The following is a 72,089-nucleotide window of genomic DNA, read 5'->3' as shown; positions in this document are numbered from 1 at the left end:
CACTCTCCAGTAGGCATTTTGATACCCAGTTGCAGCTGCCTTCACTAAGTTTATTCAGGCCTGCTTGGCCAGGTACAATTTCCTGACCATTAATTTATTTTTGTAGTTTGCCCAGCAATTAGCAATTTCTGCTTGAGATCTGTCTTGTTTCCTTAGGGCAATTAAGAGGGTTTGCTTGGCCATCTTGCATTTTGCATCAAACTACGTTGTTCTTCTTGCAATATTTATTGGTGTGCATTCTATTTTTCTAAATGCCTGGCTTGTTGTAGACATTATATTCCCCCAGGCCAGCAGTCTGGTATCTTCAGTGTTATCAACATCAACATCCAGGCATATTTCCATGTCATTCAGGATATGATGTATGAACCTAGCTACTTGTAGGTCCTTTTCAGTGTGTTCCCAACATATCGTTTTATACCAACCATTATCATTCTTATTCACCTCATTCTGATTATCGCATCTGTGAATTGGTGTTAGGCGGAATTGCATGCAGTACCCTCTGGGACCACCACATACAATTAGGACTACAGGTGTAAGCAAACCCAACCTTTGGTATAGATCTGTACTACACAGTTTTGTGGTAGCGAGCTGAGCGACCAGGCTTATCTCAAGAGGGAATGTGCGCAGTACAAGAGGTTACACAGAGGTCTTACAATCACAGTGGTTCAAGTAGACACTTACCTTGGAGCTTTGTTTTGCAGTTTGAACTCTACCCTGCTATTCACAGCATTGCGAGCTGCAGATAGCTCTTGCTGTGGCCCCTTCTGCTTCCTGGAGGAGGCGGAGCCACGCTGCATCACGTGACGGATCACGTGACTTATCCGGACCTTTTATTCAGCCGTGAGTCAGCTGAGCGGTGTGTTTGCATTACCTTGGAGCTTCGTTTTGCAGTTTGAACTCTACCCTGCTATTCACAGCATTGCGAGCTGCAGATAGCTCTTGCTGTGGCCCCTTCTGCTTCCTGGAGGAGGCGGAGCCACGCTGCATCACGTGACGGATCACGTGACTTATCCGGACCTTTTATTCAGCCGTGAGTCAGCTGAGCGGTGTGTTTGCATTACCTTGGAGCTTCGTTTTGCAGTTTGAACTCTACCCTGCTACTCACAGCATTGCGAGCTGCAGATAGCTCTTGCTGTGGACCCTTCTGCTTCCTGGAGGAGGCGGAGCCACGCTGCATCACGTGACGGATCACGTGACTTATCCGGACCTTTTATTCAGCCGTGAGTCAGCTGAGCGGTGTGTTTGCATTACCTTGGAGCTTCGTTTTGCAGTTTGAACTCTACCCTGCTATTCACAGCATTGCGAGCTGCAGATAGCTCTTGCTGTGGCCCCTTCTGCTTCCTGGAGGAGGCGGAGCCACGCTGCATCACGTGACGGATCACGTGACTTATCCGGACCTTTTATTCAGCCGTGAGTCAGCTGAGCGGTGTGTTTGCATTACCTTGGAGCTTCGTTTTGCAGTTTGAACTCTACCCTGCTATTCACAGCATTGCGAGCTGCAGATAGCTCTTGCTGTGGACCCTTCTGCTTCCTGGAGGAGGCGGAGTCACGCTGCATCACGTGATGGATCACGTGATTTATCCGGACCTTTTATTCAGCCGTGAGTCACCCTCGCGGCGTTAAGCCCGGCGGGGAAAAGCCCATCAGCTGTTGTGCGGCTGTTAGGCGCTGGTGGTGCCAGATTCACTCGGAAAGTGCGCCTATGTGCAGACTGTGGCAGGGAGACAAGAAGGCAGCAAGGTAGCTGCAAGATCTATTTATTCTGAAAAGACCTGTATATCAACCTGGTACTTCTGAAATCTTAGTAATTCGGCCTGGTCTTACTGACTAACTGTTCACAATGGCGGACTCACGGGTCTCAAAGCTCTCGCCATATAGGACAGGGGTGGGCTGCTACCCCGAGGTAGCCATTACATGCAGCACTGCCTCATTCGAAAATATTTTACAAACAAATGTGGAAACGGCTGAGGAGGTGGTGAACGGATCAAGTATAGGAGAAGGGGAAGGCTCCCACACACAGCTTCACCTACAGCCCCAACAGTCTTCCAAGACCCCGGATACATCAGTGCCCCACATAGAAATTGAAAATCGGGGACTTTTTAATAGCACGGTGGTCACTGACGATAGGGGCCAGAACGCGAAACCACAAATAGGACTGTCCCCCAAGGCCACAGTGTGGGAGGTTTCGCCCAATTCTATTCCCTTAAATTCTACTCTCTCCTCCCCAAAGGACTTGGGCGCAACTTATGATGATGAGACGGGTTCTCTAAGGCCAACCGCACCTCCTGTAGTGAACCCCTTTGTCTTCGGTTCCTTAAATGGGAATAAAAGAGATCAGCCTCCAGCAAAAAAATCGGACAACGGTTGGAAACCCTTCAGGATTTCCTTACTGAACACCGATTTCCACACACACTATTCAAGTACGAACCAGCAAAACAGGGTGACTATTCGAGAGTGTCTTCTGGACCCCTCTACGCCACGGTCTAGATCCCAACAAATGACCACCCCAGGGTCGTACACATTTATCCCTGAGCGTAAGGGGTCATCACCAAATAAATGGGGGGGTCTCTTGCCTCAGTCAACAAAACTTTACTTCAGGGACCCCCACAAAGATTCCATAAAGGAGTATTCCCCCAGCAAGCGCTGTTTCCAAGTAAACGGCAAAGAAGACAACCCTCTCCCACAGACGAGGATCTCTTGTCCGTCTTGGAATCAACTCAAGGAGATGCTCCTTCTAAAAAGGATCCCCAAATCGATCCTGGAATGATCACAGCTTTTGCTCTTGTAATGGCCCCCTTTATGAAACTTATTGAGTCGCAAAATGATCAGCTTCGGGACCATACGACAACAAACATTTTGAAAAGTATCATCGAGCCAATCATAATCATAAAAGAAAAAGAAATAAGAAGATCGGAAAGGACAAGTCTCAGGTTAGGGACTGCAAGTGGCCCAGAGAGTGGTCCGACTTCCCTGGAACAGACTTATAACCAGCAGGTGGTTCTGTCTACAAAGAGTATTTTTGAGGAACTTTCCACTACCAAATACAAGGACAGTTCTACCAACACGGACCCTGCTGTGCGGGCAATTAGCCCAGTAATGAAGGAGGGTAGGCTAGCACCGAAGGAAGGATGTTCAGCATCTTCCATTGCAACTAATACTCTGCCCCTGGTTACACGGGATCAGCTCGAGGCTCCAGTGCCAACTAGCAACATCAAATTATTTGACTTATTTAAGAAACCAAAATCAGGTTTATCCCCAATGAAGGAAGGTCTACTTAAAGTAAACAAGAAAGGCGACAAAAACTATGGGAAAATAGTCATACCAACGGACAAACCTATAGGACAGAGACCTTTGCCTACAAGAAAACCCACATTGAGATCTAAAATTGCAACTGGTCTATCCCTTCCAAGGAACTTGGCACTTCCCTGCAAACTGCCAACTCATGAGAGACCAGTAATAAAAAAAACAGAAATTGCTCCTGCTGCCCGCCTAAAAGTAACTCCTGATGAGTCCCCTCGCCCACTGGACATCACGTCGACAAATGACAACATGGACATCTCTCTCATGGACTTATCTGCTTATTCAGACATAAACACCACATGGGAGGGGGAGTCAGGATCGAATACCTCCGGAACAGAAAGTGGTATCGAGGAAGAAGATCCAGAAATATACAGCAAGATAAAAGAAGTCGACCTTAAAGGGGAGACGAAGGCTCAGACGATTAAAGACAGGGCGGTGCGGCTGGTGTCCTTCAAAAAGCCCTCAATGCCCACGTTATCGATTCCGAACTCGGTCTTCGATAAAAAACTCAAGTGGAAAACTAGAGTGCACTTCGGTAGAGAAATATCGGCCAGCCCCACAGAAAAAGAGAGGGCAGACATACACCCATCTAACGCCTTGGTTTACAAAACACTGGAAGACAGACGGAACTTTCTTGTCCAGAGATCCCTGGAAACTACCAGTAATAAAGGAGTCAGCCCTGACGCGTCAAAGGAAACAAAAAGAACAGTGTCATGGGCAGAAACGATTGAGAGAAAACTGACATGTGGGCCCGACAATCACAATGCCCACAATGGACCGGGGGCAAAAAATGCCAAGGAACACTACAGAATACTATTGGAAAGAACTCTAGGCTACGAAGACAACTTAATTATGAATCGGGCTAACGTTATGAGGCTCTTAAAATCCCTTGATCTTCTGGAGAAATTAGAATCGAAGGATTTAGACTGGATCGAATTTCATAATGAACAGCGACACGACAGTGTGATTCTTCACACAACTGATCAAAACACTAAAAATGTACTCTTAGAGTTGGGCCCAAAACTTAACTTATGTGGATTCGTGCTTAGGGAGTTGGAGGAGGAAAACAGATCCGACCGTGTAGCTACTCGGAAACATCTAATACACAACCACCGAAGTACCACTACCAAATCCTATAAGGATCATCCGATGAAAGCAGGAAATAGTGGTAGAGGGACCCGAGAGGTTGATAGTGGAAGAGACCAAGTGCATATTCAATCAGAAAAAGCAGGACTAAACTTGGTGAATAGTCAAGATGACTGGAGTTGGCTGGCTGGGGTCCTATCTGCTAAGTCATAACGCCAACACCCATCTACGAGCGCCCACTCCAACTCCAAACCAAAAGGGATAAAGATCATGAGTTGGAACACAAGGGGTTATGTGCATTTACTTGGCAATTCAGCAACACACCTGTCCTCTTACGACCTATTTTGCTTGCAAGAAACCTGGTTGTGTGATCTACCTCTTCTGGACAGGTTTGAGCTATATCTAAACCCCGCAACAAAGGGCTCAAAAGGCAGACCGAGCTCGGGTTTACTGTTGGGGGTAAAGCGCACCAGTGGCATAAAAGTCCTCTCTTCTCTAAACAGAAACCCTTGGATCCAACTTACTAGGATTTCATCCACATCAGAACCAGCTTCACTTACTTCAGACTGGCAGTTGCTTAAATGCAACGTATACTGGGGCCCGACAGCCCGAGATGAGGACAAACTTATGGAAGTCCTACTGGAAGCCATAGACGACGCCAGGATTGAATGCCCACTACTTGAAATTCTGCTATGTGGCGACTTGAACATGGAATGTTACGACAAGAAGCAGAGGAAAATAGAGTTCCTGCCTTTGAACGCCTCAAAAAAAATAACAAGAGGTGTGGTCATGGAGAAGGAACTACTAGCCAGAAATATATACTTGGTAAACGGTAACTTGGCGGGCGACAAACCAGCCGCCCGCACATGGAAACGGGGTGCCCAAACAAGTACACTGGACTATATGTTTGCATCAGAAAATCTCTTTGGCAAATTAATATCGTTGGAAGTGATCCCCACGATCCAGAGTGGTCACAACATCCTGGAACTCAAATCTGAGGCCTGGAACAAGCTCTCGTCTGTACCAGGCAAACATCTACCAAACCAGTTTCTTGAGTCAACTCCTGGTGGCAATAGACTACGCATGGGAAGAAAAGAGATGGCCCTGGTGCTGGATTCTTTAATCAAAGACCAAGGTCCAAACCTGATAGAATATGCTGAAACACTGAAGATCTTTCGCCCAAAAGTAGTCGCCAAGGAAATTCACCAATGCAAGCGGCACCACTATGATCACCAAGTAGTGACAAAAAAAAAACTGGTTAAAAAAGCCAGGAGATGATATGTTAAAACTAGAGCACCAGCTGACTTAGTCCTGTATACTAAAGCTAGAAACACCTATAGGAACTGGCTTAAGCAAAACAAACATCAAATAATGCAACAAGACAGTGAGAAGATGCTTCACCTACTATCTACTAAAAACATCACTGGTATTTGGAAATTGATCAATGAAATAAACATCCCTTCCGACTCAAAAATGGTAAATCCAATAGCCTCAGAAGTTTGGGAAACTCACTTTCGGAACCTTTACTCTATGGGGAAAATCTGTGGTCCTGCCCCATTCTTACCATCGAATGAGCCCTGGGACTTTAAATTTGGAAAACAAGATATTCTAGACCTTATTAAACAGTCCAATTCTTCAAGGGCTGCAGGACGTGATGGTCTCACCAACGACATCCTAAAAAGGGACCCGGAAAAATGGGCTTCGTTCATGCTGGATTTGTATAACAACATAACAAGACTAAAAAAGTTACCTAAATCTTGGACGACGTCCATAATTGTGCCGATCTTTAAGAAGGGAGATAGGTCCGTGCCCACTAACTACAGACCGATTGCCCTTTTGGATGTCGTGGCAAAATATTTGCAGCAATAATCTTGAAACATCTAAATGATTGGAGTCGGCTGGCAGACCATCTGGACCCTTGGCAATCAGGCTTTCGAAAGGGCATTGGAACATCCTTAAATGTGCTACTCATCAACATAATCAAATGCATGGTTAAGGCCAAGAAATATAAGAACATCTATATCACGTCAATAGACTTGGAACAGGCATTCGATTCTGTTGATCGCGGAATGCTATGGCACAAATTAAGGAAATGGGGATGTCCGACCAACCTGAGAGAACCTCTCGAAGCACTACACACGGGGACAACCCTCAGAGTAAGGTTGGACAGACAGGGCAACCTCTCAAACAATGTGGTGGCCATGCACGGTCTGAAACAGGGCTGTCGGTTGGCTCCCGCTGTTTTTTGCCTTTTTATATCCGACATGCAGGAAGCTTTCGAAGCAGTGAGGTGTTTCCCCCCAAAAATCGTGGAGACCGTCGTGGGAAGGCTGTTATTTGCGGACGATCTTCTGTTGCTAGACCAAACAGCCATCGGACTTCAGCGGCAACTAAAGGCACTCGAGTCATACACACAAGGAAACGGCCTCCGTATAAATCCAAAAAAATCAAAGATCTTGAGGCTAGGACCTATCATCGGCATGAAAAATCTAAGGTGGTACCTTTCCGGGGAAGACGTACCAGTGGTTTCGTCCATGATATACCTTGGAGTAACTTTAAACAACAGCATCCAAGATGGTCCAGGTATCTGCAGGCTTAGAAGTAAAGTTACGAACTTAGCTTCGCAAGCCTTGTTAATCAAGCGATGATACTGTTCTTTTTCTCTTCGTCCTCTGATAGATTTCTACAAACTGAAAGTTGCGCCAATTCTCACTTACGCAGCAGAGGCGAATTTCTTCATCAATTCAGATGTTTGGAAACTGTTGGAGGGCCTATTCTGGAAAAGAGTATTGGGCTTACCGACATCAACTCCAATGGAAAGTGTGCGTAAGGAACTAGGCCTATCGTCCTTTTACATATCTACAGTCTGGAAATCCCTGACACTCCTCTGCAAATGTCTGCACCCCCAGGAAAGAAGTGGATTTGTGGCAATTAACAAAGCAATCAAAAGACAATTGATTTCGGTCCTAACCAAGTGGCAATTAATTTGTTTAGAAATCCTGAATACCATAGCACTAAAACCAGACAATCTCATGTTAAATTCTCTCATGGTAAAGAGAAAACTCTTGGACTGGGACTGGATAGCCACCCTGGACAGGCTCAGTGCTTTGCCATCAATCACCCAAGGCATGGACGAGCACTATTGCAGAGGCACCGTCCACCCTTACCTGGATAAATTTCCCTCAAATACGGAAAGACAGCGGTTCTTAAAATTCAGACTAAACCTCTTCCACACAAGAGAAGTCTTAGGGAGAAGAACCAAAAAAGAGGAAAAACCCAGTCTGCTGTGTCGAGGCTGTGGGCAAGAGGCTGAAACCTTACAGCATCTAGTGATGAATTGTGTTACCTTAACTAAGTTCAGAGAGAAATGGTTGGGGAAGCACCTTTCAAATTTAAGCACTTTAACCCTGCAGGACAGGTGGCTAATTCTGAGAAGGGGGAAAAAGTATCTACGACCCTGGCTCTGTTGAACTTTATGAGAGAAACCTTTACAATTTTGGACAATTAGTTATTTTTCTCGAGTTATACTGTTTCCCCCCCTATATATATATATATATAATTGATGTAACTGTGTTTTTTTTTTTCTTCTTCTTCTTCCTTTTCTTCCTTTTTTTCAATTCTTTTCTTTTCTTTTTATCTCCACAATGCATTTAAAGTTTCCTTTGGTAACTAATTGATGCAAAAAAAAAAAAAAAACAAGTAGTCACTTACACTAAGGTTTCTTGGCAAAACACTTATTAATTTATTACACAATCATTTAGAAAACATTCACTAGAAGGAGGCAACTTAATATTATACACAAACACGCTTCAATATCAAACCAATAGGTTTCTGAACAAATTAGGCTCCCCTGAAATAGGAGCAAAATGGCATTTCAGTTACTTTTAATGGGAGTAAAAATGCACAAGTTAGCAGAATAGATCACAAATACTTTCTTAGGTAGTCCAAATAGTTTTAGTTCACTAGAGGACTCGATTAAGTTCAATAGGCCTAGGCCAGAAAGAGCAGTTCATGAAGTAAACAGTAAAGTCTTTGCCAACGTTCTCAGAAGTAGTTTGTACGAAAAAGAATCATATGTTGGGTCACAAGCTGATTAGGCCTGCAAGTTGGGAAAGTTCCGCAAACTTGCACTGCGAGAGAGGCGTTCTCTCAATCGGGTTAGCACAGTGCCTTAATATGAAGCAAAAGATGCAGCTGAAGACGTTGGTTCTTGGCAGTTCCTGCAGATCTAACTGTTCCTGAGCTCAGTCGTGGGGACAAGAGGGAGGACATCGGGGGACTCCTGCACAGCATGGGATCGTCAGAATACGCTGACAAAATTGAGTCACTTCGGTTCGAGTAGCTGTCATCAAGCACACAAGCTGGTGTCCTTCCCCCTGGTTAATCCTAACCAGCTCCGAGAATGGTATCCAGGTGGCTTACGAGTTGATTGGTCCCACCAACTCAAAGTAAGAAGTCGTCCTTGAAGGGGCTTCTCTGTCGAATTGAACTTGGCAATTCGAACCTGCAGCATGGCTTCACCAGGCAAACCAGTGGTCCAGGAATTGCAGCAGCCGTCATCTTCCAGATTGTTTTCGGTTCTTTCGTTCCAGTGACCGACTCTGCTTTCCAGTCCAGGAGACTTGCCTTCTAAACAGTTTTCTCCCATTCATTTCAGCCTAGCTGCCACTCACCCAGCAGGGTGGCTGTTCTTGCCGGACAGTCAGCCAGCCAATCATGCCAGATTGCATTTGGGTCTCCTAGTAGACTAAGCACAGGGAGTTTTGGGCACCTCCCTCACTTCCTGCCCACCCCAGACACTCAGACGCCAGAGGCTGTCTTCAGTCCTGAAGCCCGCCAAAGGCATAGAAACAAAGGAACCAAACCTGGTTTGGCGCGCAGAGACCAACACTAGAAGGACCTTTTCAAAAAGAAATGGCAAAAAAAGAGGACCGGACCTGTTTAAACAAAGGGGATTAAGGCGCCATCTTGAAAAACATGGCTCCCGCGATTTTTAGCTACCGGTGTTCACGGTCCGGAAAAATCATGGTAGTTCATTTTAAAACCACTGCCACCAGCCATTTCGATAGAAAGGATAGCATTTGACTGCTACATGTGTTTCTAGATACTAGGTAACCACTCCAGCACTCTATAGGAAGATAGTGTGTGATGGGTCTAGGAATTTAAAAAGACTAGTAAAGTCAGTTTAACCTTACATTCTCTGGGAAACAGTAGTTTATCCCAGAGAAGGTATTTAAACCTTTGAGAAGTCTAAAAAGACATCCCTGTGTTACTGCACTGAGGGTGCTGAGTAGCACACATGAAAAGATGCCTATGGAGTTATCTTAAAACTTCATAATCAAAGAACACAAGAGTAAAACACACATCAAAATACATGAAAGAGTGGGAAAAAAGGCTCACACTCTTTCCAGGTAAACAACTCAAGTCCTCAAAATCCAGAAAAGTTGCTGGGGGTCTCTTAGGTGAAGGCAATTAGCACATTTTTTAGAATTCTCCCTAACAATTGGTTCTTTCCCATTCCTTATCATTAGGATGAAGGGATCATGATTACTCTTGATCCTAATGGCTACTTTAAAATCGACTACCCAACACCAATTTTCTATGTCTACTAGAAAGTAGTCCATCATTGACCAATATCTTGCATTTGTGAATGTGTGCATCCCTGGGTTATCTGATGGGAATCTGACATGCTTTGCTCTAAACCCCAATTTAAAGATGCTGTCTACCAGTCTCCTACCTTCTTTAAGGACCGGAGAGTGGATGCCGATGACCAAATCTTCCTATCTGGCATCTTCTGCACTCCCCTAAAGTCGCTCATTTTCAGGTTGCAGTCTCCCCATGCTACAAATGTAATGTTTGTTGGAGTAGCTGCAGTGTTTCCAACAGCGTGCATTATGTTTACAAATTCACCTTGAGGTGAATTATAAAAATGTGCTATACGTCCGATTATGTATCTATCATTAATAATATGGGTGAGTGAAAGTATACACAGACCCTCTTGTATTTGATTGCTCTTGAAACATAGGTTGACTGTCTGCCACGGTTTCTCTCTTACTTACTTAATGTTGCCTTTACACTGAATGCTTTGAAATTAGCCAAGCGATCTATTCCAGCACCCAGGATTTGGGCAGCAACAAAATGTCAGCCTTGTTCAAGAAAGCCACTAATTCTGGATCTTTTAATCTGTTTCACAATCCTGCAATATTCCATTAAATAATGTTTATATTGCATGATCAGTTGCCAACTTTGTTAGGGCAGGATCGGCAGAACGTATGTTACACAACCATGTACTTTTTCCATCGCCCTTATTGTTAGCGGAGGTGGGAAAGATCTGAAGTGTGTCTTCTGGGGCAATTTGGATTAGGTCCATCATGTTTGTTGAACCTTGAATACTATTTGTTCCGCGATCATTCAGTTGAGCGATTTCATTAAGAGTATTTGAGATAGGAAGATCTTGCAATGGCTTGTGGCATGTGTCAATGTGTCGTGCAAGTGACATATATTGTGCTTCAAGGTATGGCTGATACCACCTCAACTACCAAATTGTCTTTGTCATTTTCTGTACCCTATTTTTAAAACGTTCTGCAGCTTTCTTTTGCCATTACATTTTATTGTTTTCCCCCTTCGTGTTCATAATCGCTTTCTAAGCTTGTTTGTTTGCATTGTAACCCTTTCCATCCCTGTTCCTCTTTGCTTTATTTCGTTATTTTCATTTTTCATTCCTTTGAATCTTCTCTAACTTTTACTTTACCTTTGTCTGTCCTGATCTTGCTTCACCAAGCATTGTTGACTTATTATTTATTCAGCTCAGTTAATTTGTCATTGATTTCAGTGGTTGCTTCATGGATTTTACATAAATCTGCAAACTTTCGCAAAGTACGTTCTTATACTATGACAGAAAAATGGTTATGGATGAAAACTGCAATATTTCGGCATAGGTGGGATAGAATTATTGTTGCAAATGTATAGCCGCACTGCCATTTCATCCATTAACCTGTCACGAATTTACTTCTTTAACTCGGATAAAGTTAAACAGTAATAAAGGTTGCAGTGTTGAGCATGCTTGCATTTATTTTAACAGAAAACAGGATGTGAAGGAGTCTCGTGCAGTGTATTCACATTGTGTTAGTCTTATACAATTGTTGAGCCATTTCTGCAATAGTTTTGGATTGTATCTTTGGCTCTGACTCTGAGTGCAGTAACTCCATCTGAAGATTTCCTATCCTCTTGCCCAATGTGAAATCTGGTACCTACAAGAGGATAGGATGGTGCTGGAAAATGTGCCCGTCCATCCCCCAATGCCATTGAGTTTGGTTTCTCCAACTATAGCTCTCCAGTAATAATTGAATTGCCTTCCAGGATGATGCATCAGTTGATCCCTCTATAACTGTCAAAAGAGAGCCAAATCCACAAGGCTACCGCCATAACTAACAAGCTACAGGGGTGGTGTTGGCATCAACTTCCTGTGGGTTGACAGTGTCACTGGTACAGTACGTAAGGGGTCAGAAGTGCAAGCCTGGTAGGCTTAGAGGTCATTAGTCCAAGAGTTGCTTGTGTCCAGTGAAGATCATTTGTGTCTTTCCCTATGGAACCTGCTGAAATATACTCATTGCCAACCCCACCGCTGGAGTGTGCTCTGCAAGCGGGTTCACTGGTAGCCGAAATGTGTGCGCTTGTGCTCTAGCACTAATCTTACCATGCTTCTGATTCATTTGCATGCACATTATTGTGGTTCCAATGGTGCAACCTTTCCATGGAATATCCTGCTTAACTGACATCTTGCATAGGATGCACATCCCAGTGCCTTTGTACCACTTCACTCTCATCCCCTCTGGCATGCTTAAAAAGGCTGTGATCCATTATCAGGTAGGACCTGCCATGGATTGGATTCCTCTTAACCCAGCTGAACTTTACAAAGGATGCCTGTGCCTGTCTTTCCCCCCTGAAGGTCAGGCAAGTGCACAAATGTCTCAGTCTCCTCAGCCTTCAGAGTAATCTGCTCATTGGCCAATTATATTTCTCCGTCACTTGTTCTCTTCCACCGTTTGCAGTACTACCACCTGCCCTCTTTCATCCTCTGTTTCAACTGTGCACCAAATATCGGCTATACCCTTGCCTTGCTAAATTACCACAACCTCCTTGCCAACTCCAAGGTCGATTGTTGCATTGTTCAGTGACTCCTAAAGTGTATCTGAAGATACATTGTCCTCCTCCTGCTTTAAGGTAGCTCAGGTATCATTCGGATTCAAACCTGTGTCTGAAACTGATGTTATCAAAATTGTCAAAGGGCTCAAGCCTTCTAAATGCTAAGGTGACATCTGCCCAGCTGCAGTCATTAAAAATTGTGCCGAAGTACTGGTGCCATTCATCTTCTCTCTTATCAATGCCTCGTTCCTCACTGGCACTGTACCAGCTAACCTAAAAGACGCCTGCGTTCTACCCCTACTAATAAAAACAACTTTAGACCCAGACATACTCAGGAACTACCACCCCATCACTACTATCGCATTCCTCCTTAAAATACTGGACAGAACAGCCTAGCTACTAATCCAAATGCATCTAGAATATAACAACCTCTTGGGACTGTGCCAATCAGATTTTTGGCCTGGCCACAGCACCGAATCGGCTCTTCTGGACCTAAAGTATCAACTTGATGAATCTAAATACTGGGCAAGTTAGACCTCCTCCTGTTGCTCGACATTTCAGCAGCCTTTGATTTGGTGGACTACCAAATCCTCAGCCAACACCTCTAAGCAACGCACTTCTCCACTGAATCGATTGCCTGGATATCCTCCTTTCTGCCTAACAGAACTATGAGAGTATTTTCTGCATCCGCATCAGCTCCCCCAACCGCAGTCACTGCAAGTGTTCCACAACGTTCTTGTCTGTCATCAACCTTATACAATATATTTACCAAATCACTCTTTGATCTCCTAGATGCCCAGGGACTATCCTACACTAACTACACTGATGACACTCAGCTACTCCTACCCATCAAAGGCAACTACTTCATTGACTCCAAATCATTGAGCTCGATCGACGAAACCATCCAGACGTGGATAGCTACACACATGCTACGCCTCAACGATGACAATACCAAACTGCTTCTGGTTGGATCAAAATCTCTCCTAAATCAACTTGATACTGCCTACAAATTCTTCAATATTGATGGCATCAACATTTCCGCCTCGTGAGATGTCAAAACCCTTGGGGTCTACATAGACTCGACACTGTCACTCACCAGGCAATTCAATGCAATTGCCTCCTCAGTGGCTTACAGCACCAAGCTTATTTATGCTTGCAAATCTTTTCTTTCCACCGACAGGTGCCTCAACATTGCTAGAGCACTTTGAGGTTACTAGCCTGGACTATTGCAATTCCTTATTTGCAGGCACGACTGCCCGAAATATCAATACATTGCAGATTACACAAAATAATGCATCAGGGGCAGCCCTGAACATTGCAAAAAAAGACCTTGGCCCTCATTACGACCCCGGCGCTAAACCATGGTGCTATTAGCACCATGGTCCATGCCGGGGTCCGCCATGGTGAATGGCAGAATTACCGCCCCATTCCAAGGTTGGCAGGGCGGTAATTCCCTATTCACCGTGGGCCCTTCCCCATTCCCATTTTTGCCCCATAGGGCTCAATGGGAATGGGGAAGGCGCTAAGTACGGTGGCGCAAATTGCGGCACAGTACTTAGCACCAAGGTCCCTTTGTGGCACCCTACTTTAACGGCTGGTAAAACCAGCCGTTAAGGTCGGGTCCCGCAAAGGGACCTCGTAATTAGAAGCTAAGTGTTTAACGGCGCCGCAGCCTTTTACGGCGCCGTTAAACACTTAGCGCCTGGGTCGTAATGAGGCCCCATATCTCCCCAGCAAAAAGAAAAGCCCACTGGCTTCCTATTCAGGAGCACATCCAATTCAAAAATCTATCCATCACACACCAGTGTATCTCGAACATTGCCCCAAGATACTTTGTGCGTAAGTTAAACAAGGCACTGTCTAGCAGACTCACCTGGTCCTCTCACACGCACCGCCTCACCACTCCAAGATTCAGGCTCCAAAGATCAGGTGGTGTGAGCTTCCCGGTTACTGCTGTCAATAATTGGAATGCCCTCACAATGACTTTAAGATCAGAACAATCCTATTGAGCTCTGTGCAAGCATCGCAAAATACATCTTTTTTCCCAAGAGTTGTGGATGAGGTGCGTCCTTCAAAAGACTGTCATGCTGTCATGTAACCTGTATTTTATGCTCTGACAACGCCATGCTTGTAATGTTTGCAAATCTTGTAACTAGCGCCTTGATGCCCTAGGAATGAGTGTGCTTTATAAATTATAAAACAAATTAAATAAATAAATACATAGGACATTCCAGTCCTCCTCAGGCACCTTGCCAGCCTCTTCTATTACCTTTGGCATGAGGACTCCCTTCATGAACTCCTCTCACAGCCCTATTGATTTCAACTCCTCATCTGCCTATTCCTCCAATGAACCTCGAACCTCACACAACACCTGCTTTGGCTGAAGGCCTCTGGCGATTACCCTGAAATTCATCTACAAGAACTGGCAGTTGTAAATAATATCCTTGTCCTCTGAGAAGTCTACATATTATGGTAGTACACAAATTGATCATTTCCAATTGACTGTGTGGTTAATCTGTCTGAATTTGGCCAGTACCATTCGATCGTTTGGAAACAATCAATTTGGATAAGCACTACCAAACATGGGGAGCGGGCTTTGCAGGGGTGTCCCTCCCCTATGTTTGGTAGGGATGGCCTTTGGGGGTAGGGGGGCTGTCCCGCACTTCTGGAGGTTTGGAGGCGGGGGACGGGAAGAAAAAAAAAAGAAAAGCGGACACTGCAGCATCGGATCCGATCCACGTAGGAGGGATGGATCTGACGCTGCAGGGTCAGAAGATGAGCGGATGATGAATAGGTAAGTAAGGGTGGGTGGGGGAGTGTATGGGGTGTGTGGGGTGTTTTAGTTTGGCAGGATTTGGCTGCGGAAAACTTGGCTTCGCGGCTGAAGTGTCCACGGTCAATTCAGTTGCAAAATATTGTGCCACGGCCGAATCGTATACATCCCATATTACTTCTCCTCCATCCCTCCATCCAAATACAATGGCAAGTTATTCTTCATGATTTAAATTTCGTTATAAGGAATGACTTACCACAACAACAACGATAATTTACCAACTAGGGCAAACAAATGGATTCACATGATACTTTCACAAATAATTTTAAAGGGTTCTCAGGCAAACACGGAAAGGTGACTAAAACACAGAAAGGAATTTCTGCTTCGCACACAAATGAGGAGGCAACCAAATGCAAATGATTTTCTTTATAAGTTTCTACAGTTAAAGGCAGGAAAGGGAAACAAAAGCAAGACATCATTAGTATACAGGAAAATGAGAATAGGAATACAAAATGGAAAATACCTTTCCTTTATCTTTTTTAAACTGTTGTGGTTACCCCAGGCAAAAATAAACAGTGGTAATGTTTTTCTGTATACCTTTTCGGAATAAAATATTAATAAAAAGAAAAGACAAAAAAAGAGACCTGATAAACGCACAGTCAAAGGGGGCACATAGATATCAAGAAGCACTAAAAACAAACTGGCAAAAAAGGTAAGGAAAGACCACCAATATTCCTCTAAAACCCTTGCTGTGCACCTGTCCTGTATACACCTGGTATTATAGCCTATAAAAACTCACAAACTGAAAGGGAAATTGAATTGTATCTTTTATAAGGCCACTGGACACCATTATCACTAGCCCAAATCTTGCTGGGATATTGAACAGTTCTGATTTGCCCTATGAAATGAAACTAACGCCAACACACCAATATGTAGGTTTAGGCACAGTTTGGGCTTCTGTCAAGTCCCTTGATATCTTGCTGGTGTAAATAAACCCATATATGGTATTCAGTTTGACTCATGGAATGCTATGAGAGGTTGTTCACCCAGTCTTAGTGAAGTGTTGTAGGAGGAGCATCCTAAAGTAGACTGGTCTATGCCTTTACATCATCTGCAGGGGTGAGGATCGTCAGTCATATGTCACAGCATGTAACATTTGATTGGCACTGATTCATCCCCAAGAGCCTCTCTGAGGAATTTGTCTATAAGGAAATCTTACCAATTCTCCAAAGACTATCATTTTATTCATGGGTTGGGTATGAAATTTGAGCGTGCTCTGTCTGTGTGGCAGGGAGCCTTGAATCTGCTCGGTGGTAACCGAGGGTAGGGGTGAAGAGTGAAAGTTCAGATTGCATTGTATCGCTGAGGTAATCCAAGTCACATAGCTGGGCACTTTTGGTGGTAGGGGAGGAGGGATAGTGGGAGTTTCATTTGCTGATGTGAGAACTTGAAGACCTTCTAAGAGGTAGCTGACTTTGTGAGGAATGAATGTCTGAGGAAGTCAGTCACATGTCAGACTAAGTGAGCTATGCTAACACTGTCTCAGCCCAATCAGCCTCTTGAGGAACTTATCTATTGAGAAATCTATGTTCCTTATACACAGTTCTGACTCTGAAGGATGTGGAAGAATAACACAAGGATAAGGGAGGAAATAGTTATGATCACCCACTAAAAAGTTAATAAATAAGCAAATAGCAAAAATATTCACAAACTCATGCAAAATCCCTCTGAAACAAATGTTGTGGCCCTCGCCTGGATGTTCATTCTCATACAGCTTGTCAAAACAAACAAAATGAAAGTGAGGTGGTCATTTACAAGGCTACCAATTTCCCCAACCTTTGTCAAATCTGCCCAGAAGATTTCAAAAGTTCTGATTGACACTCAGAAGTTAAACCATTGTCACCAACCCTCTTGGATTTTTAAAAGCTGTTTTGCGCTCCTGGTGAGAGCCTTGAGGTGTTGTGGGTCCGCTGTAACACATCCATGGTTTTAGGTTTGGCCCAGGAGGTAGGATGGGTGCAGGTTCACCGAGCCTTAACAAGGAGTAGGAGGAGACGTCTTTGAGAAATCAATAGGTGTGAGGCACAGTCAGACACAGGGTAGGATGTGCAATATTTTGTAGGATGTTTGAATTGGGTGACATCCAATTCCGTGGAATTTTCCACCCACGCCAAATCAGGTACCCCGATTTTTATTTATTGAATTAAGTTCTTTATATGAACCTGGGTCCCTAAATATAATAATATTGATTCCCAACAGCCTCCCTCCCCTTTCGTGACAAGAAACACAGAGGGTTGCACAGAAGGTATACTTATTAATAATATAGTTAGTTGAGTCCATTTAGACCTTGTTAGACCCTACCACAAACACTTCTGTTTGCAGCTCGCCGTTTCCCTGGGAGTGAAGGGGTTAATACTTTCATCAGAGCGTGGAGGAGGAGCTGTGCTTTCAAAAGGACTTCCTGTCGCGCAGCCGCAGAGTCCCCTGAGTCCTTTGAGCTCCGTGCGCGTCGTGCAGCACGTCCTATAACTGTTTTACAGATCCATCCATCTGCTGGAGAGAACCGCTTTGAAATAAGTGTGAAATATCAATATCAATATATGCTGGAGCCACACGCTGAAGTCACACGCATACACGTCACAGACATACAGTGAGAGCAGTGCCTTGGGCACCGTGGAGGCGGAGGCGGAGGCGGGGCGGGGCGGGGCAGGGCGGGGTGGGGTGGTTAGTCAGACTCGGGCTAGCTCCTTGAGCTGTCGGGCGTTCCCCGGCTCTAAATGAAGTTCTGTACTTTTGCACGGGATTGTGCACACGTTTATAATTGCCTACATTTGTTACCCCGGAATCTGGTGGATTTTTTTCCCGAGCTTGCGGTCGTGCATGCACTTGTTGTGACTCCCGTATTGTGTGTTTTTTGCACAGAAATTTGCATTTAAAACGTAGTTGGAACCATCAGCATAGTGGAATTTGGCGGGAAATGGCCGTGGTTAAAACGTAGACGGTCTGCAACTGCAGCACAACCAGTGGACATTAAATACTGACTTTTAAGTATTAAGAGGACTAAATTTGAATGAAAACCTATATTTGCATATCTGCATATTTGCACACTCGTTTATTTTTTGCCCAAGCCAACCTATAAGGTGGGGTTGCAAGTTTTCCTTTCCCCCCACCGTTATCGTAAAAAGGGTTGCGAGGGCAGCTAGGACTTCCCTCCCCCTTTGGAACAACTAGCCTAGTTGTCTGAACATTGAACTGACCTAAAATTCTGGATGAATTGTGCTTTTCTTGGTGATATTTTACTGCCAAGGTTGAGTGCATTTCTTTCTTTTATGGTTGCATGTTACATCATGTTTAACATTCCATTTCCCCAAGAACTCAAGCTTCTTTTAACTGTGTTTTAACTGTGTATATTGCATTTGTATTTCAGGTTATAGGCTTTTATCATTCATTTTAATAATACCTTTGATTACCTGTTCACCTGAACTGCTTTAGGCCAGTGTGCCTTTTACATTTTCTGCCCTAACTAATTGTAAGAATCGGGAAAAGGAAAGCTGGGGTTGAGGGCAGATTGGGAGGAGTGGGAAAGAGAGCTAAAAAAACCCAAACATGTCAAAACTGTGAAACCAGCTAAAGGCCCCATGAAATCTGCTTCTAACACCTCGGAGAGGTCTCTGGACTCCTACATGGAAGTAATGGGCAGCAAAATTGTGAGTTGTATAAATGTTGCAGAAAAATCTACAAGGGATGAAGCCCCTGTGATTGATGAATATTGTAATCCCAATAGCAGGGGTACCAGGAAGGGGGCTGTGAGAAGTTGGTTGGGGGAGGGGAATACGGGAGAGGCAGGGGGTGCTCCAGAGCTACCTCAGGGAGGGAACCTGCCGGGGAGCCTCCAGGGAAGTAGTTTGAGGAACTCCATGGATTCCTGCTCCGACCTGGAAACTTCATATGATGGTGAGAACGACAAGATTTGGCTGGAATCCATGTTATAGGAAAATCTGAAGCCCCTCCAGGAGGTCCTACAATCACTCCAGGCTCTTAAGGCAGGGATTTTAAATACGTTAGCAATAATGGATGATTCCATTAGAGTCCTATCCTTAAAGGTACTGGCCCTGAGTATGGTCTGGGATGGAGAGGAGAGGGGAGGTACGCCGTGCAGTGCCTCAAAGAAGGGTGAACTTACTACAAGCAGTGTTGTGGTGGGGGAGGGGGCAGTCAAAGTCTGCCAACTGTTGAAAAAAAAGGAGTTAACTCCAGAAATAATAGAATACCCGGTTGACAACTCAGGGAGGGGGAGAGGGAAGGAGTTGAAAGGTGGGTCATCAGCACTGCGGAGCAATGTACCTGTGGGGGTGGGGGACAAACGACTTTAAATTTGCCTCCGGCAGCATTACCCTATGTAGGGATAATCACAGGTTTACCTGGGCTCCCAAAGGACAGCTTCGAGTCAACCGTCTCGTTGATAACCAAAGCAACGCATTGGATCAACACTAATCTGTTTAGGCCTAAGGTTGATCCTTCCATTATTCTCATGGCAAGAAGAGTGGGTTGGGTTGGTACCAAGCCCAAGAATGTGGAAGGGGATTGCGTAGCAGTGACCTTCTCTGACCCAATAGTGGCAGGTTATCTTATTCGGTCCAACCTAGTACGTGGTCTTAGACCAAATTGGAGTAGACTCTTTAGCAGTCTACTTCCTCTGGACTATATTTATTCAAGGTTGGAGAATGAGGTAATTACGGAGACACCCCAGGGTGGTTTGAAAGGAATGGGTACAGGCGCCGTGGCAGGAGGGGTGTGGGCCAATGGTATCCCCTATTTTATCATAGTAAGAGGGAAGGTTGGAGCTCGATCCCCATAACTAGAAGGCCGAATGGTTGAAGGGAAAGGGCACCCCCGTGTGCTTCAGAATTGGCCAACCGTTTTGAGGTTCTCACCTCTTGTGAGGATCTAGATTGACAATCGGGTGCTTTAGGGTACCAAAAAGCCAGAGAGCCAAGGTTGGTGGCAAAGGGGACAGGTAAAACAGTAAATAGGGCACCCTCAGAACTTCACTTGTTATCTTGGAATATTGCGGTATCAAGGGGAAAGCTGGATAGGCTGACATTGTGGAGCTCTTGCAAGCAAATTAGGGGATTTTATTGCAAGAAACATGGGTGCTGGAGACCCCGAAGCTGGATGGTTTAGTCTCTTTTGGGATCCGAGCCAAAAAAAAGGCGAGAGGTAGATGTTTTGGGGGACTTACCACCCTAGTAAAGCGCTCTCTTAACTGCAGGGTCAAGTTGGTTGAGACCAATATGGACGCCCCCCAGGTAATTCGCCTCTCCACAATTGGGGGGGGGGCAGTTGTGTATTATCAACTTCTATAACAGCCTGCACAAAGCAGAGATGGATAGGCTTGTTAAGGTGAAGGTGTTTATGGAAGATTTGTTGGCTACCAGTAGGAGTAGACATGAGCTGTTTATATGGGGTGGTGACTTTAACCTCAAAATGGGTATGGGCCTACACAATCATTTAGTAGATCCCGTAGAAGACATGTCCTTAGGTATCCCTGGGCCGCAAATGTGGGATACAGGGGGCTGTGCAAAAGGTTTGCAAATGTACTCTTGGTTGATTGAATGGGGGATGCGAACTGTGAATGGGCGTGTGGCTCCTGACATACCTGGTGATTTGACCTTTAATAGTCACGTATGCTCCTCGACCATTGACTATTTCTGCATTTCTGTGGGACTATGGGAACGGGCTTTGAGTTTCAAAGTGTTAGTAGATGTGAACAGTGACCACCATCCCATCCGTTTGACCCTGAAGGGGGTGCTAGGGGATGGGGCTCATCTAATAAAGTAATCTGCCCAAATCAGGGAGGCTAATTTGCGTCTAGATTCGATCTCTGTGAAAATAGGCTTAGTGCATGGTATTCTGGATGTCGGTAAACCTCCTTGGCAGATTGTGGATCAATTTGTTGAATTGGTGAGTGCTCTGTCTAAAAAGTTCACAATTGTGAGTAAGGTACCAGGGAGGGCACAGCGTAAGGGATGGTTTGATGAGGGTTGCAGTGGTGCGAAGAGATCATTGTTGAAGATTTTGAGAGCACTGGCCGCTAGTAGGAGGGAGATTACATTTGCCAGAGCCCTATATCAGACAGAGATCCAGAGAAGGCAAGGGGAAATTGAAGGGGCAGCATGGGGGGACTTTCTGAATGTGGCTAAATGCAGGGATCAGAGGAAACAAAACTTTTGGGATTTTTTGAAGAGGGTTCCCCGTGGTTCTATGCCTGAAGGGGTGAGTGGCACTAATGTAGAGGAAGTAGCCTGGTTGGAATACTTTGGGAGTCTGTTCAGTGGAGGAGACACAGGGGAAAGTACTGGTTCGAGCACCTCACGCCTAAAGTTTGGGCTGGAGGAAGTGTCTAGAGCCATCAGACAGCAGGCGCACAATAGTGCCCCCGACGTGATTCCCTCTGATATGTTTAAGGACCATCTGAATCTGTGGGCACCACTTTTAACTGTGGTTTTTAATGCATGTATGGAAACGGGTAGATACCCCCTGTCCTGGAAAAAAGCTATTATTTTCCTCATTTTTAAAAAGGGGAATTATGCTAGCCCACTTTCATATAGACCAATTTCACTCTTGGATACATCTTTTAAGATTTTTAGGAGAGTGTTATTATGCCACATAGAAAGCTGGCTCGCGGAGGAGTCCATTTTGAGCGACACACAGTTTGATTTTCGCCCCGGGTAGGGACAATGGAACAGAGTCTTAACTTATACCTCCTGGTGGCTAATTCAGTATTCTGCAGGGTTGAGGGTGTGTACCTGGCGTTTATGGACCTGAGCACGGCTTTTGATAAGGTAGAAAGGAGGAAACTTTGGGCCATGCTCGGGTCCATGTGCTGTTCAGGGGATATTTTGAAGATTCTGGTGGAGCTACACAGAAACAATGAGGCCTGCGTACGTAGTGGCCTGGGTGGTCATTGCACAGCTTGTTTTAAGGTTGGGTGTAGCGTTCAGCAGGGCTTTGTCTTGGCACCAATTTGTTTTTGCCTATATATTAATGGGCTCCCGAAGGACCTGCTTAACACCTTGGCTGATCTATTGTTTTTGTGGGGCCGGGCCTATTGTGTGCTGGCTTACGCAGGCGATACTGTATTGCTGGCTAGGACCCCAAGAGCACTCCAGATTCACATTGATGCATATGAAGCATTCATGAGTTATTTGGGGCTCAAGATCAACACAAAGGAATCAGCTGTAATGGCATGTGTGGGAAGAAAAGGACAGCAAACATGCAACCTATGCTCTGTGTTGGAGAAGTAATCCCAAGGGTGAAGGTGTTTGACTATTTGGGGATTCGATTTTCAGAAAAACTCACCGGGAAGACACATTTAATCAAGCAATCGGCTACATTAACCCAGCAAATAGTGGACATTTTTCGTTTTATGTCACGCTGTGAGGGTCAACCTCTGGACACTGGGGCCAAGATTTATGTCGCTCAATCAAAGGCTATCACTCTGTATGGTGCACAACTATAGGGCCTGCAGAGCACTGATGAGATAAAAACAAAGGAGAACCAATTCCTCAGGAGATTAGTGGGGCTCCCGAGTTGTTCCCTGTGCCTATGCATCCACAAGGAACTTGGCTTGGAATTTGTGGAGGACCAGTGGGCCCTGTCCCAGATAATGTTCTGGGTCCGGATATGGGCAAACAAATGTTCCTCCCTCTGTCATACTATAATAAGGTCAGTAATGGCCAGGGCTGACTGGAGAAAAATCCTGTTGCTCAACTATATTGATAAAGCCTTTGGAGAAGCGAATCTAAGTACCTTGTCGCCACCAGTGGCTCTACTGACTAAAATAGAGGCACGTAGTTACAAACGTGCTCTAGGAGAAGTGTTTGCTATGAAAAGACTATTTGCTGAGCATGAGAGGAATGGTGATACAGTGTATGCTGTGATTAGCCGGCTGAATGAGATCCAACCATACCTAATCTGGGGTACTAGTAAAAAAAGACCGCTGGCTAATCACAAGGGCAAGGTTTGACTGTCTTCTCCTGAGGGATAATACAGTGCACTGGAAGGGCTACCCAGATTCAGCTCAGTGCCCAGTGTGCGGGTATAACAAGGAAGATTGACTCATTTGTTATTGTTTTGCACAGGGTACGAAGGGATCCGCAGAGCCACGTTGTTACCTGTGTTGAGGGAGGCCAACATTTATCAACATGGAGCTGCCATTCTGTTTCTTTTGAACGCTGACTCTGTTCTGGTTGCTTGGGCCTTACTCTCTTTCTTGAAAAGAGCAATGTATTTCAGAAAGTGAATACTGAGGTTACAAGGTGAATAATGCTGTGTGTTCTACTTTTGCCTGTAATGGGAATGGGAGTTATATCTTGCAGATTGTGTTTTCACTGCGTGCATATCAAAGAATCGGTGAACTAGATTGTATGTGTTTTGTTTTATCAGAGTGTATTTGATATGTACTATGTGGGTTTTCAGTGATGTACGTAAATTTATGGGAAGGATTTTGTAACAATTACCAAGTGTGATTATTGTTGTGTAATGTTTCATGTGTGTTTTATGGATTTTGCATCCGAAATAAAAAATGTTGACTGACTGAATAAAATAGAAATACATTATTAATCAATTTAGATATAAACAAATTATGCATCCATGAAATTCCAACTTCAATTAAGAATAATCAATACACTGGTCACATCATGTTTATATGCTACATTTCCTTGAATATACGTTTGCAAACACACACATCATCATATGTACATTTTGTTTACACTGGGTGCACATACACCATGGATTGAAAAATGCATGAGGGTCCAGAATGAAGCTTTCATTTGTTAAAACCAAATTAAAGCAGTACATCCCTGCCAATCTAAATCTCTCCACTTCTCCTTTATTACAAAATAGATATATCCCCCCTTTACTCAATGGACAAACAGCATTCTAGAAAACTCAATTGAAATGACAAGCTGCTTAACTTTCCCATGTAAATCGTTTTAAAAAAAGGAAAATGTATGTTCACTAAAATCCCTACAGTGGTTTTTCTATTGCATTCATGTATTAGTGTAGATTTCTCATTTTCAATGGGAAACTTAAATGTGGGAAAATGGGTAGCAATTGGTCACTTTTTCCTCTTTTTCTTGAATGGATCAGTGCCAGTAACAGCACTCTGTTTTTTTTTATCTAACCAGGAACGGATTTAAATTACTTTATTTTTCTAGGTATGCACAACGTGAGATGTCCTTTGCTCTTCTGTGCTTTTACATTGCACAGAAAATGAATCAAGGAGTCTCCCAAGTATCTATTTAATAAAATCTATAATTCCAAAAGCATGTGCGCTGCTGAAATATTTACTTATTTCCCATGATGTATATTCAATTTATTTACCCCTGCTCCTCAGTACTTACCAATGACAGGGGCCAGGGTTTAATCTATTTCCCTTCATGGTATAACTTCTCTCAGGATTATTCCCCCTTTATATTATACTTACATCTGAGTTCATTTTGTCTGTGTCACAGACAGGTGTGCACCCTGTTAAGGAGCAGTTCAATTCTCCTATTCTAGGAACAGGTGGGCATCAGTCAGCAAGATGGGGTCAGCATCCCTCCATAGCCTTGTCTCCCTTTTTCTGTATTGAGAAATGTTTACTGTCTCATCCACTGAAGAAGGTGTGGGTCTTTAATTCCACGTAGGCCTCTCTTACAGTGCTCTGTTGGTAATACATAAAAATCGGTCCAAAAAGGAAGGCAATCTATTGCATTCTTCTTTCTGTTGTTATCAATTCTTCTTTCTCTCTTCTTTCTCTCCATTAGTCAGTGATTGAGTGAGTGTATCCCCAGAATATATGGGTTTGAACATTTATAGAGCAGAAACCACACCCTTAGGAGGTGTGTATAAACTCTAATCTAATTAGTCAATGTATGTGATTAGACAGTGTTCCAAAAGTGATATCACCCTAAACCAACGCCTCCATAGTCATTGAGCATATTAATGAAGAGGTCAGTCTGATGGGAGTAACTTCTAAACCCAGTGTCTCTCCAATTTGGTGTAAGGTCATCTTGGAGATTTTGACATTAAACATTGTTAACTTCCAGTAGCATATTCCACATATGTGATCATGTTACTAACCAGTTCATCAAATTGCTCTCACCTAGGCAAATCAAATAATGCAATTTTCATCTTGGTACAATATAGGGGGAATAGTTACACATTTGTGTCTTTTTCACTCTGATTCTTTGATACACAAAGGAGGTCATTACGACCTTGGTGCTAAGTGCACCAACTTTACCACCATGGTGTAAACTCCCTTTACACCATGGTGGATGGCGGATTTACCGCCCCATTCCAAGGTGAGTGGGGCGGTAAATCCCCATTTCCCATTTTCCCTTCCCCATTCCCATTTTTGCCCAATAGGGCATAATGGGAGTGGGGAAGGCGCTAATTACGCCGCCGTAAATTACGGCGGCGTAATTAGCACCATGGCGGGTTAGCGCCATGGATTTTAACGCCTGCTAAAAGCAGGCGTTAAAATCAGAATCAGGCGTTAAGGGTTAACGGTGGCGTTAACCCTTAACGCCTGAGTTGTAATGAGGGCCAAATTGTTTTTCCATCTCAAAGTAATAGGCTCGACGGCATGGATGTTGGGATATATGGTTCGCTAACATGCACCATTTCTGTATGTAGATTTCCAAATGTGCCTAATTTATATAATTAACATAATATGAAAGACATGGTTTTGTATCTAACTGATGCGCTTTCCCATCTGAACATGTTAAACAAAATAAGGCTCTATAACGTGCTGAACAAAGGTTATCAATAGAAATATGATTCCCAATGTGTGTTCTATGGCGCATTTTCTTTCTTATTTACAAAACATGATATGGAAACTCCAATTTCTCTGCCTACTAACAAAAAATCTGGTGTGAGTTTCAACCAGCTCTGAGTTGGGCAATTCCTGTGAATGCTGTTATCATAACAAATGTTCTTTGTAGTTGAGCTGGCAGGGTCATTTATGACTTTAGTCCCACCCTTTGTATGTTTACAGAATGTGACTGCCCCTTCCTATCACTTAAGGAAGACTTTCAGTCTACACATGTGTAAAGAATTTCCTTCAGGAGAAGCCTGGCTGATTGAAATAACAGAATAGATGAGAGGGGACTACTAGAGGCCACTGCTCAGTAAATCCAATCTATATTTATGGATTAAAGAAAAACAAAAGGTGATGGCTGTCAGGTTTCAAATTAATCATATCTCTGGCGCAGCTCTGGGCAATCCTCCAAACCATTATTCTTTAGCCTGCCAATACATTACATAAAGGGGAAAGACCATATGCAAATCAGGTTTGGTCCCACCCCAAAAGGGGAAGTCTAGCCCAAACTGCTAGGTCACATCCCTTCAGCACGAGACCACAAGCATCCCAAATTAAACATATAAACTCAAGCACAGAGACCCATCTAAATTATAAATGGGTATCATGTGTTTTTATTTCAGAGCCTGCCTTCCTGAGAATCAAGTACAAGCAATCATTAGGTTTTATGGTTCAGTTTCCAAAGCCTTGAGTTTAATTTTCTAGTGGGAAGGCAAACCATCCCCAGTACTGCATTATGTTGCTGGTGGGTTGTGAGTTGGAATACCCTTTTTCATTTCAGGCCAAGCTTCATTCAGGTTGGTTTAATTCACAGTTGCAGCTTTTCAAGTTACATTTTCTTCTCCTATTGCTTTTACATTTCAACTAAACAGTGCAACATTATAACTTTCTTTTTGCACTCACCCTCATTTCACAGCTTATTTTCTGCATCTGTAGGTTTCAAAGTACTGATTATTAATCCTGTAAAGGAAATAAACACAATGCAAGGCCCAGTATCGTTTTTGTTTTCTTTTCCCTCAAATGCTGTGCTTTTCATCACAGATTGGACTGTTCTGTATTAATACAAGTTGCAGGATACTTTCTAGTACTTGTAAATATTTATATTGCACCTTGTCAAATACTTAGGACATGCATTTGGATTGTAGATGGCTGTAACCCTTGCACATTTCCTTGCACATGTGTTTTTCAGATGCTGTGTTCAGTCTGCAGGTCACATGTTTGTTTTTAAAATGGTGCATTTCTTTCTTTGCATAGATGTCCTTACAATGTGACTTATACTGCTTCATCTCTAACAGACTCTCAGAGGAATTGGGATTTTAGGAAAACCTGCCAATTTCAATACTTGTATCAGTGTGGTTGCAGATCCTCTGTCTGAGTAAGAGATGAGTGGCTAGATACCGAAAATATGCACTATACAAGCACAATTTTGCATCATTTAGCAATAGGGCAAACTTTTCCCCAGTGCAAAAACATATGCTTTCGGTGCATTTTTGTACCCAGTCAAAATTGCATTTTCACATGTGCAAAGTAATCTGGCCCCAGATGCCAGTGTGTCTTTGAATTAGAGCGAGTTACTGAGCTTTGCACCTTCTGTGGTAGGAGGGAGCTGGATGAAAGTTAAGAAGAGGTTCCCTGGCCTATGTTAGAGACAGAAGACTTTCTTTTTTTTTTATTTTAATAATTTTTATTAAGTTATGTAGTATACAATCATAAAGTCATAACTTCACAAACATAATGCAGTAAAACCTATACAATGGTATGGGTTAAACAGTGGTACAAGAAGGTGTTCCGAGAGAGCAATTAATTTAGTACACTGTGTATATTTAGGAGTTAAGCATTAGAGGAACAAATTGTCAATACAATTGAAAACAACCATGGCACAGTATTGTGCTAAACTTAGTGTAAAACGATTTCTGCATTATGATGTCTTAAGTGGGGGAAGACAAACACAAGACTGACAATTGACAAACACGAGATGTGAGGGGAGGGGGGAAAAAGGAAGGGAGGTAAATATTAATGAAGAGAGGCACCTTGGCATATATTACAATAAATATTCAGTTGAGTGATCGGATCAAAATTCACATGTAAAGATCTTGGGAGCATCAAAGGAGTATGATATATTTGAGGATGTCACATTCCGTGCGTGGTTACATTAAAGTGATTCAGATAGCGAATGAAAAATGACCATTTAGCATTAAATTTGGGTATAGAATTAAGATTGTTTGCCATGCACATTTCCATCTTTTGCGTGAGACATATATTGTTCCACCGTCAGAGAAACACTGAAACTGAAGTCCCGTTGGATCAAAGAAATCATTTCCAGTCCAGCTGTTGCTAAAAAAAATGGGGTAGCTATTTTAATCAGCAAGAAACTATCATATAAAGTTCTCGACCAAGGTGCGGACACAGATGGCAGATGGGTTTGGGTTAAACTAAATGTAAACTCTACTGATGTTACCATTCTGAATATTTATGGCCCCACCTGCCCAGATCCCAAGTTTTGGACCACCATCAAACAAATGATACTTCAAAAAAACTTTACAAATTTAATTATGTGTGGGGATATGAATCAAGTCCTTGATCCTTTTCTGGATAGAAAATCTAGCTGCCTGTTCAAAAATAACAAAACACACAAATCCTTTTCAGAATGCTTAGCCGAAACTGGTCTTATTGATACATGGAGAATATCTCACCCTACTCAACTTGACTACACTTTCCACTCTTCCCCACATAATACTCTCTCTCGTCTTGACTATATTTTTTCCACTAAAAACCTTACAGGTACCATTATAGATTCCAAAATAGAAAATATCATTATTTCTGATCATGCCCCTGTTTGTACCTCTTTCAGTCTTTCTGATGTTCGGAAACCGTCATCTCGGTGGAAGCTTAACAATTTTCTTTTACAAGACCCTCAATTCATCCTATCCGTAGAGTCTTTTGTTCAACAATTCTATGCGGATAATCAAGACAGTGACACTTCGGTAGGGAATAATTGGGATGCCTTTAAAGCTGCATTAAGAGGTCACATCATGGCTTACTCTGGAAAAATGAAAGCTCTACGCAAAAAACACTTAGATGACCTTTACTCTCAGCTAACTACAGCCGAACAACACTACTATAGTGTTTCCAACCCTACCAATCTCCGCAAAGTACTGACTTTACGCTACTCAATTAACAAAGAGATCACAAATCTTGCTGCAGGGACAATTCTTAAATACAAAACTAAAATATATCAAACATCCAACAAAGCTGGAAAAGCACTGGCCTCTTACCTAAAAACCAAAAAGGAACAATTTTTCATATCTCACATCAAAGACCCTTCAGGCAATGTGCATCACCATCCCAAAGATATACTAAATTGTTTTAGAGACTTCTACACCAAACTATACACTCCCGAAAACTCCATTCCCCATAATAACATCACATCCTTTTTTGATAACATTAATAGATCCTCCTACCCCCAAGCTGATTTATCCTCTTTAGACTCTGTAATTACTCTCCCAGAGATTTCCAAAGCAATCAAAGGATTGGGTAAAAGACAGAAGACTTTCTAACAGAAACGAAGGTGCCTTTCCATTCCTGCTTGCAAAATAAAAACGATTGGTTGGTGAAAATAAAAAGAAATTAATGGAACTTTCAAACACACTTTGGAAATAGTGTTTAATATTATTTCACACGGTGATTGCAACATGTTTGGAACACAAATCATGTATGTATTTGACTCCGTCACGGATTAGGTGGAATGAGGCATACAGTGGAACTATAAACATGTTGCTATTCGGAAATCCTTTATTGGTTTCGTAAGAGGAAGTGGCTTTGAGCGGATGCCGTTTCTTAGAAATGTGTATTGGTTTCTGCATGAGTGTCTGTTCTGGCTCAGTTAGTGTGGGCCTCAGAGCACAGTAATACACAACGCCCTCATCCTCGAGGCTCGCCCGAGAAACCTGCAATGAAACAAGTTTCCGATTCCAGTCTAATTCGGCAGAAACACCTTGCTGGGCCAAGTTGTCCTCAGGCTGGTACTTGGCAACATGGAGGAGCCTGTGAGGAGGTTGGTTCGGTTTCTGCGCATACCAGAACAGATATGGGTTACTATCGGCTGTTGTAAAATTGCAGCTGACGGTGCCATTCTGTGCCTCGCTGATATGTAGAACTGATGGGAACTGGAAAACTGAATCTTCAAAAGTAACACCTGAAATGAAAACAAAAGGTACCTACGTTAATACCACGCTGTTTACTTTACTAATGAGGTTTAATATGGGGGAATATAATAGAACAACACAGAGGGGTGGGTTATCAGATCTCTGCTGCTCGAATCTGTAAATGGAATTCGTCTTCAACAAAGAGTGTTTTTTTTTTAAATCGCAACAAGAAAACGGATTTTGTAGTAATTGTCCTTTATCTCTACTTCAGTTAAATATTCCATTACCTTGAAATAATGGCTTTATGTATTTTCTTCTCAGCATATTTGTATGTTCTCTTCGCAATTAATTATTAAATTGCCACTGGTAAGGCTCTGGATTGAATCATTAGCATGTTTAATGATGGGCACATTTACGATTTACCTAAAGGGGTGTCCTTCTCTGTCTCCGAAACCGTTTTTTTGTCTTTTCCTCTGCATATGTTTTCTTTAGCTTGCATGGAGACTATGTTGTGACATCTCTTCATGTCTGCCCCAGTAGGGATTCTCAGAAGGAGTACTGGGCATGACCAAGCAAACCTTCGTAACCCACTACCGGTTGGGGTGTAGCATGAACGATGAAGAGGTGCTCGGCTGAGGTGATGTCATGCCATTAAAGTGATGGGCTGACATGGATGAGAAAGGAGTCCCTCGCTCTCCAATATATAGGATTCCCGTGTTATTAATCACATCAAAATGCAAGAACGAAACTGCATTTTTATGCGAGTCTAAAAAAGCGTGTCTATGTTTAATTGCTCTACTTTAAAAAGCTATTAGGCACATAACTAAATGAACTGTGTTATAAGGTCACATGTGTCATTGTTGTCAAAAGGTTTGCCGCATGTTATGTATAATATATAGAATATTTGGAGTTCTCCAAAAAATCTAAACCTTTTGCATGTCAAAGAAATAGACATCATGGAAATGAACTTAACATTTTAGAGAAAGCATGTTATTTTGTGACTTCGTTTTGTTGTTTGAAAGTTATCTGCAGTAGATGCATTAACCTACCAGACTAATGTAACTATATTTTTATTTCCCAGCCCACTAGTACCACCTCGCATTTAAACGCAATGCCTGCAAGTAACACAGGGATCTCTGCAGTAGGGGTGCAAACCACATGGCTGCCTTAGCAGCCTCACAACATTGGAAATTGAAACTGTTTGCGAGACTTGTGTCCATAGAATAACAAGAATACAACCAAAAGGGCAGTATTTGAAACGATTGTCAATACCAACAAAAATAAAAAAATGTTGGGAGCTCAGCACACTGCTCTTCTAGCATCGGCTGCTAAAGATGGCTGAAATCTGCGGCCTATTCCCGCGGTTTATCAGCTAAGTGGAGCTTGAAAGGAGGGGAAAGGCGATGGGAGCGGACATGCCAATTCGTCTTTGAAGTTGGTCTTATCCCTGCACTGCTGGAAAGCAAATATGTGGCTATGACTGTAGGCTAGATATTGTGGTCTGAACGCCAGATTGCAGCGGGGCAATGAGTGAAAGCTTCGGGTATGAACCTGAGTGCAATCCTTGGGTACATTCCTAAGAACAATCTCCGGTGGGATCATGAGTAGCAGAATCGGTTAAGAAATCTACCTTGAGTAGCAGTGACAGGTGTTTCACTGTGTAACGATGCATTGTGGTATCTTGAGGTCCATCCCTCCATGTGATTCTTAGTACAAGTGTGTGGTGTTGTCCTATTCAATGCCCCGGAGAAGGGCACAACCTGCAGTCTCTGGAGGCACCATGGTTAATAGACTACTGTGGAGCCTTATAACTATTCTAGAATGTGACTTTGCGATTCAGTCTATGATCGTTGCCCAGGACCCAGGCTAGCATGCACTGCATGCACTGCCGTTCATATTTATGTACATGAACATGAAACAGTAATAAGGTGTGCTTTTGATTTGAAACTTCTGTGCCCTCAGGAGTGTGAGATATCCAATTGGCCAAACTAAAGTGGGCAGCCAATGTAGTGGTTTTACTGTATACTCTAGGACTGATGGTGCCAACATCCAAAGATTTTGGAACCCTCGACTGGAGCAATTCCCTAAATCCATCCTGCCAGGTACACGGATAATTTGCCATTTCTTCAGGTGTTGTTATTGCCTAATAATAACACAGACACATTCTGGAAGTCCAAGGCCCAGCATAGATTGTTCATGGCAACCTTTATTGTATCCCGCACACTCTTTTATGCATCGCCTTTTCCAGTAGGCTTAAAGCAAACCTGGAGCGCTCTCTTCTATGCTAGCATGTCTTATTCCATATTGGCAAGACCTGAGTTATCCCGAAAGTCTCAAGGCTATGCTGGCAGTCATTGGTTTGCTCAGGAAGCCTTTGGCTGCACCTCATGACAGTGTCAGACCCAACCTGTTATGTTCAAGCATATCTTGCTCGGCCCAGCACCCTCCTTGCACACTCTGCCCCACCGGACACACACAGTCCCACCCATACCCCTCTCGGACCTCCCCCATACATCCCATAGAAACGGCTTACCAAATAATAAAAAGATTGCGATGCACAGGTGCAGAGAACGCATTCTGAGATCTGCTTGCCACTCGTTTTTTTGCAAAGCTGAAACGTTGAACGATACCTATATGAAAGGGACTCTGTGGGTGTTGTTCTCTCATCTGCGCTCCACCTACCATTGTTTCCTTGGCAACACTAAACCGTAAAACTTTCCACACATGCTCGAGCCTCTCTGTGGTTTCTATTTAGACAGTTAACTAGAAATTGTACAATTACTTCATTACTTATCAGCAATCTTCCTTGCTCCTTGCTTTGCTAGAGTAACAGTACCACTTCTATTTCAAAACAGTTTTCCCAATAAAATGAGGCATTTGGAACTGCATGTAAAGCCAAGTATGACAGGCTTTACAATAAGAAGGTGTTGGAGGTTGCTGGGGCCTTACAGCTGTGTCTTGTGCTGTTGGGCAAATCGTACATTTACCCCTCTCTTAGTCATAGGGAGGACAGGGCAGCAATCAGTCCTGGGAAGGGGATTGCGGGGGGGGGGGAGGGGGGAAGGTTCATTGCAGTAACTCTTTGTAATATCATAGGAAACACCATAGACTATTATTAGCTCTTCTTTCCAAAAGGCGGAAAAGAAACAAAAACAGCACTGGGAGATGAAGGCAAGCTTTACCGTGTATCCTTTTAAACAACCTTCGTTTTAACTATTTGATCAACATAAATGTGAAAATATGGCTTACTGAGTCGCATTTGGAATGAGACGACCGATCCAACAGCAAACATTGTCAAAACCCTGTTTACCTGACCTGTAAAACGTTATCTCAAAAGGTCACCTCGAATTAGTCTTCTGTATTTGTGGTGTGCACATGCACACAACACAGAGCTAGATGTGATCATTGTGTTGGTCCTACACTTTTATGACTCTCTATACTGTAACCTGCATATCTAGCATATAACCAATTTAACTCACTGCGTTACCTGCAAACCAAGTACATCAATAGATTGACTTGATCAAATGTGCATATTCAGCCATAACTGCATAGTTGTCTCACAGTGTTACATGCTACATAGCACACCGCTAGATTGAGTCAATTACATGTATATATGAATCCATACCAATTGTTTAACTCATGGTATTCGCCTACGACCCTCAATGCATAACTGGTTGGACTCACTGTGTTTGCCTGAACACCAGCACCAAGCTAAATCAACACGCCATTTAACCCTGTTGTAAGTAGTTCCATCACACTAGAACTAGGCCCCTGACACGTAGAGTACCAGATACAAAAAATTCCTCATGTATCTACACCAACAGCCATCCTAGCAGCCATAAGTCTGCTCCCACAAGAATAAATGCCTGTTATTCCATTCATAACTAGAACCCCCTGTGAGGAATTGACTTCTGGCAGGGGTGCAAAGGCCTGGCTTTTTTGATTTTTTTAAAAATTCAACCAAAAGAACCTCAACGTCCAGGATTACCTCCAAAATAAATGATGCATACACTTGCATGCCCAAAATGAGATTTCATCAACACCTTCCATTACTTCCTCTATATCGTCTTTCCGCCATCTTCTGCAGAGGAACTGCAAGCTACCATTGACTGATGCAACCCATTGGGATCTGCTGAGGATCCATGCTCCCCTAAAGTTTCTAAATCCACCATGTAAACTCTATACTTACTACCCATCATTCTATCCCTCCTCAATGATTCCATCTGCACAGGAAGAGACCCAGCTCAGTTGAAATTTGCATACCTCAAACCTCTGCTTAAAAAGCCCAGAGATGACCCAAATGACCCAGTCAGTTATCGCCCTCGAGCAACATTTTTATCTCGAAACTCCTGGAAAAATTCATATATGATTTCATTGAAACAGACCAAATCCTGAATGAGGCACAGCACAGATTTAGATTTTCTAGACGAACAGCTAGCTCCATCTGGGATACACTTAAAAACAATGTGGATGAATACTCAGAAAATGCGCTCATCCTGCTAGATATACCAGCTGCTTTTGACAACACCAGTCACACGATCCTCCTAAAAAGACTGAAAGATATTGGTATTAAAGAAATAGCTTTACATTAGAACACCTCCATCCTCACCAATAGAAAATAAAACACTATCTTGGGCCCCTACACTTCCCAGCCTCACCCACTTATCTGCGGAGTACCCCAAGGATTCACACTCTTACCTCTATTTTTCAACATCTACAGAACACCCCTACTAAACATCATCAATAGATCTGGTATCTCCTGCTACAACTACGTGAATGACACACAAATGCTCCAGACAGATTCCACATTAACCACAATCCCTTGGCCTGAAGAGATGGGCCCTTGCCTGAACCCGTTCACCAACAAAAGGAATCTTTATACCAAAATGGACAACAACCTTATTCTTGATCTGCCGATTAAAGCAATTGCAAGAAGCTGTTTCTCAAAGCTGTGCATGCTATGCCATATCTGACCTCACTTAACATTCACCCACAGGGCTATGGTCATAATTTCTATAATAATGTCCAAAGTCCCATATGAAAACAGCCTCTATGTCAGACTTCCAAATTACCTAATGGGGAACTTCAAAGTGTTCAAAATGCATCAGCAAGACTATTTCTCTGAATTAAGTGATTTGAACATATCACATCAGCATTATGTATTCTCCAATGGCTACCCCTGAAAAAAGGGTTCATTTCAATTTAATGTGCATTACCCATTACCATGAACGGGGCACTCCCTCCCTCAGAAATAAGGTTCAATACTATGCTCCCTCCAAAACACTTGGACTAGTACTAGTCTCCAACTAGGAGGAAGGACAACTCAGGGGCAATGCATTTGTCTTGGAAGCAAGACAACACAGTGCAACACGGGTTTGAATCCCAAACCCGCGCTTAGAAACCACTCGCTGGTATTAAGCGTGTTATAAATGAACAATAAAATAAATAAATAAAATAAAACTTTAAGAAACAACAAGGAGGATACTTTATTTCAGTTCCCACAAAGTTGAACACCCTGCCCACAACTCTGCACCTGGAAGTGAACCACCTGACTGTCATGAAAGAGCATGAGGCTTGGCTTTCAACCAACCACTTTGAAAGAAATGAAAGATAATAGCAACTGACTAAACACTGTACACCAGAAGCTCAAACTACTTTAAGACGAGCAATTGTGAAACTCTTCTTACTACCATCTGCAGGAATCCAATTTGATTGATGGATACTCTGATGAATGACACTGGATCACACATGAATCACAGTGAAATGTATAACCAAGAGCCAGGCAGCAACACCCAAACTCTCCTCACCTCTCCATCCACTCACATCCCTCCAGTAATCCCTTACTGTTAAAATCTTGTATCCTTACACTCCCAACACTCCTTCAGGTCTAGTTCACTTAACCAACTCAGACACTATTCCTCTTCTTTAAACAACCATTCTGTCACTTGTTGCGCTTTACAATCCGAGGGCTGAACATATGGCTAACCTGCCCTGTCCCTACAAAAAACCAATAACACAGAGATTTTCATAGCAGTACATAAGTAATGGGAACTTCCGACCTACATCCATCAACACCTCAGCTTTCTGCATCTGCCTTCCTGCTATCTGACTAATACAACCGGCCCTCCTTTCTTACAGAGCCATTTGCAGCAATGCCAACGTTATTGGCAGAAGGGCACTATGTAATACCACTTTATATTACATTACATTACTATCCATACCTGTAATTCTTACTTTATCTAGCAGTGCCATTGAACCATCCTCTTTCCATAACTGCTCTTAGTGCTTTGAAGCAGCATTTACCCTAGCTGGCTTGCTTACAAAATCCCAATTGAACAAACAATCTTTCATAATGGGAATATTGTGAGTTTGTATTCTTTGGGAGGAATACAAAAATAAAACATCACTGTTAGATGGGATTTATTCATTACTTGACAACCTGATGATTACAGTCAAGCAGTTTGAGGTCTTTGGTTACAAGGGGAGGAGATAATCAACACAGCTAAACGTAGTCAATGCACTGCAGTCTTGGTTCATTGGTGAAAAAAACATTCTGAGATCCAGTATTCCGGACAGGGGGGAGAAAGCAAACAGCACAAATGCTGGTACTGTGGATGGAGGGTTTCTTTACAGTGTAGACCTCTTGTGATCCTAGGCAAGCAGCACATCTAGATCTCAAGTTACTGCCCAGTGATGGAATTTGGAAGGAATTAGAACTGGTAATTCAATGTATTATTGCAGATAAGTCTTGCATTTTCTGGGCAATGTGAGGTGCTTGGAATGAGACGCGGACACAGAGGAGACATGTTTGTTGCTACACACTTTTATTAAAACAAATGGGGGTCGGAAAATGCCTCACTATCCCTGATCTAGGAGGACTTTCTCTACCTCAACTAAAACTAATGGGTCTGTCCTGTGTCAAGATGTCCAAACAGAAGTATGCCATGTGCCTGTAATCCTATTCTGGCCCTCACACTCTAACATAACTCCAAGTTGTAAAGGGTATTGTCTCTTGATTTCTCAAAGTGCTCAGATGAAAAAGTTCAACACAAAAGTTAAATTAAAAGAAAAGTCTTCCAGATGGACAATGTTCACAGTTCCAGGGAATAGCTTTCTTCCCTAGGCTCCTTGTACCAAAGCAACAAGTTCAAAAAGAATATTTATGTTTCCTAGATGATTACTTTCTTCCCTTGGTGTATTCCCTTCTTTTGGGGAAATTGCTCCCTTCCCCAAGCTTTTCCTTCACTTTAAAATCCTAAGGGTATCTTTCTTCCTAAGAACTCTCATTTCCTTTGTACAATTTTATAACAGTTAATAAGCTCACGGGCAGAGCCTTCCTTGAGATCCTTCTTTCAACAGTTCACACAATAGTTAATTCTCTCAAGGGTATGAAACTTCCTTGAGACACACTACAATATGCACCCATATTTGTCTTCACCTGGTAAACTTTCCTGCCAGGACTTTGTGCTTAAAACATGTAACTTAACTTCACCTGGTATACTCAGCTGGCAGGACTGTATTAGACAAACACTTAACTTCATTGGTATACTTCCTTGCCAGGACTTTATTTTACACAACAATTGCTCTTCCACGTAGGGGTTTAACAACCTATTCATAAAAGGTTCTGTGAATTCTTTTACTTCGTTAATGACTTTAGTTTTGAACTCTCACTGCGTTTTTGTGAAGCGCCAAACTCGTCCGGTAACCCATTGGTGTTCTTTAGGTTTGCCTGTATATTCTGGCTTCCTATCACTTTGGTTTATTTCACTCTGTGTTATTCCTACCGAGCGGCATACGCTTGCCGGTAACCCAGTAACCCACTTGTGTTCCCTGGGCTTACCGGTTGCCTCCAGGATACTGCAATTGATCTTAAAAATATTTCCTATGCATCTTACCTTAGTTTTTCTTACATTTACACATGAGGAAACAACGAGTAGGGCCCACCATCTTGTGCTAATCTTATCCGTTGATCCACCGTCCTAAGTTTAAGTGCTCCCTCAACCGCCCCTTAAGTTGACATCACTATTCCAAACGATATGCTCCATCTATTTCATAACATTTGTGTCCAGCATAGCCAAACGTGCCCCGTCATAACCCACGCCATAACATTACCTAACGCAGAACCAGGAATTTAAACACAAACATCCACACACAGCACAAACGTTTTGTTTCTACTCACAAAAAGGAGAAATAAACATATATTTAGAAGAAAACAATAGTCAGGAAAGTACTTTGATTATTGACATAAAGCTCAAAAGAGAAGATTATGTCGACGTAAACATTGACAACTTTTGCCAACAGATGTCATAGCTAACAAACATTGTACGCTTCGATTTTATTTTTCTAAGTTCGTCATGTAATGCGATTGGGTTCAGCGCTACGATTAATCCCAGTTTTCAGATCTTTTAAGTGTGTAACGCCCTTATGGTACATTACTGATGTTTCTTCGATACACTTAGTCATAAGATCGTAGTCGTTTCACTTTCAAACACCACGCTTTTTCATTTGATTGTTTTCACAACATAAACACTGACAGGTTGATCCTTATTACTGCTACCACCAAAGGACAGATGGGTCCCTCCCGATCGTCCCACATAATGGTTATCAAAGAAGCGCCGTTGTAGATTGTCATCAATTTTGATTGAAGAATCCATTGCACAGAATCTGGAAAGCATGAAATGAGCAGAATGATAGAACATAGCCATGTAAATGAGAGAATTAAAAAATATATATTTCAGTAGCCAGTTTGCAATAGAATATACCGTCTAATCGAACATTAGTTTGTCAAATAGTTAATATATTATGTATTAATATTATGTAGAATTAGGTTTACATTATTTCACAATTTTCCATTCTCTATATGTGATGGTGATCAACTGCTATGAAAGACAGATCTCACAAATAGAAACTAAAGTTTCTTATGTCCACTTTCAATATTGTGAATCTTATCAATTCTTTTTGGATATTTGAAACATTGTGACCTTCAAACTGTGAGTGCAATTCATTCAAGGATAAATAACAAAAATACTTTTTATTCAGTGCTCTAAGGCATCCAGAGGTTGTTTTTGCGAAAAACTGCCTAAAAAAACAGACAAGACATTGTTCAGAAAACTAAGTACAATAAAAGGCAGTTATTGAAACTATGAACAAGAAATAGAAATCAAATATAGCAGGTAGGATTTGGTTACCAAAAGCAAGATAGCATGGAAGACTGCACAGCACAACATGGTGGAGCTGATTGCAGTTTGGGGAAGCTGTGTCCAATTAAGGAAAGTCCACGCTTCAGTAGCTTGCAGAAGCGATTGTAAATAAATCCTAGTCCTCGCTTGGTTGCCTAGCATGCAGGAGCTTGTAACAGATGAATGGAATCAGGGTCTCTCCAACTTGTAGTAGCTTGTTGCAACAGAATGTAATTAGTATGTCACCCCTACCCTTTGCCTTTTGGACAGCATACATCAACCAGAATGCATCAGCTGGTTCAACCTAAAGCCAGGAATGGAACATGAAAGTAGTTTGTTCCAAAAGTGCAGAAGTAAAACAGGTAAATTAATGCAATGGCCATTTGTGGGTTTTAACATGGAAGTTATGCTATGAACAAAGTCTATGAATGGATGCACAGACTGGCACTGGGTAGCAGGCGGATATATTCCGAACAACACTGCAGCAGTGTGGTTGTGGTGCAGATCGTCTGCCCATATAGTTCAGAACGAGCAATGTTGGTGATTGTAAAAAGGTCTTTCCACCGCTCACCCAATAATATGACTTCTGAAACGTGCATTGGTCATATTATTTCAACTATGGAACTATGCAACCAATTGCAATAGTACTCAATTCACCCAGTTCCCAAAACCTGAAAATAATGTATTGCTGTTAGCTCTGGGGCTATCTCTGTGCTGCAAGATAAAGAGATCTATACCGCCTTCTCGCTTGTCCCACACTCATTCATTGCTCAAAGCATACCCCTCCTCCTAGTCTCCTATAAACCTAACAACCTTTCTTACTAAGTCCTTGTTCCACCCTTACTTCATTTGTTCGCTACCTACATTTCTGGCATATATTTTATGGCTCTTACGGTAATATCTGCATGTCCGATCTACCTCCCGGCTACATAATGTCATGGCACCCCTTGCCACTGTTTATGCTGGCACACCTGAAGCAGCCCCCACACCATGAGGTGAGGCTCTCCAGAGTATGTTAACACAGTCTACTATTATGCTGTAACCATGTCAACAGGTACTCGCACCTGATGACATCAAATGATGTGGCAGGTCTATGCGATATTTCTGTATTTTAAAGACTGAACACAAAAAATACCTATTTTTTTCAGCTGTTTTTGTGTTGGCTTTAAAATGCCGAAATATCACATACTTCCCCCGTCCCTGCCTCCCTTCCCCACCCACCCTCTCCTGCATGTTGTCTTATCGGGAGGTTTTAACCCCCTGAACCTCCTATTGACCCACCCAGCCAAACACATACTCACTCTCCACACTGTAAGGAAGGCATGGTTTCAAAGTTAGACAGACACAAATGATCACAGTTCAAGGGTGATTATTAAACTGTAAAAATGGGTGAGATAAACAGCTAATCTCAACCTAACTCTAAGGTGGGAGCAAGCTACGACCATCAAATAATACGAATACCATCCAAGTGGAGTCTAATCAAATAAAAAGGGCTCATACTAAAAAACATGTGTGGGATGATGTTCACAAGAAAAGAAAAATGTGTTCACAAAATGATGTCAGCATGTTATGGCCGGGGATTCCCTTTCCCTCGTTTCTAGCACGGGACAAGGCAAGGCAAGACTCTTGAGCAAAGCACAATCCTGTGCTTCTCCGGCAAAAGGTTATAGTTCCTTTTCTCTATATCATGACCATCTGTATCCAAATCTTTCATGCAATGTCTCTTGCTTCAGAGGGCCTGATATGCCATTAACAACAAAAGAAATGTTCCTTCTGCTAATCTTCACATGGGGTGATTACTCTTCATGCTAGGATCCCCCTCAGCTGGGCTCCGGTCCTCCTCTCAACGTTAGTCTCCCTCATTCGGGCTCAGACCAACCACTTGAAACATTAGCCTCCCTTAGTCGGGCTCAGGCCAACCACTTGAAACATTAGCCTCCTTCAGTTGGGTTCAGACCAACCACTCACTGTGGACATCCCTCAGTCGGGTTCACACTTGTCATCAAAATGTTCAAGGGTGTATTATTGCACACCCTTATTCACAGGCATGCCTCAGCTGAGTTCTTCGGGTTCATCCCATTCTTCAACCTTTAATCATCCTCTTTCCATAGGTTTGTCCCTTAGATTCCTTGGACAGTGTCTAGCTACATGTCCTGTTTCTCTACAGGAAAAACAGACAGGAGGAGGTGGCCTGCTCCCTTTTATTTCCTCCCTTCTGCTTCTTTGGTTTTAGGAACAGTTCTTCTGATTTCTAGTTTTTCTCGTAGCATCCCTTCTTAAATTCTATATGACACCCTTGTTTATCTATTCCCTGAGGTTGTGGTTGGTGGATAGGACTATGATCCTTCCATTCTTCCCAACAATGGGCTGAGTGAAATTGTTTAGCTACATCTGCATGGTTTTTTGCAGTCTCAATGTCCGTGGCTAGGGTAGGTCGATTTAACTGTGGAACGCTTTCTGCAAAAAAAAAGGGGTAATGAATTAGTGAATTGTTCTAGGGTTAACATCTGTGTCAGTTCCTCTAAGGATTTGTTATTGATCCACAGGGCCACAGTGTTTATGACCCGTGCACCCATTTCTAAGGGTGTTTCTCCTGGATTTAATCTAATGGCCCTCAACTTCTGCTGATAAAATTTGCAGGTTTGCCCCAGTCTTTTTAATAGCCCCTCTTTGATGGATAGAAATGTGGCTCCCTGTGCAAGATTAAGTATCTGATAGGAGGTTTGTAGTTCACCTTTCAACAAAGGGGCCAAATAGAATCTTCTGAGGTTTTCCTCCCATCCTAGTTGTTCAGGTAGGCATTCAAAATTTAAGAAAATATTTCCTAAATCTTCACCTTCAAGTTATGGTTGAAGTACCCCCTGTGGTAGTAAAGGTCAATTTAGTTAACTTTTCTTGGAGTCTAGCTTCGGCCTGCATTTGATGAGCCTCTAACTGGGTGATGACATTGGCTAGGTCGACCATTTCTTCTGGGGGTGTAAGGCTTCCTTCAGTGGATGGTTCTGAATCAGAAAGGAAAACACTCTCAACTCCCTCGGATAAGGTTTCGAAGTCTGCTGACTCTTCTGATTCTGAGTCTGCCAAAGGAATGGACTTTGGTAAGTTAATCTCTAACCCTGATAGCCCTGCGATGGATGACAATTGGGTCCCGAAAAAAAACAGGTTCAGAAGGTGGGGTTCAGAGCACTAGGTCTAATAAAAGTAAAGATGGGTCGAACCTTCTGGATTATTCGATCCCACTGTTCTATATTATAATGTGAGAGAGGAAGGGTGTCTAGTAACACTTCAGTTTCAAAGAACAGATCCTGTTGAACGGTTGGCACATTAAGTTGGGAGAACACCTCTTTTAGTGTGGATATCCGGTCAGAGTCAAGGAGTTCAACAATTCCATTTTCTCCTTCTGGTTGTACAGCAATAATCAGCATGGATTTTTATTTTTATCAGTTGAATACAATCCCACTCTGACACCATAAGTAAGGAAGGCATGGTATCAAAGTAAAACAGACACAAGTGATCACAGTTCAAGGGTGTTAATTAAACTGTAAAAATTAGTGTGATAAACACCTAATCTAAACCTAAATCTAAGATGGGAGCAAGCTACGACCATCAAATAATAATAATACCCTCCAAGTGGAGTCTAGTCAAATAAAAAGGGCCTATACAAAAAAGCTATTGTCAAACCTTACTACTATGCTACAAAAATGTGTTGGATAATGTTCACAGGAAAAGAAAGAAGTGTTCACAAAATGATAGATGTTATGGCCGGGGTCTCCCTTCCCCACGTTTTTAGCAGGGGACAAGTCAGGACTCTTGAGAACAGCATATTTCTGTGATTCTCCGGCATGGGGTTATAGTTCCTTTTCTCAATATCAGGGCCTTCTGTGTCCAAGCCTGTTTCATGCAAAGTCTCTTGCTTCAGAGGGCCTGATATGTCATTAACAACAGAACAAAGGTTCCTTCTGCTAATCTTCATGTCAGGTGATTACTCTTCACCATTGGATCCCCCTCAGCAGGGCTCCGATCAACCACTCTCAAAGTTAACCTTCTTCAGTCGGGCTCAGACCAACCACTCACTGCGGACATCCCTCAGTCGGGTTCACATTTGCTGCAGTACACAGTACACAGTTTACTTAGTTTTCTCGCAATGCAGGATTCACTTCCCTTGGCTTTCCCCTGGCATCCCTCCATCGGTTTCACCTTGGCATTTTAACACAATAAAAACGAAAGTCATTCTAGACCCCTTAGGTTCTTTTCTTACCCAAGTCTGGGTCTCAGCCCCAAGTCAGGCTTTCCCTTCAGCCCCCAGCCAGGCTTCAGACAGTTTTATCACCACATTCGTCTCAGATGGGTTACTGTTTACCCTAATTTGCAGGCATCTCTCAGTCGTTAACACATTTGTCTCCACAATGTGCCAAAGACTTTCAACTATACAAGGGGTTTGGCTTGACCCTTGTAAGACCACCTTGACACTGCATGCCAGCCTCCCCTAGTGCGTTTTAGTACTTGTAGTTTCTACAACAACCGAAGACTTTTGACTGTGCACAGCATTCAACATAGCCTGCTGCAGGACCACTTCAATTTCCCATTTCAATACATTCTCCTTGTTCAGGAGGTTGGTACCAGTCACAGTCCTTTGTATGAGCGCCCATGTGGTGCCAAACTACTCTAACTCTGATACCAATTTGGCTTACAAAGGACCTTTGGCCATTAGTTTTCTTTCTTCAAATAATGTTGCTCTTCGCAACCTTGAGCGCAACACAGTCTGATCAATTATCAGCTCTGTCCAACTCACTGGCTGTGCCGAACTTTGTTGGCATCTACTGCCTCTGGAGTAAAGGATAGTACCACGATGGCAACCGCTTCTCCCCACTCTGGCTATCAGTGCGGGAGGGTACCACATACCGCTGACATCCTTCACAGCATTCACCAGCTGCAATTCCTGGTCTTACATTTCCCTTCTTGAAGGCTGTGCGTATCTGGGTTGAAAAGGGGAAGGGCAATTCTCTCCTTGTCGTCCTTTCAGATCTCGCTGCCTTTTTCCTCCATTTGAACGGCCGTCTTGGAAAAGCTGCTTCCTCATGTGTTTGGACTTGCTCAGAGTGTGCTTTCATGCTCTGCCTTTTGTCCCTATGGAGAAAGGAAAGGGAAGTCAGGTGTGTCTAATTATCAGCAATTGTCTGACTCTGCCTGACCATTGACCCTTGTGTTGGGACATGCAGGGTATACGGCTCTGGTGTTAGTCTGTTGTCTTTCATGGTAATCGGTCTGTGAAAAGGTGTTTGTGTCAAGAAAGGGGGGGTTGGATTTCTAGATATCTTGTGGGGTAAGATGGGGAAAAGGTGTCAAAGTACTGCGTCTCACCCTGTCATGCCCCACTTCCACTCCCAAAGACCCCTCACCCACGTGATCCTCCAGCACTGGTCCACCCCCAGGAACTTGATCTTATAGCGATGGCTATGTCCTGGCCACCTGAATGACATATCCCCGGGGACTAGTGAGGGAAACACCTTCAGGTTTATGTACACAAACACACACATCCAACAAACATACTTACCTTCTGGGATGTGTCTTTCTTCTCCCATCCATGCTTGCTCACGTTTCCTGCCTATCAGCCCCTGTACACACTTTTGTGCGGCAGGGGTATGGCAGTTTGATGTAGAAAGACCGCTCTGTGCGTTTTTATGGAGTAAAATAAAACTGGCTTTTGACTTGATACCGATGTGGCATTAGGTGACCTTTGACCTGGAACTGACATCAAATGGACTTGTGTCATACTACATTATAAACATAGAATAACAATACCTACAATAAGAGAGTGATTAATAAAATAGTAAATAGTACCAAAGTGGAAAAAATACTATTTTGGTTTCTAACCATATATCAATTATTGTGCTCTGTCGATAAACCCTGAGGACACTTGTGATATTCCAGGGGAACACCCAGCAGAACTGCGGTAGGTCACAAAAAAGTGCCTTCTTATGTTAGTACAGCCTCATATGGCCACTTATTCTTATATCCGTTAAAACCTCACATGCCAGTCATAGTCAAAATATGCCAAATACAGTTTCACATGCCGCAGGCACTGCTATAATATCATACATGCAGCCTTGTATACCATATAGTGCCTATTATGCCAAGCAAGGATCATGAGTGATCTGTAGTCATAATACATCACATGCAAAAACAATCCACACTATCCAAAGTGCTGTTATCCTTGATAAGTGCAGTCTTATTCGTTCAAGTATTGTTTTTTGTACCAGGTAAACCCTGATATGCCAGTTATGGTCATCATATGTAATATACTGCCTCACATGTATTTGTATTTATTAGGTTTATATAGCGCTTTACTCCAAAACGCTGCACATTTTAACAACAAGATACATTTAACAACAAAAATAACAGTAGAAGCAAATTACAATTTTGAATCAGACCAACAAAACAGTATGTAGAGTAATTCGACAGAAGGGAAGGGGGAGAGTGGTGGAGTAGAACAGGGAGGAAGAGGGAGGGATGGGTAGGAAGAGGAGGAGGGAGACGGAAGGGGTAAAGGGGAGAGGATGGAGTAGAGGGGGAAGTGGAGGGAGATGATTATGGGGGAAGAGGGGAAGGGTGGGAGAGGGGGAGGGGAAGGGGAGGGGAATCGTGGCAGGGAATGGAGAAGGAGAAATTTAACGGACGTGCGGAATGAGGAAAAGGTAGGAATAGAGCGGATTGAGAGAGGTAAGGGGAAGGAGGAACAGTGAGAAGGAAGTGGTCAGTGGAGCAAAGAGAGCGAGTGTAGAAAGAGAGAAGGGAAGAGAGATAAGGGGGAGCGAGATCATGGAGAGATTTGAAGACTAAGCAGAGCAGAATAAATTTAAGTTGGAAGAGAAAGGGAAGCCAGCCAAGGGAGGATAGGGAAGCAGAGATGGAATCTCGGGAGGTGAGGAGACAGAGAGTACGGATGACAGAATGGTAGATCGATTTGAGAGGGGTGAGATGTGAAGTAGGTAGACCAAAGAGTAAGGAGGAGCAGTAGAAGAGGCGAGAGAAGATTAGGGAGGAGATTAAAAGTTTAGTGGCATGGAAAGTAAGAGAGGGGCGGACTTTGCGAATATTATAGAGGTGGTAGTGACAGGCACAAGAGGTGAGAGAGAGATATGATGGGAAAAAGTGAGGGAGGAGTCAAAGTAAATGCCTAAGTTGCGAGCATGGGGGAGAAGTAATATTAGAGGGCGGAAAATGAATGAAAGGAGGGGGAAGGGAGTTGGAGGGGAAGAAAACTACCTCAGTTTTGTCAGAGTTAAGGGAAAGAAAGCGAAAAGACATCCAGTTTTTAATGGCAGTAAGACAAAGAGTTTAAGGTGGAGGTCAGGAGAGAAGGAAGAGAAGGAAAGAAAGAGCTGCGTATCATCACATAGAAGTGGTGAGAGATGCCAAATGAGGAGATGACCGGGGCGAGGAGGGAGGTGTAGAGTGAAAATAGGAAAGGGCCAAGCACCGTGCCTTGGGGTACTCTGTATTCCAGAGGCTGGGTTGGAGAGGAGTGGCCTCCCCAGGAGACAGTAAAAGAGCGGGAGGAGAGGTAAGAGGATAGCCAGTTGAGTACAGAGACTTTGAATACGAAGGAAGAGAGAGTGTTGAGAAGAAGGGGGTTATCGACAGTGTCAAAGGCAGCTGAGCGATCAAGAAGAATAAGGACAGAGGATTGCTTAGAGTGACGAGCGGAGAGGAGGGAGTTAAGGATGTATGTGAGGGCTGTTTCAGGAGAGTCTTTAGGGCTGCAAGCCAGATTGAGAAGGGGGAAGGAGAGAGAGATTAGAGACAAAGGTTGAGAGCTGCGAGTAGGCGAGGTGCTCAAGAAGTTTGGAGAGGAATGGGAGAAGTGAGATGGGACGGAAATTAGAGGTGAGCAGGGGATAAGCAGAAGGTTTCTTCAGAATAGGAATGATAGTGGCATGCTTGAAAGCAGAGGGGAAGGTGGCCGAGGAAAGGCAGGTGTTGAAGAAGGAAGTTAGGTAGGGAAGAAGAAGAGGGTAGATCTTAGGAATAAGAAGGGAGGAGAAAGGGTCAGTTGGAGCAGACGAGGGGTGGGCTTTGGAAAGGAGGATGGAGATGTCAGAAGGGAAGACAGGGGAGAAGTCAGTCATGCAGGTAGAGAGGGGGAAGGGAGAAGGGGGATGGGTAGAAAGAAGAGGAATTGATTTTTTGCCAAAGGGCCAGAATCTTGGAGGAGAAGAAGTTTGCAATGTCAGAGGGAGAAAGGGTGGAGGAGGTTGAGGGATCGAGAAAGTTTCGAGAAAGAGGGAGGGATCAAAGCTACGAAGGTCATGTCGTGAGAAGATGGAAGGGGAAGGCTTAGGGGAAGAAGGAAGGGGAAGGGGAGTAAGGGAGAAGGAGAGTAAAGCATGATCAGAGAGATAGACAGGAAGTGTAGAGACTGTAGAGGAGAGGTAGGAAGAGTTGAAGATACGGTCAAGTATGGAGCCAGAGGAGTGAGTAGGAGAGGAAGGAAGAGGGGAAAGAAGGTAGGATTCGAGGATGGATGAAAGGGGAAAGGAGTGAGGGGGAGAAGGGATGTGAAGATTATAGTTGCCGAGGACAGTTACAGGAGAGGGAGAGGGAGAGATGAGAGAAAGGAGGTGATTGAGGTTATCATAGAAGGAAGAGGGAGGGTCAGGGGGTCGATATATGATTAGAAATGAGATTGGGTGTGGAGAGAAGAAGGATTTGTAAAGAAACCTAAAAGAGGGGAAAGAAGTAAGAGTTAGAGAGGAGGGAGGGGAAAGGTATTTGGGGTGGAAGAGGAGGCCAATACCTCCGCCATGGCCAGTAGCACGGGAGATATGGGAGAAGGAGGAGCAAGAAGTGGTTAGGGAAGCAGGGACTGTAGTGTTGTGAGGAGGGATCCAGATTTCAGTAAGGCAAAGGAAATGAAGGTTGAGATGGAGGAACATGTCTAGAACTGCTGCAGTTTTATTGCAGAGGGATCTAGCATTCCAGAGAGCAATGTTGATGAGGGAGGAGGGTTGGACAGAGAAGATGGGGGATAGAGAAGATTTGGACGGTGAGAGAGGGAAGGTGTAGTACTGGAAGAGAGGGGGAGGGGATTAAAGAGGGGAATGGACACGAGGAGGAGGGAGAAGGAGAGTAGGAGAGGACAGGGGAGGTGGAGAGAGGAAAGAGGGAGGGGGAAGGGTAGAGAGGAAGGAGGGGAAGAGATATGGCCAAAAGCATAACAGGGGGAGAGAGAGGGAGGAGAGGGATAAAGAGGTAGGGAAGGGAAGGTGGGTGTAGAGGAGAAGGAGGAGGAGAGGGAGAAGGTGTAGTGGGGAGTCTAATAGGAAGGGGGAAGAAACTAGGAGTAGCACTGGAGGGAGTAGTTGGGCAAGGGAGAAGTTAAAGGTGGTAGAGCACTGGGAAGCGGAAGGAGGCGAGTAGGTCCTTAGAGGGGGCAGGCGTGGAGGGCCACAGAATTTGGGCAGTTGGAGAAGCAGAAGGTTTCCAGGAAGACAGGGGTGGGGAGGAGGGAGGAGAAAGTTAGTGGAAGAGTCTGCCGTGGGGTTAAACTAAGTTGGGAAGTAGTGGCAGGGAGTTAGCCAAGACTGGAGGCAGAGCAAGAACAGGAGGTAGCCATGCCAGGTAAACATGGCCAGGTGTTTCATCATATGTCAAGTGAAGGTTTATTTACTCTGGGGCAATCTTGTACCATTAGGTCAGTCATGGCACCCAGGAGTGGCAGATTGAAGACAGGGAGCCCTGTTGTAAAGAATACCAAAGAGGGCCTTGAATGGAAAGAGAGTGTAGCTGGTGCCAGAAAGGGGGTGAAATGGACATATTCTGGATGTGACAACTGTGCATTGTAGTGGTAATTGATTCAACTTGTTTGTTTGCAAACTGAACTACATCACTTTTAGGCGTTTCGCAATTTGATCAGTTAAGGAAAATAAGACCATACGAGTAGAAGTGATTTGCCAAAAATCACATTATTTGGTCATGGAGAAGCTAGGATTTGAGATCAGGTGCCCTTGTTTTACAGTCTCCAATTTACTAAGTAGGTGACATCTTCTGCAATTGCATGTTTATGTTTACATCAACATACTAAGCACCTGTACCAGCTCCCTGTACCATGAGGTGAGACTGGCTCAGATTGCGTGCTCACACTAATTATGGCTCCCGTGTGTTTATGCTCATCTCAAGTACCCACCCGCACCATGAGGTGAGGCTTTGCAAGACTGTGTACTTGTCTGGGGAGGATGCTCAGGGACAACATGCTCGCCTTGGAAGCAAGACGACACGGAACACCACAGGTTCAATCCCCGGGTCCGCGCTTAGAAACCTCTAGGTATTAAGCGCGTTATAAATAACCTATCATATCATATCATACTTATTGTGTCTATACCTGTTTGCACACCTGAAGTAGCCCCCCACACCATCAGGCGCTCAACATAGTATGTTAACACAGTGTACTATTATGCTATAACCATGTCAATAGGTTCTCGCACATTGTTTTTAATATACTCTGCACTTCTGCAACTAGCGCATTGATGCCCATGGCCTTTGTGCATTGCTATAAATGTCATAATAAATAAAGAACTATTCACTATTCACCTTCAGTGCATAATAAAGACGCACAAACACATTTCATAAATCATATGCAACATATAGAGATGGTTAAGCTTGGTGGGTAAAGGGGTGATCCCCTGCACAGTGGGAGTGGGTGAGGGTCTCCACAGTATGATGAAGTTGAGCAAAGGCCACATGTGTATGTTCTGTGTGAACAAAAGTAAAGCATGCATTTGGGTGACCTTTTCTGTCACCCTGGATTTCAATGTGGCCTAACAATGTTGTCCATAAGCCTTTGGTAGATTGTGATCTGAATTTGTGCATCTGCGATGCCATCTTTTTCACCAACTTGCCTGGCCATTTCTGAATAGTTTTAGCGTGCAAGAGAAGCTGCTCCACCTCGTGCTCAACAATAACATGCATGTTATTGGTCAGGCTTATTACCTATACTTCCCTGTATCAATCGATGACACCCCACGCTGTTACTTCTGCTTCCATAAATTCAGATTTGCAGCAAAGTTTAAAACAAAGTGCCATATGTCAGTACAATAATTGTCAAGTACACTCGGGGCCAGATTCATGGAATTTTTAGCACAATGCAAAGTGAGTTTACATTACTGTAAAATCATGTTGCACTGCCAACATACACCCTGAATCATCCAACTGTGCAAAGTGTATTTTTGCACTGCTAAGTTAGTGCAAAATCCATGCAACGCCATTTTTTGCAGTACAATGTGACTTTGCACTGCAAAAAGACACTTTGTACGGTTCCATGAATTAGGGTATGTGTTGACAGTGCAAAGTGACTTTGCAGTAGTGCAAAGTGCCTTTGCACCGTGGTACAAAATTCCATGAATCAGACCCTCAGTGTCTTTAGCTCACTTGTTATGGGGCAGTCCTCATAGCTACATTACCATCATGTGCACAAACACAACTTCTTCTTGTGTCTTGCGTAACATGAATGGTAAATAAATGTGATCCACCATGTACATGTGAACCAGAGCAACAGAGGGTGTAGCGTTACAAGCAAATAGTCAATGGGCAATGTGGGCAAATTAAGTGGGGCTACTACATCCATACATTAGTGCCCCTAAGAATTCTGCCCGGTAAGAATGTTTGATTAATATCAGCCACAAAGCTGATAGTTATTGTTCCGTAAATCTGCGTTCTGTAGTCAAGATACATTTTAACAATGTAAATATTACTTCTTGCATCTGTTGTATTGTAAATATTCAATTATGTGATCACATTATTTTCAGTTGATGTATAATTAGTTGTAATAAACAGTTTACCTAGATTTTTTACAAATAGTTTGAGAATCTAAAAGCATATGTACCAACAATTTCAATCGAAAAATACTTTTTCAAGATTTTGAAATAAAGGCACTTACTTAAAATAATCACATTAACATTTAATGTTTTTATATATATATATATATATATATATATATATATATATATATATATTCAGTAAAAGAACTTTGTTAAAGGGACGTTATGGTTAAGTTGGGCTCCTAAAAACGTATGAAATATTATGCTAAGCAACCATAACTCGCGCCAACAACGTGCATTGCTAAGACTAATCACATGTCTGGCTCCCTCTTTTTTCCTTTACTGACATATCTTAGCCAGTAATACCTAGGAACAAAGAAATAAAAAAGTACTATATTGTAGACTTATACTTCAAATATGTTCTTACAGTAATTCATTTGCGGTTCACTCACAGCACATGAAACATATACATGAGGAGAATACTTTTTTCGTGTTTCTTTCTCTGTCCTGGACATCATAATTATTAAAGTTTATTTCGTGCCTGTAACATCCTGGCTTCCTAACTCTGTGTTTGGAAAGGACTGCTTAAATCCAAACCTCTTCCTGGAGTGCCATCCATTTTTGCTTGTACCTCGGTACGGGGATTCTTTTTGGATACTAACACGCCGAGGAGAAAACGGCGTTGGAACGTGCACCCGCTCCCGCATTTGAAAGCATAGTGCAGCATCTACTTTTTCTCTTTAAAGAGCTGCAGGCTTTTGCTCCGGATGATCCAGAAATTATCTGCTAAAGTGAAGCCTCAGTACCCGCTCGCAGAGACGGACTCGCCACATATGTGAGTGGACGAACCATTACCATCGGAGGGTGGAGGAACATCCATTCATTGTGGTAAGTCCAAAACTGTGGATACGGGGATACTGTGTTTCTTATTGAATTGGGCTTCACCCTAACTGGGCATCCGTTTATGGATTGTTTTCAAAGCATTTTATGTTTAAAGAAAACTTTGCTTGGGAAGTGAGAATTATATTCTCTGGAGAGAAAGGCAGCCATTGTCAGGCACTTTAAATCAAAATATGTCAACACAAAAGGAGAGAGAAAGTGCACGTAAGGAGCAAGCGATGTTTTTATTTTGTGAAAAACAAACCAGTGCCACCACAAGTAAGCCCAGTAACAAACCACCGGATGCACAATGCAATGAAGAAATAAAACTCCTTAGAGAACTGTAAAAACTCCAAAGAAAGGAGATCAGCAAATGGTGGGAAGAATTCTCATTACAAAACTATGTTGACATGGGACGGGTTCCCAGAGGATTACGCATACTCATAACACCGACTTTTGAAGAGCAGGACCCCAAAATGCTCGAAGAATGGGGTGAATCAAGTAATAAATGTTCAGTAACATTTCTTAACATTTTAATAAAGTATGCAAAGATTGATCGGCAAAAAGCACTTCTTAAAATACAAGAGATTGAAGAACATTTAAAAAATACCAATCAGAGTGAAGAAGGCAAAGCTATCCGAATAAACATGGAAAAGGGGCTAAAAACATTGGAGGAGGAAATAAAGTTGCGGAAACAGCGCAAATTCCTGCGAGACAAAGACGATTATGAGAAAGGGAGAGTGTTTACATTTGCAAAAAGATTTGACACCTTAAGACAAAAACTCCCAACCATAATGTCGAATGCAGAGAATCAAGCATCCAGCGCAAGATCATCCTCAGATGCTGATACTACAGAAAGTGAAAATGAACAGCCCCAAAGAAAGCTGAATTTTTTAGAAGAGATGAGACTCTTAGGAATGGATGGCAGAAGCAGCAGTATCAACAAAAAAACAAGAGGCAGAGGACGAGGGCAATCAACCAAGTCTCGAGGAACAAAAAAACAAGGAGGAGCAACCGCCTCAAATGCCGCACAAATGGACAAAACAGACAGACAAACACGCTCTGGGACAAAAAACTGATGATAACACCAAGTAATGCACCAGACATGTCCATTATTAATCTAACATCACGTAATTTCTCGTTAGAAGAACAAAATGTGCTAAAACTTGGTTTGAATTTTTGTCCCTCTGCCCCTTACAATTACGCAGAAACAAGAATTGATTTTGATAAATATATGCGCAAGATACGTCTGAAGAAATTTTTTGCCTGAAATTCATCAAATTCAAAAGAAGATGAACCACGCATTGGCCATACACCCTTGGCCATAGAAGGTATGAATGTATTGAGAGATCTCATCCATTTGGAAACAGAATGGCAGGAAGATGAAGACATAAGTGACCCACAATGGGAGCTTATGAACATTAGCACTGATTGGCCCTGCAAAAGCGATCTTAAACTAAAATCACGTTTCAACCCCATGTTTAATCCTGGCGGCAGCATTGAAGCCTTCCAGGATTTGGTTATCAACGACCTTAAAAAATTCAGAAAAACAAAAAGTGACTTCAAAAAGAATCTCACCTATCGAGAGGAGGAAACTCTGTCTAAAATATGTGCATTGGAAGATTATGTCTTTAAACCTGCTGATAAAGGTACTAACATAGTTATAATGAATCGGGAGGACTACATTGCTGAAGCTAATAGACAATTGAAAGATCCTAAATGTTACAAACTATTGGACAGAGACCCCACGCCAGATATGAATGATAAACTTTTTGACTTATTGATGAAATGGCAAGAGAAAGGATTACTGGAAGACGAAATGTGCAAATATTTACATCCAAAGTTTCCTGTAATGCCTACTATTTACTTTCTGCCTAAGGTCCATAAAAACAAAATCAGACCACCGGGCAGACCTATTGTGACACTATGCGGGCACTACTTGAAAATGTGTCCAAACTAGTAGACAAAACTCTAATCAAGTTTGTCACCAGTTTACCGTCATATTTACGAGACACAAAAGATTTCCTTAATAAAATAGACGGTATACCATGGGAAAAAACGTATCTACTGGCAACATTAGATGTGGTGTCGCTATATACATCAATAAAACACACCGATGGTCTGAAGTCATGTGAGTACTTTCTGAAAACAAGATCATTGAATTATTTGGAACACACCAAAATGATTTTAGAGATGATCAATATCTGCTTAACTAACAACAGCTTTCTATTCAATAAAAAAATTTACACACAGTTGCAAGGAACAGCCATGGGCACAACATTTGCTCCCTCATATGCAAATTTAACAATGGGGTGGTGGGAGAAGTTTATAGTTTGGGTTCCCCCCAATAGCCACCATACGGACAAAGTTGTCCTTTGGTTGCGCTATATAGACGATTGTTAGGAAAGATGTCGTTATTGTAGGGAATTTTCCTTCCATGTGGCAACCCCTAAACTTTTTGCTATTGTTTTTAACCTTGTTGTTGACTTTGCCAGAGAAGTACAGCCTTCTGCCGCACTTCTCTGGGCTTTCGCTCCTTTCTTACGGGGAAACTGACATGCCCTTAAGACAGTCAGTACCGGGGAACGTGGTTTCCCGTAGTTTCTTCTATCGTGTCGCAGCTTTAGTGCAACACGACACAAGAGGGCACTGTAAGCTAAGTTACAGCTCTCTTGGGTCTCTAGCCTTCTACAGGCCCTAGATACTCTTTTAGGAATGTATTTGATCGGTGCAAGTCATTCAGGGACTCGAATGGTGGCAGCGATCGTATTGTTTATTTTGAGCTCCTTTTGGCATTCTGAGCACGTTTTTGCACTGAACCCAAAATGGTGGCCTGGCTCCCAAAATGGCCAGGCCGCGAGGCTCCTTTGTCTTGTCCACTGACCGTCTTGCTCCCTTCACCTTCCCCAGGTCCGGCGACCCGGGGCCTTCCTTATTTGGGCATGAACTTTCCCGCGAAACGTGGTTGCTTTCGCGGGCTTCTACATGTCGTTTGTGTGCCTCCAGGGTGTGGGCTGGGATGTCTGGTCCCAATACACATCCTGGGTGCCAGAGAGTCTAGGGTGGTGTGAATGCCTGGGACCACCGTGGTCCGTGATTGGTCCACGTATGGTATGTGTTTTGATGAGCGGATCTCCCATTGGCTCCCCTCCGTTTTGGCGCGAAGGGAACCGTGGATAAGAGGGGGCTGGAAACACCACTACCATGTCGATCTCCTGAGTTCTCACGAACGAAGGAATACAGGAGCCAAGTATCCTGCAACTACGAGGCTGGACCGAGGAATCGCTGGTGACCCGCTGAAGGAATCCTCCTTTGCACTGCTGTCGTCCGGAGAGCCCCTGTCCTCCTTTGATCGAACCAGAAGGCCTGTACTGGTGCTTCGACCTTTGGAATAGCAGGAACAGCTATTCCCGGCATCTTCAACCATCTCCCGCCAAGTAAGCCTTCGGAAGCGTCTCTGGGCCATCCAGTTGACTGACCAGCTTACCAAGGAGTTTGGCTCTGCAACCGCCGCCAGGTTGTGTTGTATTGTGAGTCCTTGACCCTCTCCCACGCTTCGTACGCTTGGCGTTCCCAGGTCTGAAGGGAGGAGGGTTCATTTGGCTCGAATACACACGGCCGCTCCGTTGTCCTGTGCGGCAACAAAACTGTGCTGGTTTCGTCGATTGGGACGTCTTTTTGCTCTACACGACTACAAAGCGTCTCCTGCTCTTCTGAACCTGCCAGCTGCTGAAACTATCGTGGAGAAGCCTGGGTCTGCTTGCTTCGGGGACCGGTGAGTAGTATATCTAGGATCTGGTCGCCCTCCTGCAGTATCCCATTGCTTTTCCCTGCTGTGTAAAAACAGCACCCTTTTGCCGCGCTCGCGCTCTGCTTCTGCCCGCTGTGGAGGCTGCGCTTGAGTTGCGGAACCTGTTCTTCTTCTGCTGTGCACTAACGTGAACCGCCTGACTTCCTCCGAAGAGCTTCCCCTTGTGTCCGTCGGCACCGGCGTGGCAGGTACTTTGAGCACAAGGCTCCACTCTTCGCAGGGCTCGGACTTCCATCTAGTTAGGTGCCTATGAAGGCGAACTAAGTCGAAAGCATTATCGCACTGCCTGTTTTCCTTCCCTGGCAGGTGGACTACATATTTCGTGCTTTAAACGCTTGCGACTGTGTATTTGTATATATATTGTGTTGATATGGTATGTGTTGGTTTAATACTGTGTTATTGTGATTTTCTCGCTACGGTCGTTGTTTTAAAGGCCTTAAAATAAATGTGTTTATATTTTTGATATAACAACTGTTTGGAGTAGTTTGTAAGCGCTCTTGCTTTGTGTGCTCACTGCGGGCTTTCAGTCACCCTCACCCCTCTTGAGACCTAGTCTTGACCGCCGCGATCGCTACCTTGATTGGTCTGGCTTGTCCAGAGGTTACCCTGTTCCAAGTAATTAGGTTGGCCTTCTGAACTTCTGCGCCACCAGGACAGAGTTCAGAAATCCGTCTTAACAAATTGGTGTACAGCGGTGGGATACGACTGAAGGTATCCAGTGTTGCGCTCGAACTAAGGCATTTCAGGTTATTCCAAACAGTACACGTAGTGAATTGTTATAGTATAACTTTAAAAAGGCCATAGTCCTATCAAACAGTATGGAAACAAGTACGTTGTTAACTTTAAATGCTTCCAAGTCAGAAACATTGAAAAAGATGTGTGCGGAGAGAGGTGTTTCCTCTCAAGGCACGAAATTGGAAATGATCCAAAGAATCGTGGCGTGGCAAGAAGCGCAGCTTGACGCTATAACTTCCGAGGACAGTGCAGAAGGTGGTGGGGCTGCTCTCACTGGCAGAACCGACGGTTCTGCCGCTGCACTGTTCCACCGCGACCACGAGGACAGGGAGGACGAGCTGTCTAATGTTTCCTCTGCCAGTGTTGATGGGGAGGCTATGCTTGAATTCAAGAAGCAAGAGCTGCGGTTTAGGCAGCAGGAGCTTGAATTCAGCATAGCCAAACTAAAAATCGAACAGGCAGAAAAACAAAAAGACAGGGATCACCAGTTGGAACTGGCCAAGCTTCGGGTTGCAAATGGATCCAAGGGTCCTGGACATGGGTCTGGGGCCTCCTCTCATCCACGGTTTCCAAAAGATCTGCTCAGTGTGTATGAAGAGAGGAATGACATAATGGACTGGCTGAATGCGTTTGAGTATGCATGCGAGGTCCAGGAAGTTGACAATGCTGATAAGATTGCGTGGTTGCTCAGTAGACTGCCCCATTCTGGCTGTAGTGCCATTATGGAAATGTCGAAGGCTGAGCGGGCTGATTTCGCAATGTTAAAGCAGACTCTCATTTTAAAGTTTGGGAAGACTCCGGCCCAATATTTAAAGCGTTTTCGAGAGTATAAGAAAAAGGAAGGTGGTACTTGGGTATCTTATGTCGCTGAATCTTTGAAAAACTTAACTGGCTGGGTCGAAGGCTATAAGGTTTCTACCTTCGACGGCATGATAAATCTTGTCATGCTGGAACACATTTTTGCTTCTTCTTCCCCGGAGCTTAAGCAGCATTTGGCCGATTCGAAGGAGATAGATCCTAAGAAGCTGGCCATTGCAGCAGACTTATGGGTGTCACATCGAGTGTCCCATAAGGACAAAACTCATCCTGGTAAGCAGGAGGAGGGGAAAAAGTCCAAAGATATGGAGGGTGGGGAATCTGCTAAATCTTCTTCCCAAAAGGGCCACAAAAAGAAAAACAAGGGTAAGACACAAGAGAACTCACAGGGTAGTGGAGGTGCGCCTCCGAAACAGAACTCTGGTTACAATAAGCCTCCCTACGTAAACAGACCCGCTGGGGCTTGTTTTTCTTGTGGAGCAACTGACCATGTGAAGGGGGATCCCCGTTGTAAGGTTAGACCTTTGGGGGTCCACTCCGCTAATCTGGCCTTCTCCTCCTACGAGGAAGAAGAGATTACAGGAGCATCCTTCTCCTCGGACTCATTTCCCAGCGGAATAGAGGCCGAGGTAGTTTTAGTGTCCCTGGGTTCCTGGGAGCCTAAAGTCGCAGAGGCGTATGCTAGGATTCCGGATAATACCAAGCACTACTTTAAAGACAGTGTGCTGATCAATGGAGTGGATACTCCAGCTCTTAGGGATAGTGGGTGCAGTCGAACTGTAGTGGATTCTACCTTGGTAGACTCAGAGGAAGTTGCCAGAGCTACTCTGATGCCCACTAAGTTGGCTGACGGCCCCCTCCGTATGTTTCCCGTGATCCCTGTTAATCTAACTTTAAATGGTACAGCTGTCAGGATTCCAGTGAGCATTCAGAGAAACGTCCCGGGAAAGGTCTTATTAGGTAATGATCTCAGAGCTTTAGGGCTCGTAGGAGACACTGCCGAACGACCCTACACACGGTCTCAAGCACGGGCAGCATTGGCCAAGTCCAATACGCCGCCCCAGCCGAAGGGGCAACCCAAGGCGAACGGAGTCTACAAGTCAAGACGGGGGAAAGAGAATATTCCCCCGAGCTCGCCTACCACTGCGGTGGAGGAAGTTGGTCAATCGCCCGAGCCTGACGAGGAGGTGGCGATGCCTGAAGTATTCGACCCCAACGACCATCCGGAACTAAAAGACTTGTTAGTTGAAGGAGGTCCTGATAGGGACGAATTCAGTAAAGGCCAACGTGAGTGCCCATCTCTGGAAGGCCTAAGGAGACAGGCCTGCTCCCAGCTTGAGGGTGAACCTCCTGGGAAGCATAGGATTTATTGGGAAGGTGGACTCCTGTATAGTGAGCCCACAGAGTCTACAGAAGGAGACCATAGGAGGTTGGTGGTTCCCCTTGCTGTTAGACCCTTCCTCCTGCAGTTGGCGCATGAAGTTCCCCTTGCTGTTCACCTTGGTATGAGGAGGACCAAGCAAAGGTTATCCATGCACTTCTACTGGCCCAAGATGGGGGAGCAAGTAGAAAGTCACTGCAGGAGTTGTGCCGCCTGCCAGTTGTCTGGTAAGGTTGGCGCGACAATCCAAGCTCCGTTGGTACCGCTCCCAGTTGTGGGGGTACCATTTGAAAGGGTAGGGATCGACATGGTTGGTCCCCTTGACCCGCAAACATCCTCAGGCAATAGGTTTATCCTGGTGCTGGTCGACCATGCAACCAGGTATCCTGAGGCCGTCCCATTGACAACTGTAACTGCCAAGCCAGTTGCAGAAGCTTTACTCGGCATGTCTACTAGGGTTGGCTTCCCTAAAGAAGTTGTGTCGGATCATGGCAGCAACTTTATGTCGAAGTATAGGCAGGCTATGTGGAAAGAATGTGGGGTCACCTACAGGTTCTCTTCTGCATACCGCCCCCAGACCGATGGTCTGGGGGGGCGTTTCAACAGGACGTTAACGAGCATGATTGGGGCTCTGGAGGAGCCTCAGAGAAGAAAATGGGATCTTCTTGTTTCATGCTTACTGTTTGCCTACCGAGAGGTACCACAGGAGGGTGTTGGCTTCAGCCCCTTCGAACTTCTGTTCGGTCATCCCGTACGGGGACCCTTAGCCATCGTCAAGGAGGGATGGGAGATGCCCACTCCCCCTGTTACTACCAATGTAGTTGACTATGTGCTAGGGCTCAGAAAACGGATGGTACTTCTGATGGGATTGGCTAGTGATAAGTTGAAGGCAGGGCAAGCGCTGGTGAAACATTGGTACGACCAGAAAGCTTCCCTCATCAACTTTACACCTGGTCAGCAAGTCCTGATCATGAATCCAATAAGGCCTCGCGCTTTACAGGACAAATGGTCAGGCCCTTACACAGTGGTGGAGCCCCTGGGTGAGGTGAACTATTTAGTGGACCTTGGAAGGCCTGGACAGGCTCCAAAAGTGTTCCACGTAAATAGGCTGAAGGCTTTCGTCCTAAGAGTCGAAATCGCAGCACTGCTACTGGCGTCAGACGTTGAGGAAGAGGAGTCTGAACCTCTCCCCGACCTGTTCCAAAGCGGTCCTTCAGAAAGCTCCGTTGAGGGTGTCCGAGTGGCCCCTCACCTGACTTCTGATCAGCAGGCGGAGGTGAAAAGTTTGCTTAGGCAGTTTTCCCCCCTGTTCTCACAGTCGCCTGGTTTGACACCTTGGTGCAAACATAACATTGACACAGGAGACAGTGTACCTACCAAAAGTAGGGGATACAGGATGTCAGATAAAGTACGGTCTTATATTAAGACCGAGGTCAACAAGATGTTAGATCTTGGGGTGATTGAACCCTCTAGTAGTCCTTGGTCCAGTCCTGTGGTTCTGGTTCCAAAGGCAGGCACTTCTGAATTGAGGTTCTGCGTGGATTACAGGGCTCTGAATGCTGTCACCAAGACAGATGCCCACCCCTTGCCTCGAACAGATGAGCTGGTGGATACTTTGGGTGCCTCCAAGTACCTCAGCACGTTTGACCTTACTGCTGGCTATTGGCAAATAGCTTTAGCAGAACATGCCAGGGAGAAGACAGCATTTTCGACGCCAGACGGCCTTTACCAATTCCGGGTAATGCCGTTCGGGTTGAAGAATGCACCTGCCACTTTCCAGAGGCTTGTGAATCATGTGTTGAATGGGTTGGACGAATTCTGTCTTGCATATCTGGACGATATAGCAGTTTTCAGTGCCACCTGGGAAGACCATGTGAAACACCTCGGGATTGTGCTCCAGGCTCTTCAGAAAGCCCACTTGACCATAAAGGCTAGTAAATGCCAGATTGGACAAGGCTCAGTGGTTTACCTTGGACATGAAGTAGGTGGAGGGAGGATACAGCCTCTACCCAGTAAAGTACAAGCAGTACAAGACTGGCCTACCCCCACTACGCAAACCCAAGTGAGAGCCTTCTTAGGACTCACGGGGTATTATCGCAATTTTGTGGCAGACTATGGCACCATAGCTGCTCCTCTGACTGCCCTCACAACTCCGAAGAAACCCAAGAAGGTAACTTGGACCGACGAGTGTGAGAAGGCCTTCAATGGCTTAAAAGACTCCTTGTGCCAGGCCCCTGTGCTCAGGGCCCCTGATTATCAAAGACCTTTTATCGTGCAGACGGATGCCTCTGACACTGGGATAGGAGCTGTACTATCACAAGTAGATGAGAAGGGTAAGGAACACCCTATCGGTTTTATTAGTCGCCAGCTTAAGGACAGAGAGCTCAGATGGTCCACGGTAGAGAAAGAATGTTTCTCTGTTGTGTGGGCCCTAAGGAAGCTGAGGCCCTACCTCTATGGGACCCACTTCACTGTGCAGACTGACCATAAGCCGTTAAAGTGGCTAATGAACATGAAGGGGGAGAATCCAAAGTTGCTTAGGTGGTCCATAAGTCTTCAAGGCTTCGACTTCACTATTGAGCATAGACCAGGTGTCCAACATAGCAATGCTGATGGGTTGTCCAGAATGTTTAACCGACCTGAACAAGAGACTCATCCAGGGGTGGATTAGTTCCCCCTGTACATAGTCTGGGAGGGGCGAGTGTTAGGAAAGATTTCGTTATTGTAGGGAATTTTCCTTCCATGTGGCAACCCCTAAACTTTTTGCTATTGTTTTTAACCTTGTTGTTGACTTTGCCAGAGAAGTACAGCCTTCTGCCGCACTTCTCTGGGCTTTTGCTCCTTTCTTACGGGGAAACTGACATGCCCTTAAGACAGTCAGTACCGGGGAACGTGGTTTCCCGTAGTTTCTTCTATCGTGTCGCAGCTTTAGTGCAACACGACACAAGAGGGCACTGTAAGCTAAGTTACAGCTCTCTTGGGTCTCTAGCCTTCTACAGGCCCTAGATACTCTTTTAGGAATGTATTTGATCGGTGCAAGTCATACAGGGACTCGAATGGTGGCAGCGATCGTATTGTTTATTTTGAGCTCCTTTTGGCGTTCTGAGCACGTTTTTGCACTGAACCCAAAATGGTGGCCTGGCTCCCAAAATGGCCAGGCCGCGAGGCTCCTTTGTCTTGTCCACTGACCGTCTTGCTCCCTTCACCTTCCCCAGGTCCGGCGACCCGGGGCCTTCCTTATTTGGGCATGTACTTTCCCGCGAAACGTGGTTGCTTTCGCGGGCTTCTACATGTCGTTTGTGTGCCTCCAGGGTGTGGGCTGGGATGTCTGGTCCCAATACACATCCTGGGTGCCAGAGAGTCTAGGGTGGTGTGAATGCCTGGGACCACCGTGGTCCGTGATTGGTCCACGTATGGTATGTGTTTTGATGAGCGGATCTCCCATTGGCTCCCCTCCGTTTTGGCGCGAAGGGAACCGTGGATAAGAGGGGGCTGGAAACACCACTACCATGTCGATCTCCTGAGTTCTCACGAACGAAGGAATACAGGAGCCAAGTATCCTGCAACTACGAGGCTGGACCGAGGAATCGCTGGTGACCCGCTGAAGGAATCCTCCTTTGCACTGCTGTCGTCCGGAGAGCCCCTGTCCTCCTTTGATCGAACCAGAAGGCCTGTACTGGTGCTTCGACCTTTGGAATAGCAGGAACAGCTATTCCCGGCATCTTCAACCATCTCCCGCCAAGTAAGCCTTCGGAAGCGTCTCTGGGCCATCCAGTTGACTGACCAGCTTACCAAGGAGTTTGGCTCTGCAACCGCCGCCAGGTTGTGTTGTATTGCGAGTCCTTGACCCTCTCCCACGCTTCGTACGCTTGGCGTTCCCAGGTCTGAAGGGAGGAGGGTTCATTTGGCTCGAATACACACGGCCGCTCCGTTGTCCTGTGCGGCAACAAAACTGTGCTGGTTTCGTCGATTGGGACGTCTTTTTGCTCTACACGACTACAAAGCGTCTCCTGCTCTTCTGAACCTGCCAGCTGCTGAAACTATCGTGGAGAAGCCTGGGTCTGCTTGCTTCGGGGACCGGTGAGTAGTATATCTAGGATCTGGTCGCCCTCCTGCAGTATCCCATTGCTTTTCCCTGCTGTGTAAAAACAGCACCCTTTTGCCGCGCTCGCGCTCTGCTTCTGCCCGCTGTGGAGGCTGCGCTTGAGTTGCGGAACCTGTTCTTCTTCTGCTGTGCACTAACGTGAACCGCCTGACTTCCTCCGAAGAGCTTCCCCTTGTGTCCGTCGGCACCGGCGTGGCAGGTACTTTGAGCACAAGGCTCCACTCTTCGCAGGGCTCGGACTTCCATCTAGTTAGGTGCCTATGAAGGCGAACTAAGTCGAAAGCATTATCGCACTGCCTGTTTTCCTTCCCTGGCAGGTGGACTACATATTTCGTGCTTTAAACGCTTGCGACTGTGTATTTGTATATATATTGTGTTGATATGGTATGTGTTGGTTTAATACTGTGTTATTGTGATTTTCTCGCTACGGTCGTTGTTTTAAAGGCCTTAAAATAAATGTGTTTATATTTTTGATATAACAACTGTTTGGAGTAGTTTGTAAGCGCTCTTGCTTTGTGTGCTCACTGCGGGCTTTCAGTCACCCTCACCCCTCTTGAGACCTAGTCTTGACCGCCGCGATCGCTACCTTGATTGGTCTGGCTTGTCCAGAGGTTACCCTGTTCCAAGTAATTAGGTTGGCCTTCTGAACTTCTGCGCCACCAGGACAGAGTTCAGAAATCCGTCTTAACAACGATCTATTTATAATTTGGGATGGAACAACTGAAGAATGGTTGGAGTTTGTGAAATCACTCAATGTCAATGAATACAACCTGCAGTTCACTGAGTGCCACAGCAAAACTGATATCGTGTATTTAGATATTCTTGTAACTGTAGCGGCAGATGGACTAGTTACTGAACTTTATCGCAAACCCACCAGCTCCAACACTCCTCTGCATGCAAAAAGTAGTCATCCCACAGCCCTGAAGTGGAGCATCCCCTATGGCGAATTTATCCGTATTAGGAGGAACTGTTCACAACTAGACACTTATGATAAGATCTGCAGAGATATGGCCCAGAAATTTCTACAAAGAGGTTACCCTAAAAAAGTACTGGAAAGAGCGTACATTAAAGCGCGACAAAAGGATCGCTCCACTTTACTGATGTCCGAAACTCAGAGAGAGAGTGCAAAGGAGGAAACAGATACCCGACTCATTTTGACATTCAGTAAAGCTTCTAAACATATTCGCCATATTATACACAAACATTGGCATGCACTCAAACAAGACGAACATTTGAAGAGTATTCTAGGTCCAAATGTTAATATTACATTCAGACGCTCAACTTCATTGAAGGATAATCTAGTATCCAGTTACATGAGTCCGAAAACCCCACAAAGTACCTCGAGCTGGTTAAATGCCAACTTAAAAGGCTTCCAAAATTGTGCAAAGTGTAAAGCTTGTAAATTTGCCAGAAACATCAAAAACTACCTACATCCAGTTCTACAAAGAAATGTGACCATAAAATCCAGGATCACATGTGAAACAGAATATGTTGTGTATGTGCTTACATGCTCATGTGACAAATGGTATGTGGGGAGTACAATCGGCAAATTGAAACTTCGAATATTGCAACATATAAGAGCTATCAAAAATATCGATCCTACATACCCTATGGCTTTGCATTTCCAAGAGAAGCACGGAGGCAGACTGGAAGGTTTTGAATATTTTGGCATATACACAGTTCCAAAAACAGCCAGAGGTGGTAATCGAGAACTCTCCCTCAGACAATCTGAAACCAGATACATCTTAGACCTCGAGACTAAGAAACCTAAAGGCCACAACCTAGATGAAGAATTGCATACCTTTCTAGGCACATAATAATTTTTCCAAAGAAGACCTCAATCTTTCCGGATGTTATGGTTGGCCTTGCTCTTCGATAAAAACTCTGCAGAGATTATATTTATAATCATTATAGTATGCCTAATTTTTCCTCCTTTTCCTCTTCCCCCTGTCTTTCCCTATATGTAGATAAGCTTTGTTTGACAAATACAAGTTTACATGTGGCTGTCATGGAGAAATGTTTTTTACTAGCATTAAGGATAGAAGGTCTATCAATTTAAGAAACTTTCGCATATTATATAAAAGCATTGAATGAATTTTAGACCAACTTTTCTCTTTTTCTATTCCTTTTTTGTTATCCTCTCAATTTTAACATCTTTTTATATTCTTTTCCTTGTTCCTTAATGGGTAAACACAGAATAGCTAACAGTCGATAATCCTGTCTCATTGCTTTAAGGTATGGTTTTAGTATTGTGTTCTTAAAGTCAAAATGCTATTTTTTAATTAGCGAGCATTAACTACGAGATAAATGTAAAGCACTAATCACTTTATTGATCTCTGTACTGGGAGGCTCACTTTGAAGCTGCTAATGCACATTGCACTTTACCAACAACGTGTTGGACGAGTTGGCTGCTAAAGGCACTGACACTTTATCAATAGCTGCTAAACATTGCAGATTTGCACAGTTATTCATAACGTTTGCACTAGCACTTTAACAACAAATTATGTTTATACTACAGATCTGCACAGCTGATATACATAAGAATTTTAAATAGCTAATTCCAATAGATGAGAACCATAGCTAACAAACAAATGAGATGCACTAAGCATTCCATTTTCAACATTTGAGCATACCCATATACACACAAAAAAACCCTAACCGGGGAGACTTATATATAATAAAGGTTACAATAGGTTAATTTAAAACACGGACACAAATTGAAAATGGGCATTTACTATAAAGCTCAATATAAATGTGGGACGTTTGCAAATGTATTATGCTGTACATTATGTTTTATGTGGTAACCTTGGCACTACAGTTAAGCCTTAGATGCCACATTGGTCTGTTTAAACAGGTAATAATTGTCAGAGCAATTTGCATACTTGTTGCACTCTAGATTTAAAATGCAATGAATGGCAGAGAAAATGTAAACATTTTTAAATATGGCCGCCGCTTTTGACTAGGAGATTATGTGTCATACATTACGACTCTCTATCCCGAAATCATAGAGAAACTGTTAGGCTTATAGTCCATTTTCTGTGTTTTTTACCCCCAACGTGAACAAGCGGTTTGTTGCCGCGAAACGTGTCGTTGTTTTCGTGTTTCTTTCTCTGTCCTGGACATCATAATTATTGAAGTTTATTTCGTGTCTGTAAAAAAAGTTGTTTTCGTGTTTCTTTCTCTGTCCTGGACATCATAATTATTAAAGTTTATTTCGTGCCTGTAACATCCTGGCTTCCTGACTCTGTGTTTGGAAAGGACTGCTTAAATCCAAACCTCTTCCTGGAGTGCCATCCATTTTTGCTTGTACCTCGGTACGGGGATTCTTTTTGGATATATATATATATATATATATATATATATATATATATATATATATATATTCAGTAAAAGAACTTTGTTAAAGGGACGTTATGGTTAAGTTGGGCTCCTAAAAACGTATGAAATATTATGCTAAGCAACCATAACTCGCGCCAACAACGTGCATTGCTAAGACTAATCACATGTCTGGCTCCCTCTTTTTTCCTTTATTGACTGACATATCTTAGCCAGTAATACCTAGGAACAAAGAAATAAAAAAGTACTATATTGTAGACTTATACTTCAAATATGTTCTTACAGTAATTCATTTGCGGTTCACTCACTGCACATGAAACATATACATAAGGAGAATACACACTTGAAAGATACCAATGCTTTCTGTGTATAAAGACAATCAGTAAGGTTATCAACACTTTCTTATTGTTCTGCTGTTTTTTTTGTTACTGTACTTTCTCTGGATATGCTCATATTTGTATTCGCATTACTCTCTTTAGGGTGCAGTCACATCATGTGATAGGTATACATAGGGAAGTAGTAGGTTTGAGGCAGAGCAATCATTTCTGTGCATAAAGATAATCAGGTAGGTTATGAACAATTTCTGGTTCTACTGCTGCTTTTTAGCGTACTTCACTTTTCCCTGTATATACTCATATTTGTATGTGTTGTTGTGTCTTTGTGTTTTGTATGTAATAATAAAATTATATAGGAAGTGGGTTTCATTAGCTACTTATTACATGTTGCACAATACACAAATCTCTAATAAGAAAGCATTTATCATTTCACTATTCAACATGGGAAGATTATGAATATTGCATCTGCATCATGTATGCTGTACACAATGTTTATGTTTATACATGAGTAGCTTACTATACTGTAAAGAACTTCATAATAGAATGCTATTTATATCAATGCATTGCTTAATGCACTACATAGCTCATATTTATTCCAATGATCCTTGACACTTTTTTGTCAACATTATAATAAGAATCCCTTGTACAGACCTTTCATGAAAAGTACATGCACATGTGATGTCATCAGTGATGTCATCAATGGCATTTGTGATGTCATCTTTGATGTCCTGGGTCCTTAGCAATGCACGTTGGTGGTGCGAGTTATGGTTGTTTAGCCTACCATAACTAGCGTATTACAGGGGGTTTTTGGTTTTACTTTAAACCATAACGTCCCTTTACCAAAGTTGTTTTAGGGAATTCCATAGGTTTTTAGTAGCACAACCTAACCATAACATCCCTTTAGCAATGTTTTTTTTTACTGAATATACATATTAATAGTGTGAATTTGATATATGTTTACTAGGATTCCCTTATTTTATATACATGTAGCATAGAACATACAGCTAGTGATTTTGATGACTGTGGACTGTGCGTATGTCCACGGACAGACGCGGACAACATCAACACTACCCAAAAACTCAGGGGGTATCTTAAATTGTTCTATCATGCCATATAAACACTGAACAAGTTCAAAAAGCAGCACATAAACACATTATATGTAATAATAAATAAGAAGTCGAACCTATATATGTAACACATCAACCATCCATTTAAATGGCATATGTACTAAAATGGAATATACCAAAACAAAAAACTGCACAGCAAGAAGCAACAGCAGATCTACACAACAGTAACAACAAAACTTACCAGAAACTAGTAAGTAAGCTTCATTTTTTAAATATATTTCTAAACTTTCTGTATAAGGTACACTAAAAGTAATATTTTTTTTTACACAGAAATGTCCAGTAATTTGGAATGGCTTGTAGAAAATTCTCCACGTGAGGAAATGACTTAAGACAGTGATACTAATGATAGACACTTCTCTATATAAGCAAATTAATAATCATTACTTTATTTGTACTTAACATATATATATTTTTTTAACAGACCATACAAACATTGAAAATAATATAGCAAAAGAGACATTACAAAATACTCTGCAGCGCATGGAACAAAAAATGGATATGCTTATGGAAAATGTCAATCTTTTAAAACATTTTGTGGAGGACCACATAAAAGAAAAATTAAATATCATTGTCCCACATGCACCTGTTCCCCATCTCCATGTCCCTGTCAACTATCCCCAGACCCTCACCACCAAGAAAAACGTTATGATGAGACTACCATCCCTTCATCCCCTCCCATCCATCCTCTCCAAACCCCTAGTTCCCCTGTATTTGTGTCAGTTTATGCTTCCCCCTCTTTCATAAATTGTATATCTGTATATAATAAAAAAAATATTAGGTGTGTTTTAATTCAGTCCTTTGTGTCTTATTTTTTTAAAAAGGCAGTTGGGGTGTCCGTGGACAGCGCTGGTGTCTGGAATGTCCGCAATTAACCAAAATGGGGTGTCGTAAGGACACTATACCCGTCCGTACTATCCGCAAACAAGATGGAACTGTTCTTGGAACACATTCAGTGTCCGGAATGCCTGCAATTAACCAAAATGGGCATGTCCTAAGGACACTATAACTGTCCATACAGTCCGTAGAACATCTACACACATGCGCACCACACCCATAAATCCTACGAACATCGTGCCTGTCATAACTGTCTGTCTCATGTGTGTCACACTTTTAATTAGTTTGAGGACACGAATACTGTTCGTAGAACACCCGTGCGCATGTGCACGCCCGTTCCTGGGCATTTGGTGTCCTGCGGACACCCGTCCGATTCGTGGACATGTTCACAACGTCAACATGTGACCGCACCCAGGCTGAGCGTGTGTCCTGATTTGCGGACACTGTCCGGGTCCCCGAACATTTTAAAAGTACTTCTTTGGACAATCCAAAGTATTTTACAGTAAATATTCACCATTGCACATGTCCCAGTCAATGACCCTGGTGTTCTGCGTAGTTTTTGGAACTTTTTGAGCCTTTTTGGGGTGTTCGATCTGTCCGCGGAGGGCGTGGCTGTCCACGGAGCGTGCACCAGCACCCCTATTAAAAACCACACCCCAGAGCTCACCCTCATTGTGCTTCTGGCTACCTCACAGACCATTGTCTTTTTCAGCTTTTGCTGCTCTTGCTGCTTTCTAACATCAAACCTGATGGCATCTATGTTTGCTGCTGCTCCAGCTGGTGCTACTTCTGCCTCAGCACCACCCCCAACCCCTCCACCACCACCCCATCCCCTCCACCATCACCACCACCTCCCCAAGGGCCTGCAGAGGGGAACAGGTGTGAGGATGTAGAGGAGTCGGATGAAGAGGATGAGGTAGTGGAAGTCCCTACTACCAGCACTCGCCGTGAGTCCTGGGTGTGGTGGTTGTTTACCATTCATGGTGGAGTACCAAAAGCACGTGCGAACAAGGTTACCTGCAACCAGTGCAAAATGGTGCTGAGTCGTGGGAGGCCTGGTTCGTACAGCTTTGGTACAACATCCATGAAGCGACACCTAAGGTCGTTCCACGTGGGGGCTGTTTGCAAGGTTGTACCTTGTGATAAACGTAGTAGGTGGAGTTCCTCTACAACATCCTCTGTTTCTGCTCCTGTCACCACAAGAGACTCTCCTGTGGGACAGTGCATCCCAAGTCCAGCCACTTCATTCCACGCACTCCATGCCAGTGCAATTCCACATGAGGGAATCCAAGATCTGTAGCTATTCCACATTGTTCTGCATGCACCTCCAACCAATGTATCCATGAGTCTCCCAAAATCCAGATAATCTGTTTTCTAAAACACACAGCCACAGCTATCTGTTCTTCTCTCAGGAAAAAGACTTCCTGACAAACTCTCTCCTTACACAACACACCCAGTAAACTTTATTGACCAATCCCTTGATCTGCTCTGCTCATTCTCATTTTCATCTCCACCTCAAAATCCCTGTATGTAATACGCGGTGTCTGTGGACTACCGCCATGTCCACGGACATACCGAAAAACTGAGCGTGGTGAATTTAAATTTAAATAGTGTGCCCCATTTCCCCTTTGAGGTTGGCTCTGAAAAGATCTGTTTTTTTTTAGTTTTTTGGCAGATGCTTGACAGACACCAGTTATTTTGTATTTTTATTTTTTCTTGCTTCACTCCTAAAATCTTCACATAACCTTCTCCAAAGCAACCCTTACATTCCAAAACAGCATGGCATTTCCCATAAAAGATAAGGAAATGCCATCTTCTTTAAAATAAACAGCATTACTGGAATCAATATTCTCATTATTACAGAAGAACATACCAGCTCTAAGCATGAAAGCACACATGCCTCGGTTGATTGCACACCTAGCAATGTTTTGCTGAGGACAAAAAACAGAACTATTGTCCCATATTGCCCTAGGTACTAATCCAGAAAAAATAACTTTGGCATTTGTAAGGATGTTCATTACTGCTTTAAACACCTGTGTATAGGCACGTTATAAATGCCATATCATATATCATATCATGTTCCAAATCTGCCAACAAAATAGGGGCACTGACATAGCCCAAATGGAAAGCACCACAGTGCAAAACTACGACATCGGGACTGTTCATCCTGCCCATATCTTCACAAACCTGTACAATTCCCTGTACATTGCAATCAGGCACAGTGCTCCACACCACATCCACTCCTTTAACATCAAAATTGTTTGCCACATGCCTGCATTCAGAATACTGCTGTAAACCATGCACAAACATATCTCCAACCACCAACACCCTGACTTTCTCCACCTCTGCCATCTTCACTACACACAGCCTCTTTCAACACAAATCCACAACCTCAACACCTGATTGGCTAATCCCTACAGTCCCCTTTCCATGCTGGATTTGCTGGAAAACCCTGGATGTGGCACGCCCTGTCCACGGACAGCCGCGATGTCCGCTGAGCGCGTAACTCTTAGACTGTTCTTCTACGCTTTCCACTTCACTCTCTGTACCATTCCCTCATTGGATACAGCTAAGCAGTCACACAACCATCCACCAACCACATCCAAGACCTCTACATCTAACTCCATCATCAGAGTTCAGCACTTCAAATGTACTGTCGATCACTCTGAGTACAAGTCTCATATCATTGGAAAGCAGCTACTACAAAAACTACTGTACAAGTCTCCAAGATTTGTACTTGCAGCTGCATGCATATCCACATGCATGAATACAAACTACAGGTATGCATATTTTTATGCAGAGTACATGTACAACTCTTATAAATACATATAAACAGAGTAACTGCCACTTAACCCGTATAACCTATAAAATGAACTTACTATTATTTTTCCCATCTGCTATAATCAACTGTCACTTCCAAACCTGTCTGCTATCTAAATTCTTTTTTTACACACACAACTATCTAAAAAATTATAATATTAAAAGATGGGAGAAATAACAGTATAATTGTAGAAAAACACTTGGTAGTGTATTACAAAATTACACACAGCCAGGATAAGTTCATGCATCTCTATACACTCACACAGGTAGACACTGGGCCTCATTACGAGTAGCCCGGTAAAAACGGGTTCATTACCGGCATGCCGGTAAGAGCGGGTCCGTGCTCGTATGAACCCACCAACAGCGGGTGATTACGAGTGTGCGAGCACGCGCGAACCCCCATGCCGGTAATGGCAATACCGGCATGCCGCTAAAGGCCCTCCAACCCCCCTAAAGCAGCATCGCGGGACCCGCTAATACCGGCACCGCCTCGGAGCAACCCCTAAATACCGGCATGGTAATACCACCATGCTAATACCGGGTTTGCAAAACCGGACCCGGAAATAACGTCATCGCGCAGGAACTGGAAATGGGCTGGT

The sequence above is a fragment of the Ambystoma mexicanum genome, chromosome 13 (assembly GCF_040938575.1).
Source record: "Ambystoma mexicanum isolate Mex_15411 chromosome 13, UKY_AmexF1_1, whole genome shotgun sequence".
NCBI lineage: Eukaryota > Metazoa > Chordata > Amphibia > Caudata > Ambystomatidae > Ambystoma > Ambystoma mexicanum.
Note: the sequence above shows the minus strand (reverse complement) of the source record.